Here is a 57,750-nt window from a genome sequence, read left to right on the forward strand (position 1 = left end):
GAAGGATGCTTGAAGTGTCCCTCACTCATTATGGATGTATCAAAAAAACACCTACAAATTAAGACATATACAGCACGTAAACAAAGTTGTTCTTTTTTAACATGTCCTCGTTAAAGAGTTCTGGTGATATGGACCTTTGCTAGCTTAACACACTTTTAAACATTTCCCTCTGAAATGCAGTTTGATGAAGACAAAATCAGCAGTGAAGGGAGAACTATTCTTGAGGTGACGAGGTGAGGAAGAAGTTCAGTATCGTCCTGCAGAGAATTCAAACAGAATTCACACTTGTCAGCAATGGCAAAATGTGTTTAGAAAGGCACACCAGCAGCTCAATTCAAAGTTTTAAGTTAGTGATAGGAATGCAGATGGACCCAGTGTGCATCTTAATACTTAATATGCTTACTGTATATTAAACTATCTTTACACTTACACAGGCTGTAAGAGCGGGACCGTGAACGAGACCTGTTGCGACTGTAGTAGGGTGAACGAGAGTGCCTGCGACTACAGAAACACAATACAAATGACACTTTCCGGACAGGGATCCACCGTTCCACCACATATATAAGAGATTGCTTCAATAATTCCCTCCCAAAACCTGACTAGTGAGTTGCATTTCCACAACATGTGACCCAGCGTGGCTGGCTGTCACACAAGGATATAAAAGTGTTTGTTTTTTTGTTTTGTTTTTAAGAGTGGCGTGTTCTCTCCTCCGCATCATGAGTGTCAATACCCTGGGTGGGGTTGGCGAAAAGGCCTTTCTGTGTGGAGTTTGCATGTTCTCCCCGTGTCCCCTAGGGCCTAGGGTAGGTACCCTCACAAAAAACATGCAGTAATCCTGGTCTCTATACTGCCTCCCCCCGGCCAGCCAGGGCACCTGATGGAGGGGGAAAAGAACTGGTTGGAATAACGTGTTCCTTCCGCGCGCTACGTCCAACCGGGGAAACTCCCCCCTATCAAGTGAAAAGAAGCGGCTTGGACTCCTCATGCATGAGGTCAGTCCGTTGCTGTCCCCAGGTTGGTAGAGGGAGTGTAGCGCCCAAGGTTACATTAGATAATTGACACGGGGTTCAAATTAAAATGGGTTGCAAAATTGTGGGATAAAAAATGATTACTTAGAAAAAGTTTCCACCCCTAAATTGTCATTCCTTGTGGAATGAATGAATGTCATTCATTGTGGACCTGCTTGCATGTGAAATACATAATTAATCCTAATTATAATACATTTTAGAAGGAGAATTTCCCATTTCAGTAGCCAAAACCAGTTCTACAAAGAAAGATATTATGTAAATCAATAACATATACCGTATGTAAATCCTATTCACAAAATTGTTTGACAGGCACCTTCACCGGTAGAGACTGAAAAAAGGTATCGGAACATTTCAGAAATCCCCAGCCATGAACATGAAAACACTGATATTTGGTTATTAATAACCTATCAAAAAAGTTACATCCACATTTGTTCCATCGCTGCTTTGATGCATTACATCAGGTTTTCTGAAAAACCTGATGTTTCTATATCTGTGGTGCTCAAACTATATCATGTCGAGGACCCCCAGATGTATGTAATTGGCCGCAGACCCCCATCTCAAAATATGTTGTTCCTGGGACCCCCCATATGAGCAATATTTGAGAATATGTTCACTGTGAAAGAATACATATTCAAAGAGTTTTCCAAAATAGCAGATCTGCAAGCTCGTAGCTGTAGATCTGCTATTTTTCAACAGCTAAAGTTTAAAAGAATGGTTCAAGTGGTTAAACGCCAAAGCAACACAGAAGCGTTCCCATTCTTAAATGGCTTGGGGAGTGTGTTCTTCTTTACTGTGTTGGTCGTCCCATACAGATTCCTGGTGTAGGTGTGTGGGGCCGCTTGGTGATGGAAAAGTCCACTCCGTCCAGCTCCATTCCATTGGCTCTCTCCATTGCCTGGCACGCAATTAGGGAAGAAGAGACCAAGCTGCAAACAAAATGTCTTGATAAGGTGTGTGGTGTAAGGCTTACATTGTGAACAGTAAACCCCAGGGATGTCTCGCATTAGGGTCTAACATTAATGTGTTGCAATGCTGACATCTAGTGGCATGTTTTGGTGAACACAGAAATGTTAAAGAACCAATACATACATTTCATGTAATCAAGGATTTCGTCGACTAATACTATGACAAAAAATGTTCGTCGACTACCCCTTTTCACTGACGAAAAGTAAATGAAAACCAAGCTATGACTAAAATTAAGACTAAATATATTGACAATTTTGTCAACAAATTAAAAACTAGACTAAAATGGACAACAGATCCAGTATAAGTCATTTTACACTTGGGTTGCATGCTGAAAATGGCAGATCTACAAGCTTGTAGATCTGCTATTATCAGCAAGTGTAAAGTCAGCCATTACGACGGCATACGACGAAAACTAACACGAAAACATTCCAGGTGACTAAAATGAGACTAAAACTAAAGCACCAAATCTCTCTCTGCCAAAAAATAGCCTACCGGTGTCCATAAACTCACGACTTGCATTGGGTGTGATGGATTTGTGTTGGGAGCTTGTAGGATGGCTATTTTCAAAGGATTCTAAATATTAATTAACCTTTTTATACTGATGTACCACATAAGAAAATATTTTGGCTCTCCATGTACCACCACAATAAATAACATGTATTATTTATTTAGTTAGTTAAAATACAGGAGCTGCCCTTTTTGTCCCATTCCTAAGCCAATAATGCTGCTGCTCTGACAAAACTCAGTCTAATCAGCACAACTGCAATTTCTAATGTGATTAATCCGTTCTCAAATCTTCTATTAACGGCTAGGTATGCTGTCATGCCCATTTCAGCACGGCTGGATAGCCCATTTCAACCAATTGCTTGATCATAAGAACTACCTGTAGTAATATAAATATTTCATTCCACTTTTGTCTATTTTCTCCTTTTTTGGGGCGACTCCTCTGCATAGGGGTGGTACACATACCAGTGGTTGGGAACCTCTGCTCTACACAACACACTGTCCAGTACACATGAATATTAAACCGTTATAATTTTATTACATTCACCATTTTCTCCATACCTCCTTGGAATCGTCGATTCTTTCAAAATAGACAAAGGCGAAGCCTCGGGACCGTCCGGTGCACTGGTCGTACACCACATTAACTGCCGCCAGCGGACCATAGCAGGAGAACACCTCTCTCAGATCACGCTCCGTGGTGTATAGGCTCAGGCCAAATACTCCTAGACAGTTGTTGGGATCGGGGTTCACCTGCAAGGACCAACAATAAGACTTGAAGTTCAGCGAGATCCATTTTAAATTACACCTCGTTTTGTGGTCGTTTTTTTACCACTCACGTCACTTGTGATTGGCTCTCAAATTCTGCCATCATCCGCTCCGACCATGGCTATTGCGCAGTGTTGATTTTGTCGACTAATACTGTGACAAAAAATGTTTGTCGACTACCTTATTTCCCTGAGGAAAACTAAATGGAAATGAAAACTAAGCTATGATGACTAAAACTAAGGCTAAATATATAGACAATTTTGTCAACAAATAAAAACTAGACTAAAATGTTAGGAAGGGACTTTGTTGCATGCTGAAAATAGCAATCTACAAGCTCACAACGAGTCGCACACCGGCATATGAATATGAAGTGATATCTAAGAAAATATACCAAATTCAACTGTTTTCAGGGCTTAAAGCAAAAAAAAACTGACTGAAAATTATTTTTTGCAAATCTGCACTGATCTCATTAAATGACCCCTATGAAATCCTCGGGACTGAAATCCGTCCACAGGACTGAGAACTTTAAGCCTTTTATTGTGAACACTTACAGTTCCCAGTATAATGGCATATTACTGAGAAGGTGTGGTGACACTATAAAGACGAACTGTTAAATGCAAAGTGATTGTCAGCAACATTGCACTCTGACAGAAGCTATACTACTGTACGTTAGCCAGAGTTAGAACGCTGCTGAGAGAAGCTCTTAAAAGGGCCACTTCACCCCTTTTGCAACCAGATCTTATTTTAATTAAGTTCGGGAGACAAGAAACACTTTCCTGGGGGTTTTATGTGGGTAACGTGTGTTTTTAGATATTTTAGTATTTCAAAGTGTCATGTCATGGACACTGGTCTCACTGCTGGATTTGACTGCACTCACCTTGTGGAGAGGGAGAGGGCTGTCTTACTGAGACAACATGTAGTCCAGGAAGGAAGTGAGACCAGTGTCCATGACTGCAGTAGCATGTCCATGTACCATTTTGAAATTTGAACGAATCCAAAGTTAACGCACTTTTGTTTGTGAACACCGCCATAGCTCTGTCTTTTCATAATCACAAGCAATCCCGTGGGCTCAGCGGCCCTTCGGAAGACCGGCCTATCGGTTTATTGCCGCGGACTCGGCATCAGCCTCAACAGCCTGGCTTGTGTTAATAGGTCTGCCTCCTCGTCAATATATAATACGCCAAAGTGGTTTTGATCGATGCATCATGAGATACGTGGGGGAGACAGACAGACATTCTGTGCATTCATAGATATGGATGAACAATGCATATAGCAACAGGAAAGAGGGGGATATCATGAGCTTGATTTATATAGGACAGTGGTTTTCAACCAGTGGTCCTTGAGGAGGTTCCAGGTGGTCCCCAGCTATTTGGTGGCGAGTTGGTGACCAAATTAGGTCTTAAACTCTTGAGCGTAAAATGAAACCAAATGGACCCGTACAGGTCCATTTGGTTTCATCTTACGCTGTCAAGAGTTAGATTATTGTTAAACATCTGGCATTATTTAATTTACAAGAAGTCTACACAATTAGATAATGTAAAATAATTGTTTTGATCAACGTTTCAATACAGCATGGAATTGTGGACGAAACTGTTAACAGACAACAACATATTCTTTAGTCTCAAGTATAAGAGAGGCTAAATGTCATCAAATGGTGGTCCGTGGCTCAAATGCCAAATAAATAATAGGAGAATGTAGAGAGTAGAGCCTGAACGATGTCAGATTTTGGTGTCCGATGCCGATCCCATTTGTGGTCCAAGACCACCACCAATGTATTGAATTATATTTTGTCAAAAAGTGCAACATTTTATACAAAACACATTTTGATAATTGTTTCTATTTGAGAATATTTAACATATACACTAAAACCTTTTATTTAACCACTTAAGCTCCACCAAAAAAAACTATATATACACATACACATTTCTTTTCCTTTCAAATTGTCACCTATAATGACATGCATAAAATAGCTATACCAGGTTTCAATCGGGGCACATCAACAGCATATTTGCTGATACTGATGTCATCAAACAAGTCAAATAATGGCCGATATGTCGACCAAATCGATATATCGGTCTGGCTCTATTAGAGGCAGGAAGCTGACAGCAGCGAGAGAGAGAGAAGGGAGACATGCAAGGAATGAGAGGAGTCAGATCCGAACCTGGGTCCTCACAAGGAGCATAATTGTTAGTGCACTAATTGGTAGCACCAACAGGAATCCCAAAATATATTAATATTATTAATTTAACACAAGTTTGGCCTTGGACGTGTATACACGTCTTTTATATCAAAACCATGGGGTGCCTTGGACGTGTATAGCCTATACACGTCCAAGGCACCGGCACCGGAACCGGAGTGTTATGAGAGGCGTCCAATGAGTTAAAATATGCTAATGGTCAGCGCTCATGAAAAGGTTGAGAACCATACCAGTGTTCCAAGGTTATCGTGCTAACTCACCCTGCTCCCGGTGTGCCGGTGGCGGGTGGACATGGAGGATGTGCTCTGGCTCCTCCTGCGGCCGTATTCTGGGCTGTAACAACGAGAGCGGGAAGTAGGCGGTATTCTGGGCTGTAACAACGAGAGCGGGAAGTATTCCATCCATTCCCCACACACACACACACACACACACACACTGCCCCTGACCTAAATTAATTAGACCTGGGATCAATTTTGAATGACAAATGTGAGCCAGTATCGCAAAGTAAACTGTCGTCCGAAAACGTTTAAGCGGTAGTTGTCTACAGTAGCGTTACCAGGAATTACATTTTGGGCAGGCAAGATGTGTTGTCGTCCGGTCGTTTGCCCTCTCTTTTTGAGTCCAAGGAACAGCAATGTCCCTATGTCCCTATGTTTAGAGTACCAGTTTGTCTGATTTTTTCTCAGTAAATGGATTTTGGCCAGGCAGAAATGGATTTGGCCAGGCCTCGCCTTATTGTAGATACGCCACTGGAATCTTGTATAGATTAGAATGTCAGTGTAGCAGCTGCTGCATTAAGACATCCTCATTTCATTGAAACAAAAATGGCACTAATTAAAAACATTCAAACAGTGATTCTCAAACTTTTTCATGTAAGGACCCCCAAATTGACACTAATTAGCCTGCGGACCCCATTAGAAAATATATGGCAAGGACCCCCATAAGAGAAGACTTTTACTCTAGCAGTGATTTTCAACCATTTTCATTTCAAGGACCCACAGTTTGACCTGAATTAGGCTACGGCCCCCCATTTCTATCTCTGGGACCCCAATGTTGTAAAATCAAATTTAATTTAACTGAGTGTACAGATGGAACCAAATGGACCCGTTAGTGCCCAGGTTGCATTTGTACACTCTCTGAGTTACAGGCCCATAAAGGGTCCATTTGGTTCCTAACTATCATTTAGCTGGGGACCCCCTGGAACTCCCTCAAGGACCCCTAGGGGTCCCCGGACCCTACTTTGGATACCACTGCATTATAACACTAATTAGGAGTCCTAATGCTAAAACAGAGAAGGAAGAGTGGCTTTTAAGAAGACACGTTAGAAAATTAATTATAGTCTTTAGCGTTGTGCGGCAACTTGTGCCATTAAAGGCAATTATAAATATGTTAGGCGGGCCAAATCAGCTGTGGAGAGACGCTATGGTGAACAACAATGGTGCTCCTTCGCGGTGGTGTGTCTGGTGTCGGTGAAGCCATTTCCATGGAGCTAAACCGCATTGCATTCCATGCAAAAGTTCAGCAAAACACGAATGCTTTAAGGTTTGCAGGCAAACTGCACACTAAACGCGACCGACAACTTAAGTCATGGAGTGGTGAATGTAATATTCAATACATTAGACGATAATTGGTTGCGGTGCTCTGTGGTAATGTTATACAGCCGCACAGCAGAAAAGCAATAGAGAATGTGAATGTTGTCGTGCTTACCCGTCCTTCATTATTTCCGTCCTCAGTGTCACTCATTTTACAATTATTCTGAGCGGTGAATAAATAGGAAAAATACTGTTTTAGGGAGGTTTCGGCACCCTTTTGTGTCCGCACAGTGCTTTAGCTAGAAGATGGCGAACGGCTGGACTGTAGACTCGAGAGAGGAGACCCAGCAGGTTTGTTTTTGTTATTATCGGACCGGTCCCATAGCCCAGGGGGACATTCATTTCACGCATGTGGATGGTAAGTTGTCACGGAAACAGGGAGACAACAATTCGCTAGCGTCAACGGTTGCCCGGCAACCAGCTGGCCACATCGCGACCGACCGCCCTCCCAAGCTATGGGATCTAACATCTGGAAGCCAAATCCCATGCCATTATAATGGATAAGAAAGATCATGAAGACATGAACAAAGTTTTTTTTTCTTGCGATTTAATTCACAGGTAGCCTTATTCACTGAACAATCCGCCTTCAAAAATAAAACAAATCAAGATGGAATAAAATGAAAATACTGGGACAATTATTTTCAATGAGCAGGCAAAGGGCATTCTTTAGACAAAGAAAGCTTTGCCACACATTAAATTCAGATTTTATGGATGAGGGTTGACTGATTAAAACTACCAGCCTGCTTCAACATTTTCTCTTGAATAGCACCAGTCGTCACCGGTGGTAGAGGCAAGTTTGTTATCCTATGCAAGTTGCCATCTCAACCACTGCCTAAAAAAGACGGGGGACAACAGCGGTTTGCAACAGCTTTCAAATCACTATATTGACATTTGATTTGATATTTTTTAGTAAGACTATCTTGTGTGTTCTGTTCCGTCTTTTGAGTATATTCGTGGGCTAATGGGAATAATCTAAATATTGGCTATGTGTTGGCAATGGCACAGTCCATGCAGGAAAAGCATGTTTTTCATTTAAGTAGTAAGAATATTTTTTTAAATACATATACAGTATATATAGATAATTAACAAAAACAGATATGGTTAATTTGTCTGTTTTTGCCATTCTAATATAGAAATGTGTATGAACCTGTGGAAATAGCAGATTGGTTCAGGTCTAGTATCTACAGAGGGCCTGCAGCAAAGTTGTAATCATGGATAAGTTAGAGTCTGACATCATCACCTAAAATATCACAAAAGTCAAGGCTGGACGAGCGTCGAGCCTCCTACTATTTTTAGGAAATCCCTACTGGGTCACAGTGTAACGTGAACCCTGAACACATGGAAGCGATAGGTCAGATTTCGGCACTACGGAGGCGGCGCTTAATATTGACCAAACAGTACATTCAATCTATTCCAAATCCAAACACAACAGTTACCAAGACAAGGAACACAGACATCAGGTTGCAATTGAGACATATAGCAGACATTGACTGTATCCGTCTATGTAGTGGAAACAATTACCATGTTCTTGACAGAAAAGACGTAAAACCATCTTGCATCTGAAGTAAAGATACACTTAAACATCCTTCATTTGGAGTGCAAATAATATTCTTTGGGTCATTTTCGTACAGTTCAGTCATACATTATCCATAGATTATTTCTCTCTGTAAGCTAAAAGACAATGGGCCTCATTCACAAAACTCTTCTTATATTATTAGTATATTTTACTGTATTCTTGCAAAGTAAAGACCAATGTCAGATTTGAGATTTGTGAAACGTGTGCACAGCCTTGATTTGTGTACATACAAAGATACGATGATGAATCTCACTTGGTTGTAAACTGAGTGCACACTTGTCTGTGTGAATCATTTGCATAGTTCATTGCCCGTTTAACACCATAAAAGGCTCACAGGTCATGTGCAAAAAGGGGAAAGCCAAATGATTCTCCATAGTAAGACAGTGTTGCTCGCAAAAAAGATCACAACGCTGAGCGCTCTCAACGCTTCACTATCCATTTCTGGCAAGGGATTCCCTTGCGTGATATAGTATAAGCTGAACGTTTATGAAATGCAAGTATTGCTCTTATGTTTAGGCCTAAATTAATAGAAGAAAAGTTTAAGCAGCAAGGTCATGGCAGAGATATTAGTAAAGCATGGCAGTATAATATTGGCCTATTATATTGTTCTACCCAACAAACATAGATGACAAAGAAAAACTTAAACGAAATATGCAGAACACTGGATTGACTGGAACACCGCTATCCGAGATGGAATTGGATCAGATCTTTCCTCCTTTAGCAGCTTACCCATTCTATCCACTGTCCTGGATCATCATCACACAGCTTAGTTTTACACTACTTTAGTGGATGTGCTTGGCTGAGGAGCCACTGGTAACGCTACCATCTGCAGGCCATCCTGCCTAAACAAACAATATGTGGGCACCAAGGTTTCTCGTCTGGCCTTGCGTAGGCGGGCGGCTGCCTGGTGTGGAGGGCTGCTCGCGACTGGGGAGGGGGCAAGGAGCCGGGGGTTAGCCGGATGCATGCAGCTCATTAAGGCAATTAAGACAAACCAGTGTTAGGTTGGAGGGAGTGCAAATTCATTTGTTGAGCGTTTTGTGTGCATCCATTGGACTGGAGGGGGCCCAAGTGCGATTTAAATTGAATTCAAAGGCCTGAAAATGTCAACAGGCTGCAACAGAAATTACTCATGAACATGAGTCACAGGATGTCACCGTGGTAGAGACAGGAGCAGCGAAGGATGGCCCTTCACCTGCTGCATCAGACCCAGACAATCCAGCATATACAGCCTTCCTTATTAGGAGGTGACGGTTTTAAACTAACTAACTGCAGCAATAGTCTTTTCTATTTTATCCCAAGAATATTGATGTCATTTTTGTTGAACTTACGTCCTGCAAAATTAGGTATGATATATTGTAAGCACTTCACTAAATTGTGGCCAAAATGACATAATGACATTGTGGCCAAAATGACATAAAAAAAACAATGGTTTCATTTTTTTGAAAAATTAGGTTTGGCACTACTTTAACTAAAGAATAAGACATTGTAATTGCCTTCAGGCTTTGTATGTACAACAAAAAAATAAACAAAAGAAGAATGATGTATTAGGACTGTATGATGATATTTGTTTTTTTGTTTTTTGTTTTGTTTTTGGATGAGTGTGGTTTTTGTTGCGTTTTGAATTTGTGTTGTACTAAAAAATGGAAAGAAGAATCTAAGTGACAAAAATGAAGAATGATGAATCAATCTATTTGGATGGAAACAGTTGCAGGAGTGCTTTAATCTGTTTATACACACATTTCGTGAATGAGGCCCAATTCCTCTATATAAGCACTTGGATCATGTGTGTTCAGCATTTTGTTGTGGGCAAAGCGGTATTGCAAATTCATAGGAAACACATGCGCTTAAGCATTCCTAGAAGTTTTCACGAAGTAAATCATTGTAATGTTCCAAGTGGAACCCCTATGCTTTTTTTCAAACAGGAGTTCTTTCCATTATGCCATCATAAAAAGTATCTGAAATTCAAACCAAATTAAGTTAGTGAAGTAAATATCAAAAAAGGGGCGGACAGTGCGCTCCTTGTAAAAAAATAAATATCAGCATGAAAGGAAAAGAAAGCCTTGAGCAGTCTTCCTCCTTTCCTAGGAGGTAGCGGAGCATTTCTGAGATGCATTCCCGTGTTCTAGGTCAGTGGATGTCCATGCCTCTCTTGCTATTGCTTTTCATCAGTCTAGTATGTTAATTTCGTGATTTTAACTTTGGGGGAAAAGTGTGGTGCGCTTAAAATGAAAACCCTACATCTATCAAGGACTACGGTGCCTGGTGCGGTCTAGGTCTGTTAGGTGTGTGTGGGTGGAGGAGGCGCACAGTCCCTAGTTGGCTGCCCACCGTCTCCTGCTTTGAGGCTTTCTGTATAGACGCAGGAGCGGAGGAGAGGACGCCCGCTGCAGCATGGGAGGTGTTGGCGGAGGAGGCATTGGCCGACACGTCGATTTTCCCCTCGAGTTTGACCAGCCGCGTTAGAATGTCATCCAGCAGCACGGCTATGGTCCTCTTCAAATCAGCTGTGCAAGAAAAGAGACATTATGGATTTCACTTTGCACTCTGGATTCATCTTTTGAGGCCCAAACCATAATTGACATGAGTTAGTATGAATAAAATGCAGTGCTTAGGAGAGAAAGTGTTGTTGGACATCTGTTCTGTCTTCTATAATTTTTCTCCCACGATTTTGTAACCCATTTGTCACCCCTGTGTCAATTATCTAATGTGATCCTGGGCTCTTCACACCCTCCGCCAACCTAGTCCCCATATATGGGGGACATAGGGAGAGCAACGGACTTGAACTCAAGCTTCCTAGGACATCTGTTCTATGAGTGGATCATCCAGTGGCCAAACAAGCCCAATTGACTGACTTCTATGTAAACCAAGACCAAAACTAAATCAACTGTAGATTTAGTAGACTAAAATCTAAAACTAGACTAACTAACACCAACAACATTCTAGGTGACTAAAATGTGACAAAACAATTCAAAAGACTGCTCAACCCAACGCCCCTCACCATAACCGGCCATGGAGGTTCCCTGCGGCCCTCCCGGCGCGTTCTGGTTCTCCTCGGTCAGCACCTTGACGTAGCGGCGGCTGAGCTCGAGGATCTGCTGCCGCAGCTCGGTGCTGCTCTGGTGGCGCGCCGGCTGTTGCACGGTGTAGTGCAGCATCATGAGTCCCCACGCCAGGCCAAAGGCCAGCAGCAGCATGCTCAACCTCTGGGACATGTTCCTGCGCAGGAGCGCGCCCAGCATGGTACTGGGGCTCTTGGGGACGGGGAGAGGGGAGGGAGGGGACAGGTACAGCGGCGGCACTGGTAAGGGAAGCTTTAAAATGTGATTTAAGTTGAAGGTCGAGGTCTGGGGAGAGGTCAGGGTTGAGGCGGTGGGGGCTGGATTGGAGTACAAAAGGAGGGAAGCCGTCTATAGCCGACACCCACTGGAACTGGACGTCAAGGCTTTCCGCACAGGCTCGGCTGCAAAATGCCAGGCATCAAACCGACGGTGCAAACAGGGCACCCAAGCCCAGAACTCGGGGTCATTGCTGCCTCACTCGGTGAGCTAGAAACACAAGAACGCAGAAACAGGAGATGTAATAAACAAGTGCTATGCAGACACAACAACAATCCCCCACCATGCTTTAAACAAAACAAAAACCCTGAAAAAAAAGTCCTGGCGTCACTCGCTCATCCCCTGGTTCATGGAAGTTCGTTCTCTATGGAGAATAACATGGGGTCATCTTAAAATCGTCTCATATAAGAATTGTGGTCCAAAAGTAAACAAACTGTGACAAACTGCGATATTGTCGGGGAGGTGTCTCTGTATCGTTTACATGTATAGTCATATTTGATACAGTCTGTTTCTAGCGGAAATGGGGGTTACAAAAGTACATGAACCTGTGGACTAGCCCTCTAGCGATATTGACGTCAGACTTTGGTATGGTGCCAAAGTGGGTGAATTGATTTATTATATTGAATTGAGTTTGGGCTTCAAAACTCTGAAAGGGCCACTACACCACTTTTCAACTTATCATCATATAATTGGTCCTCACTAATGTTCATGATAAAATACCACCATTTTCTTCTACTCAGTCTGTGTCTCATAGGAGGGCTGTGGGCAGTTCAGAAATACGTCCACGGTAGTGACATCGTTAGGCATGTTTTTTGGTTTTATATTTAGATTTCTATTATCGTGAGAGCGACATTATCGCATTGCAACGATTCAGGAATAGAAAGCTAATAGAAGGAATAGAAAGCTTCTATTAGCTTGGAGTCCCCATCAATGATGTCACTGGTGGACGCGTTTCTGAACTGCCCACAGCCCTCCTATGAGACACAGACCGAGTATGAAAAGAATTGTTGAGGACCACTTATATGAAGATAGGTAGATTGAAAAGTGGTGAAGTGGTCCTTTAACTGGTAAGAGCTGTAAGGCTGCATGTTATCCATTCTCTCTCCTGCCTTTTCTTTGTCTCACTCACTGTCATAAGCAGAAATGCAAAAAAGTTAAATAAATAAAGAAAAAAACTTAAATAAAAAAAGAATTACACACCTTTGTTTGCTACAATGCTTATTTTCTTAACTTTATACAAAATCCAATACAAGAATTCCGTACTCCACAGTATTCTGATGCTGAATACCACATAAACAAGGAACAAGGTCTAAATGCATGGACGGTGCAAGTGTTTTTGGGGCGTTTCTATATTCAGTTTGGATAGTTAGATGGCACATGTAGATAGCAGTAAAGCAAATACACCAATAAACCTGCCTGACGAGACAAACTCTGGCCATGCAAATGACAACTACATTGGTTGTACACTATCACATGATACTTGTGCTGCTCTTTGCACTGGGTATAAGATTAGATATTAGATAGCATTGAATTAATGCACAACAATTCCCACAATTGTTCAAAACAACCCTCAAAACAATCAAATACAGTCAGGCCAGTGACAGCAAAACCCCAAATGCCAAAATCCCTGAGCCCCTCTTGCTCAAAGTTGTGGATTCATGTGGTTTATAACCCCACTGGGAATTCTGGCATTTATTCCATGGCTTAATCTAGAATCTCTTTCTCTCACACAAAGTCACATGCATACACAATCACATACAGTATACAAAAGGCACATTGGACATGTGGGTGGATAGATAAATAAATAGAACAGTCATCCTTACAGGTAAACTGAAACAGTCTGACCACATCTAACGCATCACACATGGTGGATATTTAGCAAAGCATCCTATTCCCTCCCAGCCCATAAGAGAGCTCCAAGCAGTCAGCTAAGGCTTATCAGGCCGTTTCCTCATTAAAGGAGAGACTCCACTTGGAACCAGGGTACCACAGCAGCAAGCGAGAGATGACCAGTCAATGGTCTGACAATAAAGACATCTCTTTTTTTAGGGCTTCTTAGCCCAGAAACCTGATTACCCATTTAGATCACTGGGGACCCTCTTTGCAGCTCTGGGTGGGGATGGCTGACACAGTACTGGGTCCAAGTATGGAGAGCATCCTCCTTTCTTTTTACTAACCACACCTCCGAAATGTCCAATGGCAGGCATGGTAGCAAATAGCCTTCTGAAATTAGATGATTGTGTGTCTTGGTTTTTCAAAAACTTTTTTTGCGGCACTAGTGGCTGTGGGAGTGGCATATCCTGTTGAGGTCAGGAAAGGGACACTGACTGACTGAGGGGAATAAATTATGAAAAGAGAAGTAACAGAATCCGGTTGCTGATGTCCCCCACCAGCTAGATGCACCCGCCCACCCAGACACCCGCCACATGTCCTTACTATGACCCATGGACAAGTTGCTACTATAGCCTAATAGGGAAATGATTCTCCACTTATTTAACCACATTAAAAAAAGTTGTTCACCCCAAAAAATTACTTCCCCCACCCCATCAATTACACACCCCATGAAGCCTTATTAAAATGCATGGAGATTTTTTTGTTTTTGTCACATCGGTCAATAGGAGACTCAATTGAGTCTCCGCTGGTCATCAAATTATTGGCTTACGAATGCGACCACAGTCACTAGGCTTTATGAGGTGTGTAAAAAGAATTTGCCATATTTTGGGCATGTCAGGCAAAAATATTAAAACAAAACATTGTTCCAAAATAGTATTGTAGATGGGATATTTTTGCAGCACAGCACTAGTCTGTCACAGTAGTTAACTTCAAGAACCCCCAGTTTGATGAACATTAGGCCACAGTCAGTCAGCAAAATTGCTTCCTGTTGCTCTTCCACTCACACATTAACTCTTTTTAACACATTTAACTGTAATTTTTATCCTACGATTTTGCAACCCATTTTTTTCACCCATTATCTAATGTAATCCTGGGCACTACACTTCCTCTGCTAACCTGGGGGGGCAGCATACTGACCTCATGCTTCCTTCTATGCATGAGGAGTCCAAGCTGCGTCTTTTCACCTGACAGGGGAGAGTTTCCCGGGCCGGACGTAGTGCGTGGAAGGAACACATTATTCTGACCAGTTCCTTTCTCCTCCATCAGGCCAGGGGGAGGTAGTTTAGAGACCAGGATTACTGCATGTTTTTGTGAGGGTACCTACCCTATAGGGGACATGGGGAGAACATGCAAACTCCACACAGAAGCGTGAATTCCGTTTGTGTCCAAGCATAGGCATGGTTGAGGCATGGTAACGCCCCACCTGCCTGTGATTGGTCTACTGACACTGCCCGTCTTGACTGTCCTCCGAGACGCGAGGTTACTCCGTGGTGAGATTGCGAAATAAATAATAGGCTACAAGAGAATGACAGCTTGGCACGCGCAACAGAATGCAGCCTTGAAACTAACTTGTAAGTTTTATTTTTGTAGAAGAGGCAAACTAATATTGTTTATGCGGTTTGCTTTGATTGAATAAGACGTATGTTGTACTATGATTTGATTTGGGTGTGTTCTAAATAAAGTGTTAGTGTTGATTATTGTCTATTAATCTAATTATAGTAAACTAATACTATTACATTAAAATGGATAAAGATGAAGGGAAAATAGATATTTTTATAGTACAATAATGTTTCAAGTTTACACAAATTACACAATAATTAACACACCCAAATCAAATCATATTATGGCATGCAATCAATTATTCCATCAAAGCAAACGGCATAAACAATATTAGTTTGCCTCTTCTACAAAAATAAAACTTACAAGTTAGCGTTCTCTTGTATCATACCATACGTCTACTACTACGTATAATTTCCCACCACGGAGTAACCTCGCATCAGACTATCCAGCATATCCACCTCGGAGGACAGTCAAGACAGGCAGTGTCGGTAGGCCAATCACAGGCAGGGCGGGGCGTTACCATGCCTATGCTCGGACACAAACGGAATTCACGCCACACAGAAGGGCCCTGTCACCAACCCCGCCTCGGGTATGGGCACTGATGACGCAGAGGAGAGGAACGTGCCCACAGCGTCCCTAGCGGGAATCGAACCCAGGACCTTCTAGCTGTGAGGCGACAGCACTACAGACTGTGCCACCGTGCCCCTCCAAAAAAACGATTTTAACTATAACCAACAGCTACGGTCTTGTCAATGAATGATTAATGAGTTACGGAATTATTCTTTACTGGTATTTCAGGAAATGCATAATTTAATTTGCTACACATGTAATGATTCACTCGATTCACTCAACTATTATTTCTCTTACACAAATCCAGTATTTTCTCTTTTAATTTTCTTGTCTTTTCAATACAGTAGTACATTACCGTTTTATTTTTTTAATCAATTATCTTACAAAGATCCTGAATTTTCTTCTCTTTTTATTGTGCGACCTCTGCAGTTTGAATCACAATTAAAATCGTGATTTAAACATGTCATGTCACCAGTTTGAATCATTTATCGTTTTATGACATGCCGACTACACAGACATCAGAGAAGGAACAACAAACACTGACAAATAAGTAACAGAAAGTGACAGAAACACATTTATTTGTGCTTGATTTTTTGTTTCTATGAAAACTCTCAATGTGACGAGCAATCTTGTCTAGTGGCCTTCCTATTAATGTAGTGTAGAAATCTCATTCCCCACGAAATGTCTCATGGATCAAATTCACACTAAAAACAGCCATATGGCTGAAACTTTGCACTGTCACAACAATTCCACTGTCCAGTCTCCGATATTGTACCCTGTTATTCAGTAGGCTTCATCATTGTTCTTAGGAAAGGCACACCTGTATGCCCAGGAATGAGACAATGAATGTTCCACTTGTTTAGTGTTCAAACAAAAACAGGGAATTCTGTGGAAGGTCTGAATTCCAATAAAAGACAAGGGTCTTCAACAGGGAGTCCAGGACCCTTAGGGGGTCCTCAAAGTCAGTACAGCAGGGCCGCCAAATCTTTGTGTGATAATGTGAGTTACACTAACCCTGGCATCCCTATTCTGAGGGGAACATAAGCAGAAAATAGCAAATCTACAAGCCTCACGCTGCTGGAGTTGTGAGTTTATGGAACTGCTATTTTTGGAGGTTTAGTGTTGAGTCAAGTTTACAAAGTATTGAGGGTTTACACTGCAAGCGGTTAAATGTCTGAAATAAACCAAAAACATGAGTTTACATACACTGATGATAGTCAAAGAGTCATGGGGTCCCTGCTTCATCTCTCTCTCTCAAGGGGTCCGTGGCCTAAACATCCTTGAAGACCTCTGAGATAGGATATGCAGCCCAGTCTTCACTTTGTGTTAAAGATCCTTAACCCATAGGTTAAATATTTACTACTCAGGGTTGCCATCTGTGATGCTACTGCCTATTCAACAGCTGGTCAGACAGGTCAGCTCTGGTTTCAGCAGCAGAGCAAATAAACCTGCAACTAAAACTAGTAAATATTGATGCATATCAACTGCATAATAATAAAGAAGCGAGTGCAAATTGTGCAATGTGCTCCTCATGACCAACGTTTTTTTTATCACGTCCGGTGTGAATGCATTTCAGATCATGTCCTATGATACATAGATAAGGATCACATTTTGTGGTTACTACAAGAATGCAGCACTCACACACACGCTAATATGGCATCTGAAAGTTATAACGAATTGAGGAAGTTATCTGCCTGCCGCTGCAGATGTTCAACAATAAACACACCAACGTGGATGTGATTTGGTATCAAACACCCAAAATTCACCAGAACACAGGAAATTATATCTACCATCTAGGAGGGAGGATTTAAAAAAAAATCACACCTGTGTGAAGTGAGGGGCTCTCATATCATCATACATACATCATCTCATTCTGGCTAATCACAATTTGCGTCCTCACTTTTCCGTCTTCACTTTTCTGTCCTCACTTTTATCTTGAAATTGTACTTTGCTCGGCCTCGCTATGGGGTGATCAGCCAATTCACAAGCCAATGTTTGTGCACCCTGAGCACAATATGCGCTGTAGAGTGCATAGCTGAAATTTGGCGGAAGTAGCTGGATTTTGGCGGAAGTACCGCTCAAGGAAAAGTGTTGTGATTGGTCAAAAACGGATGTTCGGTCCCAACATTTCCGCCTATGCACTCTCTGCCTTTAATATATTGTGAGTTTGTGACCAGGCTTTTCTCTTCGCAGATGAGTAAGGCTGGGACCGAGGCTAATGTTTGTGTTTACACACAAACCCAGAAAAGCTGGGCATAGGAGGGGCCCTCAAAAAATTATGAATAATGAAGTGAAAATTCACACCAAGTGTCAGGCTACCGCAGTGTGAGCAGTGCATGCAATGATCATACAGAAATGGTTATTATTAAAGATCGATCTTAGATTGCTTCAGCCATCATATCAAATTAATTTCTGTACGCCTAGTTTTGGCTGAAACTGTACCCATCATTTTCCAATACTAGTAAAGCAAGCCTGAAAAAAGTAGCCTATCAAACTCCCCAAATTCATCAGAACACACGAACATGCATCTATCTGGGGGAGGACCTTAGTCCAGAGTCCAGACCTCTGCTTGGGGAGTCCGAGTCTCCCCAGTCAGTGTTCCACCCCACCAAAAAAAACTCATGGATTCTCACAATTGGCAGCCCTATTATGTGTCAAATGGAACAACTAAACTCAGATAGCTATAGCGTATAGCCTGCAGGCTACATTTACAGAGGCTTGTCGTCGTCAACAACAACAACAGGAATATAAACAGACTTGCCCGTCACCAAATGAGTAAATACGCATTTAAAAATAAATGTAAACTTTGCGTGGTGATTGATGGTCGAGCAAAGCTGCGTTTTACCTTAATTTGGGTCTGAAAGAAACATGCATAATCACACTCCAGAAAAAGCAACAATTAACAGTCCCCACACTAGAGCTTCCACAGCAATTGCTCTTCATCTTTAAAAAGAAAAAATATATAATATACATACTCTATATTCTGTACAAATATCTACATTAGATCCAAAACATTGGTATCAACATAACAATGGTACGGTTGGTACCGTTATCGTAGCTTACTACAGCTGCACCGGCTGACAAAATGATGCTTGTTTATCAGCCTCGGGATGTTGTTGTTGTCGCCGTGTCAGTCAGTCACTGTGGGTCGATGCGGTGGCTTGTTTACTGTCTGCATTCACTGATCATCTACACGTACAGAGCTTTTACACAGCAGAATGTAGATACATAGAGGACTTCTGTACTTACGCATCGAGACGGGAAGCAAAAGTCGGCTCGGCTGCAATAATTCTTTGAGCGTGCGACGAAAGGAGCGTGACTGTCAACTGTTTCCTGAATCCTGACCTGAACTGTACGTCCGCCCGGCGTCATTGGAAGGGCATTGTGGGAAACGTAGTCCAGGTGGTTTCCAAAAACATCAGGACTCAGTCAGGAGTAAAAAATAAGAAAGAAACAAAAAGTGAATCAGTGACGGACTACATTAGTTGTTTATATGTAGGCCTATGCTGCTGTAAGGGGGAAAAGTTAGTTTTAATATTTTGTATACAGCTTCCTTCGCGCACGCGCGTGCGTGTGTGCACAGTGCACACTGCAGGACTATGTAAAAGTGACATAATTGACCAGCAAAATAGTCTCGCGTGGCCAGACTGTTGCCCACTTGCCTCTCGCAATTTTCAAATGCTTCTATATAGCATTCGGAGATTGTGGAATTAAATAGTTGCAAATGGCTGTAGGAACTAGGAAGGTGGTGGGATATGCATATGTAACCATAGCAACGCTGACGCTGGTGCAGCTGAGCAACAAACAAGAGCTTATGTTTCTGTTGTAAAAACTGGAATATTTGGGCGACTTTGCAAGTAACCTGTACCTTGACCTTGTGATAAATGGAAAGACTGTGTCTTGATGAGACTGCCAAACAGGCTGTTGATGACTATTTGGAGTATAGAAGGTTTGTGTTGTTTAATTGTTGGACGTGTTTATACTATAGGCCATAGGCCTACAACAGCTCTCTAATTTTGGAATTTGATTGGTCCTTGATGTAATGCTTACAATAAGAGGCATGGGGAATCTTAATTTCTTTAACTGTATTATGATGATTCCCTTTTTATTTCATAGAAGTCTATATTTGTACATCTCTAAATGTTTCTGATGAATTGAAAATGGAAGACCCTGATATCTTAACTTTTAGTTAAGATCAGTTGGTCAGTGGTAATTTCGGTTAGAAAACAGCCATGAAGGTATCTAAGCTTCTCACCCAAATAAAGCTTTACAAAAGCTATAGGCTTTGTGTTTTATAGGGGATTCACACTGAGAGGGACTGAATCCGTTTCATTGGAACCGTTTCCGAATACGGTTGCCTCACTTGCCTGTTCCCCGATGGCCATGATTCACATTGCCCAAGATTCAACAGCGCACCCGGGTACACTTGCATAACACACTTTAATCCTCCAGGTGGCAGTGTGCTTGATGGCTGGCGCGCACGGACACTGACCATCAACTCTGCGACATGTCTCCAATAAATCCAGACAAACTGCATTGCATTGCCTCTTTGCCGTTACTTCACTGTCAGCCTGCCTGCTATTCACTGTGTTAGTTAGTTATGTGCTCCAGTGTCGTGTTTGATATTAGTTTGCTATGGATTCTACTTTAGCATTATTATTATTTTGTTTTACTTTGGAAACTATGCCAAGCAAAGCCCAAGAGCCACGTGTAGTCCGCAGAATAAGATCAGCGCGTACTGCGGTGCTGCGCATATATGCAGATTCAACAGGAGACGTTGAGAAATGCGCTGGTGTTGCGCGTCGTGCAGCGTCTGTGTGGTTTTTTTTTGTTGAAGCTTGGCTCGTCGACTAGAGATTGTCACGTTCTAAAAACAGTCCACTTCCTTCTTTAGGTACGCATGCATTCACATTGGAACGATCCGTATACACTTCAACTGTCTAGAGACCCGCCCCCCATGCGGTCCCGGGGACGGTTGGGCGATCCGCTCCCGGGAACAGTACGCATCATTCACACTACCACAAGTGGTCCCGAGTGCGCACCCGGGACCATAGTGTGAATCGCCCCTTAGCCAACTGTCAAAAAGTCAGTCTGACCTGTTTTCTTATAGTCCAATGACCTGTTGTTTTTTCCCTATCTGACCTGTTTCTCTGGTTCTTTCTTTCTATCTCTGTTCTTCTTCCCTTTCCTGAAAACTGGAAATGATGAGAGCTTGTACGAAAAATAGTTTCACCCACTTATCTTTATATACACCTGTAAACCTGATGAGTCATGGCAATTCAGTTTAACTTGTCTATCTTAACGGATCCTAGATTGCAGCGACTTAACTTGCCACCTGTCACGGTGTCACCACGTTATCACCTTATCAAATATCACCTCACCTCATGTCACCTCACGTCGCCTCCAGTGTTGATTTCGTCGACTAATACTATGATGAAACATTTTCATCGACTACCTTTTTTCACTGACAAAAACTAAATGGAAACTAAATGAAAACTCAGCTCTGACGACTAAAACTAAAAACTGACCATTTATAAGTAATACAAAATACATTTTAGTCCACTAAATCAACTGTAGATTTAGTCGACTAAAATCCTTTGGTATTCAGTCGACTAAAACTAGACTAACACTAAAACATTCCAGGTGACTAAAATGTGACCAACACTAAATGAAAACTATATTCAAAAGACAATGACTAAAACTTGAATCTAAATTTCCTGTCAAAATATGCCTCACCTCACCTCACCTCACCTCACCTCACCTCACCTCACATCACCTCACCTCACCTAACCTCACCTCACCTCTTCATGGCTGCGTTTAATTTTTCATAGGATTGTGGGTGACGACGATGGTGGCAAACTGTTCACTCCAGAGCAATATGAGAAGTACAAGCAGGAGGTAGTACCTCAGAGAACGACGAACCGGTTGTATGTGAGCTACGGAGTGCCGGGAGGAATCGACTGTAAACTTCCTGGTCCCGAGACCCAGTGCTTCTGCACACACCGGTATAAAACACACAGACTACACCTGTGACCAGTGTTGATTGTGGCAGCACATTTTGATTTGAGTTTAGTCATAGTCTTTTGAATAAAATAAGGCTTTCGCCTTTATTTTATATATCTTTTTGATGGAGGGACAGACAGTAGGCTGACAGGAAATGGGGAGAGAGATGGTGGGAAGACATTCAGTAAAGGCCGTCGGGATCGGGAGTCAAACGTGCGGCACACTGCCATACTGGATTACCACACATTTTAGTCATCTGAAATGCTTTAGTGGTTAGTCTAGTTTTAGTCATGCGATTTTATTAGTTGACTAAATCTACACAGTTTTGCTGGCCTTGATGCCGTCGTAATGGCTGATTTTATGCTTGCTGAAAATGGCCGATCTACAAGCTCACAACGCGTCTCAGCGTGACAACATAGTGGACAACATAGGCCTATAGTGAACTGATGTGGTGAATCTCCAGAATACGTGCACATGCAGTACATGCACAAATCCATTTCCACAACAATCACATCCTTTCTGTCTATAACCCTTACTAGTCCGGCAGCCAGGGTTATGGAGTGGGACATTTGGTATATAGTATTTTTTATTGGCCTAAACTATTGTCTATATACATACATTCATGAATCCACTTGCTGACCTGCTGTCAGCGGTGAGCAATTTCTTTTATAGGGGTTTATATGTTAGTTTTGAACAAAAAACACTCCTTGGGCTAAAAACGACCATAGCCACTTGCCCAAAATGTGCTGACCTCATCACATTTGTGATTACGGCTATGGCCGTTTTTAGCCCAAGGAGTGTTTTTGTCACATGCTATATGTTGACATTGACATTTTTGCCTAGTTGTTAATTGTATGCTAGACCCCTATAAAAACATTGATCAATGCTGACAGCCGGTCAGCAAGTGGATTCATGAATATATACATATAGACAATATTTTTTAGGCCAATAAAAAATATATACCAACATTTTCACTTTAAACAAAAGAAGCCTGTTGACTGCCAGACTATACGGCTATTTGGTTACGTTATTATTTGGTGCAATCTCAGCGTTAAAACAATACTGGAGATGTTACCCCGTGTGCATATATCTAATCTATGTTTTATTTTAAAACCCATCTTCCAGATACAAGCAACACAAGACAGACTTTGAGGTGGTGCCGCCTGAGCGACCGCTGGCTCTGCCGTGCCGGGTCCCAGGCTGTCGCTGTCTGGCCTACGAGTACCTTCCCGTTGTCACCGGGTCGCAGCCTGTCCGCTGCAGGTGCAAACACACAGCTCAGGATCACAGCGAGACTGCAGGGCACACGTGCATGAAGTGTGAGTGTGGAATCAGTGTTGTTTTTGGCAGTAAAGTTTGATTTTAGTTTTAGTCATAGTGTTAGTCTAGTTTTAGTCGACTAAATATCATAAGATTTTAGTCGACTAAATCTACAGTTGATTTAGTCGACTAAAATGTATTTTGGCGGCCTTGACGCCGTTGTAATGGCTGATTTTACTAAATAGCCGATCTACAAGCTCACAATGCGTCGCAGCGTGACGTGTTGTGAGCTTGTAGATCTGTTATTTTCAGCATGCAACCAAGTGTAAAATGACTTATACTGGATCTCTTTTTAGTCTAGTTTTTATTTGTTGACAAAATTGTCAATATATTTAGTCTTAGTGTTAGTCTCCATAGCTTAGTTTTCATTTAGTTTCCATTTAGTTTTCGTCAGTGAAAAAGGGTAGTCGACAAACATTTTTCATCTTAGTTTTAGTCGACGAAATCAACACTGTGTGGAATCCCCCCATACTGTTTATGAAAGACTCCTGTAGTCAACGCTCTCTAATGCCCCTAAACGTTTAGGTGCATCCTACCGTGGCATTTATGGATTACCCACCCGCCAAACACAAAGGTGCATGTCTACATAAAATAAACTAAAACGTCAGATTTACAGTAATTGCCGGTGTGCCCACTCAGGTGTTACACAGATGAATTTCACACCCTTTAAGTATAGCTGTACATTCTCATCCCAACATGTACTTATAGTGATTATATCTTCTTATTTCTCAGGCTCTTCCTGCTCTGGGTTTCGGAGCCCATACACCTGTGGGTGCGGCCAGCCGAGCTCCAACCACCAGACACTGGTGAGAATGTCATGCACAGTACGAGTACGAGCTTGTAGGTCTGCTATTTCATTGAATATATATTCTTTCAGCGCGAACGTTTTTAACTCAAATATTTGCTTCTGGGGGGTTCCTGGAACAACATATTTTCAGATGGGGTCGGCGGCCAATTACATATAATTCTGGGGGTCCTTGACATGAAATAGTTTGAGAACCACTAATATAGAAACAACAACACAAGACATTTTGTAGAATTGTCCTCAGGTCTAAATGAGTTAACCAAACTATAATAGGAAGAAACCAAGAGCATCCTATTCTGTAATATGTCATATCCATGTCATAGATGAAAACTCAGCGGCAATAGCAGATCTACAAGCTCGGTATGCATCGCAAGTTTGTAGATGGGGTATTTTCTACGAAGACATAAGGTGTAGAGGGAAAAGAGGAGCGTGCCCGGCTAGGGTCTAAGTCCAAAAGATAGATTGTGATCTGCGACAGGCGTTAATTATCCCCCTTGAGTATAAGATGGACTACGATATTTCTAAAGGTACAATATAGTTTGTTATAGATGGCAATTGTAATGTATTACGAGTCCGACATATGAGGTCTATAGAGCGTCGCAGTCCCGCCTCCTACCCTGGACCAGGAAATGAAACCCAATGCATTTTTCCCATAGACATTTCTTAAAGTATTTATTTAAAGACGGTTACACCGCGGACAAAGCCAACTCGAGTCGTGACAACTCATGACAACACAAACAATATTTTGGACCAAACAAATAATTACAAAAGAAAAACAACAAAAAAGTGTTGTAACCTGCCGTTTTTTTCTTCTTTGTAATTATTTGTTTGGTCCAAAATATTGTTTGTGTTGTCATGAGTTGTCACGACTCGAGTTGGCTTTGTCCGCGGCGTAACCGTCTTTAAATAAATACTTTAAGAAATGTCTATGAGGAAAATGCATTGGGTTTCATTTCCTGGTCCAGGGTAGGAGGCGGGACTGCGACGCTCTATTAGCCAGGGATCCTTTAAAAAAATTAAAGAGAATGCCCATTGAATGTGAAGACAGACCTCTGTGGACAGATGTATATGGATGTGGTCCATATTCCTTCTCAAACACAAGTGGATCATGGAAAGACAGAGACTGCTCTGGAGACAGCTATACATATCTACTAATTCTATTTACCCCTCTATTTTTCATTCCAAGTGTGTTATATGCATCTTACCTGTATATGTAATGCCAGCGCTGCTATTCCAAACTATTTTCAGCAATGGGATACATTTTTCGGGGGGGTGGGTAGATCGGTAACAAGACAACTCACCCCTAAAGCCACTTTTGGTGAGTTGTCCAGACAACTCACCCCTAAACGTGAAGACATCTCACCCCTGCTTTTTTAGGGGTGAGATGTCTTCACTTTCCGGGGTGAGATGTCTTCACTTTTGGCCACTTTCGGGGTGAGATGTCTTCACGTTTAGGGGTGAGTTGTCAGGACAACTCACCGGGGTGAGATGTCTCGTATTCTTTGAGCTATACTTTACTGAATATTTCACAAGAATATAACACAAGAGTCAAATGTACGGTCAAATGTAATGTAGTTTATTTAAATATAGAAACATTGTAAACAAAGTTCAAACAGCAGTTTGTACAAAAAATATAAAAAAAAGGTAAACATCAAAAGTTTAGAAAAACATCAGTTTGTACAAAAAAATATAGAAAAAAGTTAAGTATAGAAAAAATGTAAACTAAAAAATATAGTAACAAGTTGTCATAAAAAATAAAAAAAAACATCAGTTTGCCAAGAAAGCGTACTGGTCGTTTCACTAGTCGTCGTGGCATCTTGACTGTACTGGCTGTACTGAATTTTAGGCCTCTGTTCCCTACCTTTTTAAAGGTAGGTTAAGCTCCACCCTTTTTTACCTCAACGACTGTCGTTCAGGTCATTTCATACTGTATGAGACAACGACCCCATTAGCCCTCTAATGTGACTCCAACCAACCAAACCTGTTTGATGGCCAGATGTGGGCCTATTTCGCACATGCTAATATGCCACCATCATCGTTGTTGGGGGGTGCTTCACCATGAATTCAAGGCTTGTGTGTGTGTGACTGAATATGTAGCCTTTGAGCTATACTTTACTGAATATTTCACAAGAATATAACAAGAGTTAAATGTACGGTCAAATGTAATGTAGTTTATTTAAATATAGAAACTACAGGCTACAGATGTAAATATATTTATGACACAGTAAAATGTTGAATTCGCCTTTAAGTATGTCACGGTCAAATGCATAATAAACCTTACAAATACAAACATTATTGTTTGTATGTAGGCTACCCAGTAGCCTACCCATATGATTAGATGAATGTGCAACTCACAGTCAAGCCCCTAGTCAGGGACCTCTATGGAACGATGATTGATATTGCTTGTAACTTTATAATTTTTATCAGACATAATAATGCTATATAGTTGTTTAAAAAGTGACATAGTACTGCTTTAACCCATTTAGACCTGACTTCGAAATAAAAAAAAGTCTTCTGAAAGAATATATTCAAAGATTTGTGCTGCATTTTCACGATTTTTTCAAAAATAGCATACCTACAAGCTCGTAGCGCGCCACTCGCTATGAGCTTGTAGATCTGCTATTTTTCAATAGCTTAAAGTATAACATAATGCTTAGTTAAAACACCAAAAGGGGTTCCCATCCAGAATGGGTTTAACTGTTACACCCCTCTAACAATGCTTCAAAAAATGTGTACAATCTATCAATTATGCAAGAATGTAAACATGAGATAGTCAGACTGCAGCACTGAAGCAAATTGATATAGCACAGAGGCCATTAAAACCCACTTCTGTCTCATTCTGTCTCCTAAAACTCAGACTTTCTGCAGCATCTAACTAAATAAAGCTGTCTTCTTCTCTGCTCTCAATGTCAGAATGACTTATAGAGTTACAATGTGTAACTTTGTGTATGTGGAAAAAAACCTCTCGATCACTCTCTACTTACTAGAACTATGCTTGTTATGGTTAGACCGAATAAATTGAGTTTGTTTAGCTATCCAGTGTGCAATCATTAATATATGTGTTCCTGTCGGGCGCCCGCTGGCCTAGCGGTCCAGGCGCATGCCACACATAATATGGCTCTGGCCTGACTGCGTGTCACGGGTTCGAGTCCCGTTCATGACGACCTTTGCTGCGTGTCTCTCCCCTTCTCTCTCTCTCCCTCTTTCCAGTCATGTTTAGCTTGGGAGGCAGGGTTGTTCCTGTCTACCTTCACTTGTATAAAAAGGCAAAAAGCCAAAAACAAATCTAATATATATATATATGTTCCTGTCTAGACTAGAGATACTTAGAAATAATTAACTCAGTATTTGGTATAGATCAAGCAATGCATCCACAATTCCACTATAGCACGCAGCCTATATGCCAAATGTTATACTGTGATATTATACAGTATTCAGCACATTATTTTAGGGCTATTTTGCAAAGACATTTATTTTACAATATGCAATCATTAGCGACATTGTCACTCGTGTGTGTGTGTGTGTGTGTGTGTGTGTGTGTGTGTGTGTGTGTGTGTGTGTGTGTGTGTGTGTGTGTGTGTGTGTGTGTGTGTGTGTGTGTGTGTGTGTGTGTGTGTGTGTGTGTGCAAACTTCTGAAGAAATGTGAACTGAACCCCTCTCAATTTGGTTACTCCAGAAGAGTCCAGATGGCTGTCACTTTTCTCACATGCTAATGTAACTAGCAATAGCAAGATCATTGTCCGAAAGTTCGCTTCGTTTGGCAGGTGTGAAGGCTCATTCGAATCCTAATGCGTGTCTAATGTGTCTGTCTGTCACTGTGTGGGGATCCGAGTGGAGACTTTCTTCATCTTGTTTAAATATAAATACTTCAAAATTAAAACACATGTTTAGCTCAGCATGATCTATAAACTGTATAGCTAACATGGAATATGCATAATAATTGTGATCGGATCATCAATGGGACTCTGGGAGTAGGCTATCTATTGTAAACTTCGGATCATTTTGCGCTCCCGTCTCCGCTGTGCCTCGTTCATGTGCCCAAAAAAAAGAACAGTGGCGCGCACACACACACACACACACACACACACACACACACACACACACACACACACACACACACACACACACACACACACACACACACACACACACACACACACACACACACACACACACACACACACACACACACACACACACACACACACACACACACACACACACACACACACACACACACACAGTAAGTCTCCGACGACACTGCATCCGTTACTCTCACTTTACGTGAAAAGTCTATTTTTTAACATCGGCTTCTGAACACATTGATAAAATTCCCTGCTACGTTTCCTTGCTTTCCCTGACACAGCCAGTGTGAAGGCAAACCGCATCAAATTAAATATGCAAGAATCCAAATTCTCCGCCCATACGCATTTGAGTCTACAGAAGTATTAGGTGAGAATGTGACCTAATTAGCAACTTTGTACAGCCGTCTGGTGGCAGTGTCTACTCCTTACAACTTGTTTCACCGGATTTTACTGTTAAATAAATAAATAATTAGCCGTGACTGCGCACGTCTGTAGGAACCGATAGTTAGATCCGAAATTGAATTATGCCTACTGTAATGGGTGCCACGGAAAGTACAGACAACTCACCCCGCAATGTCAGAAAGTGAAGACATCTCACCCCGGAAAGTAAAGACATCTCACCGGGGTGAGATGTCTTCACTTTCCGGGGTGAGATGTCTTCACTTTCCGGGGTGAGCTGACCGGACATCTCACCCCGGACATCTCACCCCGACATGTCAAAAAGTGAAGACAACTCACCGGGGTGAGATGTCTCGTATTCGGTAGATCTCGTTGAGCTGGTCATTTTGAACGTAGCGCTCAAGTCAAAAAGTGTGGGCACTGGGCACCCCTGGTCTAAGTGGTTAAAGAAAGAAATACTGTAAATATCAAGCTGCTTAAAGGAAAACCATGAGACATAGATAAAGAAATTAATGATTGTGGTTCCCAAAGTGGGGTCCAGGGACCTTCAAGGTTCCTTGAGTGGGTTCCAAATGGACCCTTACAGGACTGTAACTCTGAGAGAGTGTAGAAATGGATCCAAATGGAACCATGGTGGTTCCATTTATACACTCTCGGAGTAATGGGGGGTCCTTGAAATTAAAACGTTAAATAAATTACAAAATCAATGAGCCACTTAAAAATGGGCCGTAAATTATTTCCCTCTATTCAACCTGTAGGTTGAGACGAGACAAGAACGGGGCATGCGAGGTAGACCGGTGGGTGGAGATGTTCCGTACATGGCCATGGGCGGGCTCACTGGCTTCAGCTCCCTGGCAGATGGCTACCTCAGACTAGACCACAGCGGAGCAGGTATGGGCTTCAGCTCCATGGCAGATGGCTACCTCAGACTAGACCACAGCGGAGCAGGTATGGGCTTCAGCTCCATGGCAGATGGCTACCTCAGTGGTGATTGATGGTCGTGATTGATGGTCGAGCAAAGCTGCGTTTTACCTTAATTTGGGTCTGAAAGAAACATGCATAATCACACTCCAGAAAAAGCAACAATTAACAGTCCCCACACTAGAGCTTCCACAGCAATTGCTCTTCATCTTTAAAAAGAAAAAATATATAATATACATACTCTATATTCTGTACAAATATCTACATTAGATCCAAAACATTGGTATCAACATAACAATGGTACGGTTGGTACCGTTATCGTAGCTTACTACAGCTGCACCGGCTGACAAAATGATGCTTGTTTATCAGCCTCGGGATGTTGTTGTTGTCGCCGTGTCAGTCAGTCACTGTGGGTCGATGCGGTGGCTTGTTTACTGTCTGCATTCACTGATCATCTACACGTACAGAGCTTTTACACAGCAGAATGTAGATACATAGAGGACTTCTGTACTTACGCATCGAGACGGGAAGCAAAAGTCGGCTCGGCTGCAATAATTCTTTGAGCGTGCGACGAAAGGAGCGTGACTGTCAACTGTTTCCTGAATCCTGACCTGAACTGTACGTCCGCCCGGCGTCATTGGAAGGGCATTGTGGGAAACGTAGTCCAGGTGGTTTCCAAAAACATCAGGACTCAGTCAGGAGTAAAAAATAAGAAAGAAACAAAAAGTGAATCAGTGACGGACTACATTAGTTGTTTATATGTAGGCCTATGCTGCTGTAAGGGGGAAAAGTTAGTTTTAATATTTTGTATACAGCTTCCTTCGCGCACGCGCGTGCGTGTGTGCACAGTGCACACTGCAGGACTATGTAAAAGTGACATAATTGACCAGCAAAATAGTCTCGCGTGGCCAGACTGTTGCCCACTTGCCTCTCGCAATTTTCAAATGCTTCTATATAGCATTCGGAGATTGTGGAATTAAATAGTTGCAAATGGCTGTAGGAACTAGGAAGGTGGTGGGATATGCATATGTAACCATAGCAACGCTGACGCTGGTGCAGCTGAGCAACAAACAAGAGCTTATGTTTCTGTTGTAAAAACTGGAATATTTGGGCGACTTTGCAAGTAACCTGTACCTTGACCTTGTGATAAATGGAAAGACTGTGTCTTGATGAGACTGCCAAACAGGCTGTTGATGACTATTTGGAGTATAGAAGGTTTGTGTTGTTTAATTGTTGGACGTGTTTATACTATAGGCCATAGGCCTACAACAGCTCTCTAATTTTGGAATTTGATTGGTCCTTGATGTAATGCTTACAATAAGAGGCATGGGGAATCTTAATTTCTTTAACTGTATTATGATGATTCCCTTTTTATTTCATAGAAGTCTATATTTGTACATCTCTAAATGTTTCTGATGAATTGAAAATGGAAGACCCTGATATCTTAACTTTTAGTTAAGATCAGTTGGTCAGTGGTAATTTCGGTTAGAAAACAGCCATGAAGGTATCTAAGCTTCTCACCCAAATAAAGCTTTACAAAAGCTATAGGCTTTGTGTTTTATAGGGGATTCACACTGAGAGGGACTGAATCCGTTTCATTGGAACCGTTTCCGAATACGGTTGCCTCACTTGCCTGTTCCCCGATGGCCATGATTCACATTGCCCAAGATTCAACAGCGCACCCGGGTACACTTGCATAACACACTTTAATCCTCCAGGTGGCAGTGTGCTTGATGGCTGGCGCGCACGGACACTGACCATCAACTCTGCGACATGTCTCCAATAAATCCAGACAAACTGCATTGCATTGCCTATGAAATGAAATGAAATGAAATGAAATGAAATGAAATGAAATCTATATTTACCCAGGGTATCTGGGCTAAGCTCAAGAACTTGTTTCCAGCCAGGCCCTGCTCATAGAACACATTTCATCGTAGTGGTTGATGCCTTGTTCAAGGGCATTTCAGCGGTGGTAATTTTAACGTGTCGGACGGCTGGTTCGAACTGGGAACCTTCCGGTATCTAGACCGCGCCGCTATCCGTTCGGCCACCGCTGCCTCTTTGCCTCTTTGCCGTTACTTCACTGTCAGCCTGCCTGCTATTCACTGTGTTAGTTAGTTATGTGCTCCAGTGTCGTGTTTGATATTAGTTTGCTATGGATTCTACTTTAGCATTATTATTATTTTGTTTTACTTTGGAAACTATGCCAAGCAAAGCCCAAGAGCCACGTGTAGTCCGCAGAATAAGATCAGCGCGTACTGCGGTGCTGCGCATATATGCAGATTCAACAGGAGACGTTGAGAAATGCGCTGGTGTTGCGCGTCGTGCAGCGTCTGTGTGGTTTTTTTTTGTTGAAGCTTGGCTCGTCGACTAGAGATTGTCACGTTCTAAAAACAGTCCACTTCCTTCTTTAGGTACGCATGCATTCACATTGGAACGATCCGTATACACTTCAACTGTCTAGAGACCCGCCCCCCATGCGGTCCCGGGGACGGTTGGGCGATCCGCTCCCGGGAACAGTACGCATCATTCACACTACCACAAGTGGTCCCGAGTGCGCACCCGGGACCATAGTGTGAATCGCCCCTTAGCCAACTGTCAAAAAGTCAGTCTGACCTGTTTTCTTATAGTCCAATGACCTGTTGTTTTTTCCCTATCTGACCTGTTTCTCTGGTTCTTTCTTTCTATCTCTGTTCTTCTTCCCTTTCCTGAAAACTGGAAATGATGAGAGCTTGTACGAAAAATAGTTTCACCCACTTATCTTTATATACACCTGTAAACCTGATGAGTCATGGCAATTCAGTTTAACTTGTCTATCTTAACGGATCCTAGATTGCAGCGACTTAACTTGCCACCTGTCACGGTGTCACCACGTTATCACCTTATCAAATATCACCTCACCTCATGTCACCTCACGTCGCCTCCAGTGTTGATTTCGTCGACTAATACTATGATGAAACATTTTCATCGACTACCTTTTTTCACTGACAAAAACTAAATGGAAACTAAATGAAAACTCAGCTCTGACGACTAAAACTAAAAACTGACCATTTATAAGTAATACAAAATACATTTTAGTCCACTAAATCAACTGTAGATTTAGTCGACTAAAATCCTTTGGTATTCAGTCGACTAAAACTAGACTAACACTAAAACATTCCAGGTGACTAAAATGTGACCAACACTAAATGAAAACTATATTCAAAAGACAATGACTAAAACTTGAATCTAAATTTCCTGTCAAAATATGCCTCACCTCACCTCACCTCACCTCACCTCACCTCACCTCACCTCACCTCACCTCACCTCACCTCACCTCACATCACCTCACCTCACCTAACCTCACCTCACCTCTTCATGGCTGCGTTTAATTTTTCATAGGATTGTGGGTGACGACGATGGTGGCAAACTGTTCACTCCAGAGCAATATGAGAAGTACAAGCAGGAGGTAGTACCTCAGAGAACGACGAACCGGTTGTATGTGAGCTACGGAGTGCCGGGAGGAATCGACTGTAAACTTCCTGGTCCCGAGACCCAGTGCTTCTGCACACACCGGTATAAAACACACAGACTACACCTGTGACCAGTGTTGATTGTGGCAGCACATTTTGATTTGAGTTTAGTCATAGTCTTTTGAATAAAATAAGGCTTTCGCCTTTATTTTATATATCTTTTTGATGGAGGGACAGACAGTAGGCTGACAGGAAATGGGGAGAGAGATGGTGGGAAGACATTCAGTAAAGGCCGTCGGGATCGGGAGTCAAACGTGCGGCACACTGCCATACTGGATTACCACACATTTTAGTCATCTGAAATGCTTTAGTGGTTAGTCTAGTTTTAGTCATGCGATTTTATTAGTTGACTAAATCTACACAGTTTTGCTGGCCTTGATGCCGTCGTAATGGCTGATTTTATGCTTGCTGAAAATGGCCGATCTACAAGCTCACAACGCGTCTCAGCGTGACAACATAGTGGACAACATAGGCCTATAGTGAACTGATGTGGTGAATCTCCAGAATACGTGCACATGCAGTACATGCACAAATCCATTTCCACAACAATCACATCCTTTCTGTCTATAACCCTTACTAGTCCGGCAGCCAGGGTTATGGAGTGGGACATTTGGTATATAGTATTTTTTATTGGCCTAAACTATTGTCTATATACATACATTCATGAATCCACTTGCTGACCTGCTGTCAGCGGTGAGCAATTTCTTTTATAGGGGTTTATATGTTAGTTTTGAACAAAAAACACTCCTTGGGCTAAAAACGACCATAGCCACTTGCCCAAAATGTGCTGACCTCATCACATTTGTGATTACGGCTATGGCCGTTTTTAGCCCAAGGAGTGTTTTTGTCACATGCTATATGTTGACATTGACATTTTTGCCTAGTTGTTAATTGTATGCTAGACCCCTATAAAAACATTGATCAATGCTGACAGCCGGTCAGCAAGTGGATTCATGAATATATACATATAGACAATATTTTTTAGGCCAATAAAAAATATATACCAACATTTTCACTTTAAACAAAAGAAGCCTGTTGACTGCCAGACTATACGGCTATTTGGTTACGTTATTATTTGGTGCAATCTCAGCGTTAAAACAATACTGGAGATGTTACCCCGTGTGCATATATCTAATCTATGTTTTATTTTAAAACCCATCTTCCAGATACAAGCAACACAAGACAGACTTTGAGGTGGTGCCGCCTGAGCGACCGCTGGCTCTGCCGTGCCGGGTCCCAGGCTGTCGCTGTCTGGCCTACGAGTACCTTCCCGTTGTCACCGGGTCGCAGCCTGTCCGCTGCAGGTGCAAACACACAGCTCAGGATCACAGCGAGACTGCAGGGCACACGTGCATGAAGTGTGAGTGTGGAATCAGTGTTGTTTTTGGCAGTAAAGTTTGATTTTAGTTTTAGTCATAGTGTTAGTCTAGTTTTAGTCGACTAAATATCATAAGATTTTAGTCGACTAAATCTACAGTTGATTTAGTCGACTAAAATGTATTTTGGCGGCCTTGACGCCGTTGTAATGGCTGATTTTACTAAATAGCCGATCTACAAGCTCACAATGCGTCGCAGCGTGACGTGTTGTGAGCTTGTAGAACTGTTATTTTCAGCATGCAACCAAGTGTAAAATGACTTATACTGGATCTCTTTTTAGTCTAGTTTTTATTTGTTGACAAAATTGTCAATATATTTAGTCTTAGTGTTAGTCTCCATAGCTTAGTTTTCATTTAGTTTCCATTTAGTTTTCGTCAGTGAAAAAGGGTAGTCGACAAACATTTTTCATCTTAGTTTTAGTCGACGAAATCAACACTGTGTGGAATCCCCCCATACTGTTTATGAAAGACTCCTGTAGTCAACGCTCTCTAATGCCCCTAAACGTTTAGGTGCATCCTACCGTGGCATTTATGGATTACCCACCCGCCAAACACAAAGGTGCATGTCTACATAAAATAAACTAAAACGTCAGATTTACAGTAATTGCCGGTGTGCCCACTCAGGTGTTACACAGATGAATTTCACACCCTTTAAGTATAGCTGTACATTCTCATCCCAACATGTACTTATAGTGATTATATCTTCTTATTTCTCAGGCTCTTCCTGCTCTGGGTTTCGGAGCCCATACACCTGTGGGTGCGGCCAGCCGAGCTCCAACCACCAGACACTGGTGAGAATGTCATGCACAGTACGAGTACGAGCTTGTAGGTCTGCTATTTCATTGAATATATATTCTTTCAGCGCGAACGTTTTTAACTCAAATATTTGCTTCTGGGGGGTTCCTGGAACAACATATTTTCAGATGGGGTCGGCGGCCAATTACATATAATTCTGGGGGTCCTTGACATGAAATAGTTTGAGAACCACTAATATAGAAACAACAACACAAGACATTTTGTAGAATTGTCCTCAGGTCTAAATGAGTTAACCAAACTATAATAGGAAGAAACCAAGAGCATCCTATTCTGTAATATGTCATATCCATGTCATAGATGAAAACTCAGCGGCAATAGCAGATCTACAAGCTCGGTATGCATCGCAAGTTTGTAGATGGGGTATTTTCTACGAAGACATAAGGTGTAGAGGGAAAAGAGGAGCGTGCCCGGCTAGGGTCTAAGTCCAAAAGATAGATTGTGATCTGCGACAGGCGTTAATTATCCCCCTTGAGTATAAGATGGACTACGATATTTCTAAAGGTACAATATAGTTTGTTATAGATGGCAATTGTAATGTATTACGAGTCCGACATATGAGGTCTATAGAGCGTCGCAGTCCCGCCTCCTACCCTGGACCAGGAAATGAAACCCAATGCATTTTTCCCATAGACATTTCTTAAAGTATTTATTTAAAGACGGTTACACCGCGGACAAAGCCAACTCGAGTCGTGACAACTCATGACAACACAAACAATATTTTGGACCAAACAAATAATTACAAAAGAAAAACAACAAAAAAGTGTTGTAACCTGCCGTTTTTTTCTTCTTTGTAATTATTTGTTTGGTCCAAAATATTGTTTGTGTTGTCATGAGTTGTCACGACTCGAGTTGGCTTTGTCCGCGGCGTAACCGTCTTTAAATAAATACTTTAAGAAATGTCTATGAGGAAAATGCATTGGGTTTCATTTCCTGGTCCAGGGTAGGAGGCGGGACTGCGACGCTCTATTAGCCAGGGATCCTTTAAAAAAATTAAAGAGAATGCCCATTGAATGTGAAGACAGACCTCTGTGGACAGATGTATATGGATGTGGTCCATATTCCTTCTCAAACACAAGTGGATCATGGAAAGACAGAGACTGCTCTGGAGACAGCTATACATATCTACTAATTCTATTTACCCCTCTATTTTTCATTCCAAGTGTGTTATATGCATCTTACCTGTATATGTAATGCCAGCGCTGCTATTCCAAACTATTTTCAGCAATGGGATACATTTTTCGGGGGGGTGGGTAGATCTCGTTGAGCTGGTCATTTTGAACGTAGCGCTCAAGTCAAAAAGTGTGGGCACTGGGCACCCCTGGTCTAAGTGGTTAAAGAAAGAAATACTGTAAATATCAAGCTGCTTAAAGGAAAACCATGAGACATAGATAAAGAAATTAATGATTGTGGTTCCCAAAGTGGGGTCCAGGGACCTTCAAGGTTCCTTGAGTGGGTTCCAAATGGACCCTTACAGGACTGTAACTCTGAGAGAGTGTAGAAATGGATCCAAATGGAACCATGGTGGTTCCATTTATACACTCTCGGAGTAATGGGGGGTCCTTGAAATTAAAACGTTAAATAAATTACAAAATCAATGAGCCACTTAAAAATGGGCCGTAAATTATTTCCCTCTATTCAACCTGTAGGTTGAGACGAGACAAGAACGGGGCATGCGAGGTAGACCGGTGGGTGGAGATGTTCCGTACATGGCCATGGGCGGGCTCACTGGCTTCAGCTCCCTGGCAGATGGCTACCTCAGACTAGACCACAGCGGAGCAGGTATGGGCTTCAGCTCCATGGCAGATGGCTACCTCAGACTAGACCACAGCGGAGCAGGTATGGGCTTCAGCTCCATGGCAGATGGCTACCTCAGACTAGACCACAGCGGAGCAGGTATGGGCTCCAGCTCCCTGGCAGATGGCTACCTCAGACTAGACCACAGCGGAGCAGGTATAGGCTTCAGCTCCCTGGCAGATGGCTACCTCAGACTAGACCACAGTGGACCAGGTATAGGCTTCAGCTCCCTGGCAGATGGCTACCTCAGACTAGACCACAGCGGAGTAGGTATAGGGTGACGAGACATCCCGCTGTCAAGCTGGGTCAGTGCCGTGCACAAGTGAAAAAATGGCACCTTGTGCAGCACGTGGAACCGCCGTCTGCCTTAATAGTGTGAGATTCATAGATTTTGGGCCATAAATATATCACCATGTGCCACATACTGTACACTGCACAAAACAAACAAAAAATTAACAAACTTATAGTAGAGGGAAAAAACAAGTGAATCTAGTAGTATAGAGCCCTTGGAAAACCTGTCAACTAAAAAGATTTACCATTCCGAGATATGAGAAAGTGACCTTGATTATGACATTGACCATTTACCTTGCACGTCCTCCGAACTGTCTCTGCTGTGCTATGTTTTGAGTGAACCAGAAATACTGTATAGGAAATAATTAAATCACCCTTAAAAACTATTGGTTTAAGCGGTATATGTGGTTTAAGAGGTTAATTGCGTGCCTGTGTGTGTGTGTGTGTGTGTGTGTGTGTGTGCGTGCGTGCGTGCGTGTGTGCGTGTGTGTGCATGTCTTTATTTTTTTATTTAGGTGCACCTCCCATCTCTGTGCTGTCTCCAGAGCAGTCTGGGTCTTTCCATCCACATGTGTTTGAGAAGGCATATGGAACTACCTCATCATCTGTCCACAGAGGTCTGTCTTCACATTCAATGGTCGATCATTCTCTTTATTTTTTTAAAAAGGATCTCTGGCTAATAAACCTCATATGTCGTAATACATTACAATTGCCTCTATAACAAACATTAAAACTTTAAAAAAAAAAAAACTTAAACTTTTAGAAATTTATTTTAGAAGGTGCTGTTCACACCTTGCATTAGAATGTCTTTCAAATGTATCTCAGGTATCTCCAGTGTTGATTTCGTCGACTAATACTATGACGAAAAAAATCACTTCCATTATAACATTTTAAGGAAATGATAAATATATATAATAAAACATAATATTAAACATAATGTGGAGAAAGAAAATGGGGAGGTACTTCCTTGGCCTACTGGCAACGTGCACAAGACAACTGTCCCGCATGGAGCGTGACATTTTGAGGGGCAGGTGCTCAAGTGAAAAAAAGGCACCTTGTGCGGCGCGTGGAACCGCTGTCGGCCTTAATAGGGTGTGAGATTTATAGATTTTGGAACATAAATACTATATTAGAAGCTTTTAATCCAGAATTGATCGATGGCATCATGGGCTCATATACTGTACACACTGTACAAAACAAAAATAAAATGAACAAACTGTACAAAATGACAAACTTTCAAAAGGGCACATTGCTGTCCAGAGGGCAAAGGGGCAGGTGCTCTAGCACCAATTAGTGTCTATCTGTGCACGTCCCTGCATGGGGACAGCGGTTTGCGACGTTAGCCCGGGACAGGCAAACAGACACACACATAGACAAGACCGAGTGATCAGGTCATAAGAATTGTGGAGGACAAATTGAGTGTGTTCACACCTGTACTTAAAGCTGTCCACTTGTGGTCAGATCACCCATGGATACATTTTAATGCCAAGTCTGAACTGGCCCGCAATTCAATGGGCTCAAATCTGCCTGTCTCACAGTTCATGCGAGACAGAGAAAGCTGTGCGTCCTCCGAACTGTCTCTGCTGTGCTATGTTTTGAGTGAACCACTATTACTATTACAACAAAGAATTATAGATTTGATCCATCATTTGATCCACACAGATCCAGTGTCAAAGGTGAACCAGTCCTTGCCAGACACAAGGACAAGAGAGGAGAAAGACATGGCATACTTTGAGAGCTGCTACCAGGAGAGGGTGAGGATATCTCTCTAAAAGCTCAAACCCAGAGCCATTAGCGTAAAACAGAGATACGACATTGAGGGGGCAGAAAACAGCCCGGTCACGTGGTTCACTGACACTGAAAAGCCTATAGACTCCAATGCATTCCGTAAACTTCCGGTTCAGGCCTTTGTCACTATTCGCCAATAGAAGTATATGTAAGGACTGGCCCCATGAAGTGAACGGAGTTGTCGTAACTCTGTCTTAATCTATGGCTTGCCCAAGAGTTGCAACTGTTTTAAGGTCAACCACACCAATGCAACTCCTTGAGTTGCAAGGAGATGCATTGGTGTAGTTCAGGGGGTCTCAACCTGGGGGCCGCGACCCCTTGGGGGGGGGGGGGGGGTGCCAAATTATTTTGAGGGCTCCCCAGATTATTTTCCAAAAAAAAGAAAAAATATTTTATTTTTTTGGCAACTGAATGGCTGGAAAATGGAAATTAAGAGTTTACATAGTACACTATAGTACACGCATAAACATGCCAAAGCATTTTCGGGGGGAATTTCCGGGGGTCCCCAGCCAAAAACCTGTTGCCCCTGTTGCAACTGGTGTGGTTTGGGCTTAAACATCCACCTGAGGGCAGCAGAGGGCAGTGGAGCAGTGAACAGCACTGTGCAGAAGAGTGTCATGATGAGCTGTGCCCAGGGTAAAATAGTGCACAATAGTGGAACCACTTCTCTCTTATGCTTAATTTATGCTCCCTTGTACAACGGTGTTGTGGGCCGAAAATGGCCAATGTACAAGCTCACAATGCTACGACAAAGGATGAATCAGGAATACTCAAAACCGAATTAACTACCAATGAAGGGCCATTATAAATTTATAATCTATAAATGTCTCTCTATGTCTGTAATCTGTAATCTACATAACCCGAGAACCGTTTTCCCCACCGACTTCAAATTTCCACACCACCACAGGGAGTGCAGTGCCCGGTTGTCCAGAACCAGCACAAAAGCCTCCGCCCGGGCTCCGGACCGGGCCCAAATCCAGATGTTCTGACATCACAATGAGGCGCGACATCGCCCTTTATTAGCCAATTGATCACACCTGATCACCCCCAACGGGCACTGATCACCCCTAGATCTCCATATGGAGCTGGCCTGTTCTGACATCACAATGATGTTCTGACATCACAATGAGGCGCGACCTCGCCCTTTATTAGCCTGATCACCCCCAACGGGCACTGTTCTAGTGATTTATAAATCTCTAATGATTGACGATGATCTATACATCTAGGTATTGGTCCACTGTTTTCAACACCATTCCTTTGAACCGAAGAGTACTGCTGGTTTTCAGTCTGTCCAACCAGGACTAATTTAGACGTGGGTAGGCGAATGCAACTGACTGTGGTAGAATAGACCTAGAACATAGCTGTAGTTTACATGACTTTGTTTTCCTCATGTGACATCCCTTAACGCTGCTGCTGTGTCTGTTTCAGTTGAAGGCTGAGAAAATGTCCTCACGGGCCAACCGGGCTCCTACCAAACCATCTAGGACTTTACCTGGCAAGAAGGCATGTCACAAACAGTGACATATACAGTACACACACTCCTTTATGGCTGTGAATGCTGGACACTAACACAATCCCTACAGAAATCCCTGGATGGGTGCTACACCAGAATGTTACGTGTGGTACTGAACATCAACCAGGACGAGCACATCACCAACAAGCGTCTGTATGGAGCATTACCTAGTGTATCAGAGAAGATAGCAGTAAGGAGGATGAGACTAGCTGGCCACTGCCACCGACACCAAGAACTCCCGGCCAAAAAGCTTGTACTGTGGGAACCAACACACAGGCATCGATCGAGAGGACGTCCCACACCTACCTATGTGGACGTACTAAAGAAAGATGCTGGTGCAGAAAGCACAAATGAGCTGGCCAGATGTATAGAGAACCGAGATGACTGGAGACGCCGATGGAGGGCTCGTCTGAGGACGACGTAGAGAGACACTGCTCATCAAAGAACTCTTACACGGAAAAAGCACACAAACCGCCAATGAAATCAATCCTGTGTTAAACTGGCACCCATCATCCGCCCATCAGACATTACAAACAACAAATCAATGTGCGTGCGTGCGTGCGTGCGTGCGTGCGTGCGTGCGTGCGTGCGTGCGTGCCTGCGTGGGTGACTGTGTGTGCGTGCAGGTGTGTGTATAGCCTTTGTGACAGCTATGGAAGAGCAATCAATTCAAACTTTAGATAAAAATTGTATTATCTAAGATTTTGGATATGTTGTCTAGACTAGATTCCAAACGGAGATACCTTTCCCCTTCCCTCCATTTACACAGGTTTACATGAACCATATGAAATGTATTGTGGGACATGATTCCAACATCTTAAGTTTGTCTACAATATCTTTGAAGAAAGCTATGCCAGTATGCCTATATTAAGCACTGGCAGCCTCACAAATTATACCTCGCCTCAAACAACAAGAAGACATGAAAACTTCCATCAACATGTTCTAGTTGTGGGCTCACTCCAGCGAGAACAGCCACCTTTGTTTTGGCATCTAACTAGCCTATACTTTGTGCTAGAAATCTAGTTCAAACTTCAACATGTTCAGCTTCATGCGGTTACCAGGCTGTGGTGGCACTGAAAATATGAAAATATCCACGGGAGGATATGCATGAGCTTATAGGCGAGGGGAAGTTGTTTTTGGCACTTCTGTGGTTTACATAAGTACAGACAACACTAATATGAACTTCAAAGTGATTGAAAAACATCTGTGGCAATACATTTAAAAAGCCTGTAATACTTCATGGCTTAATCAAAGTTACAAACACGCCAACACGCTTCAGCCATTAAGGGCTTCATCTGGGCATGTGTAAAGAGTGCCTCAGATCTTTTTCAATAACTTTGAACTACTCAGATCCCCAAACTGAAGAGCACTACACTCACCTTTTTACACCCAAGCAGCACGCTGCACGCACTCCTTCTTGACTAATAGCAACTTCTTCGATCCCAATACCCAAATGCCTTTTGATGTTTTCAGTGGTGTTTTACAGGGACATTTCTCAAAGAGAAAACCAGCACTCAAGCACTTGAGTGCTGGTTTTCTCTTGGAGAAAAATGTTCCTGTAAAGTTACTTACGCGACCGCGCACCCAAAGATGCTGCTCAGTGTTTAAAAGCAACTGGAGTCGTGCGAGCTATGACCCTGATAAAATGTTTTCAGTGGTGGAAAGTAACTAAGTACATTTATACTTATGCACTGTACTTTACATTTGAGGTATTTGTACTTGAGTATTTCCAATTTCCAATATTTTTTACTTCTACTCCGCTACATCTCAGAGGAAAATATTGTACTTTTGCTCCACTACATTACAAAACATTCATTTTGACACATTGTGAGCTTGTAGATCTGCTACATTTTAGTGTAGTTTTTATTTGTTGACGAAATTGTCAATAGGCCTTAGTTTTAGTCATCATAGCTTAGTTATCATTTAGTCTCCATTTAGTTTTCGTCAGTGAAAAAAGGTAGTCGAAGAACATTTTTTGTCATAGTATTAGTCGATAAAATCAACATTGCATCAAACAGCTATACGCTCTGGCTGTGGCCCCCTTATTTTATTGCAAATTGCTTAAAAAGGTAGAAGTAAATAAAGCTAAAATAGCTGCGACACGTTGTGAGCTTGTTGATCTGTTATTTCGCTATTTGTTTTTAAAATTGGGGATTTATTTACTTTTATTTAAATTTTTTACAATGATGACATGAACGTATGTCTGAGAGAGAGAGAAAGAGAGAGAGAGAGAGAGAGAGAGAGAGAGAGAGAAAAAACACGTCATGCACCCACTCAACTTGTTATCAAAATAAGAGCATCATCAGGATCACAGAGTCTGGTGCTTGGTGATGAGACCAGGGTTTTAATTGACCTGATAGAGAGATGTACTGCCTCGATTGATTCATCTCATTCCTCACAGCAGATCAGCACTGAAGGAAGGAAAGCCATTTCATCTGATCTAATATGACTGCGGTGTGAAACAGGTCATCCTTTTTTTCTCCATAGCCATAGGTGTGATGTATTGAAGTGGGAAATCACATTTAAAGAGCCTATATGAAACATTCACTCCTACTCATATGTTCTAAGTATGTTGGGCTAGCCTTGTCACCCTGGATCATCATCTTCTAGATCTAGATTATTATGGCAGTATCGGAGATACTGTGTTACACCCCTACACCACCAGTGCTCACCTGGGGGAAAGACGTGCGTGCGTGCGTGCGTGTGTGCGTGCGTGTGTGACAATGACAGTGACAGGTGGTCTTAAGGTAAAGCAACCAGGGATATGCCTGCAGGCTGCCATGGATGCACCTGTGTCCCCAGTACAGAGCCAAGTCGTGAAGGTATAAAAAGTGTTTGGTCTGAAAGCTGACACTTCAGATTCACCCTGTGTACATGATGATGGTAGGTAGGTAGGTAGGTAGGTAGGTAGGTAGGTAGGTAGGTAGGTATGTATAGGTAGGTAGGTAGGTAGGTAGGTAGATAGATAGATAGATAGATAGATAGATAGATAGATAGATACCATAGAGTAGACAGACATACTCATTTCCTCTGTAGCATGCATGTAAAAAGCATTTAAAGCATTTTAAACTGAGTAGCCTAGTGCAGTAGTGCACCCTTTTTTTCTGTGACAGATGTAGAGACTGACTCAGAGGACAGATACAAAAGTGGCAATTATGCCGTGCAAGTAAATACTCAATTACCACAGCGACAGTTAGTGAAAGCACACACTGACTTAACTGGAGAGAGAAATGGCACAAAGAAACAGAGGTGCAAAAATAGAATAAGAGGCATTGAGAGAAGGGGGAAAGGGTGGAACAAATATAAATATTAAAAAGTGTCAGACATTGTCGAAACTAAACTACACTAGACGGTAGACACTAGACTTGCACTAGTTTTCTTTTAGTTTTTTCTTTTATTTATTTTTCTATTACAGAGAAGTAGGGGAGGGGCGGGGGATTCTACTAACAACAACCGTGTTCAAGGAGTTAAAGTTAACTTGTATTTGACCAAAGGAATTCTTTTAGGTTAGTTTTGAATTTGGTTGGTATATCACTTGTTACCGTGGAGAGAGTAGTTTTCACATACAGTATCTAGATTTTTGTAGCATGCCTGGATATGCTTTCCTTGTTTTAGGTTCTTGTTTCAGTAAACATTTATTTGAAGATAATTACATTTCTTACATAGCCTACAGTAGATTGGCTATTTTGATAATCAAACCTAAAATGTAATGTTTCTGTCAGTTGTAAAGTACAACAGACCATGACAAGACTAGAGTACTAAGAAAGAAAAAGAGAGAGGTCAAATTCAAATAGTTTGTTGTTATTAATCATATAAATGTGTACATTATGTCATATAATAACCAGTTCAGCAAAGGGGCAAATAGCTGCCCTAAACTATGAGATTGCAGGTCAGCTATGTTACAAGAGAGATAGACAATTGTGTTCATTCATATAAATTAAATCTGGAACATATTTGGCTTTAACTGCTTCAACTATCATTATAAGAGGACAGTTCTTTTAAGCCGTAAATATCTGAAGCCTATTTCTTTGCCCCTGCATTCCAATTCAGACTGACCTTTAAAATATTCGTAATTTGCAGGTCTGCAGGGTGAGAAGGTGCAGGTATGGAGAAGTATCACACCCTTGAGTTCTAATGCCTTTGAGTGGGTTTTAATGAGTTCATAGGCCCACTTATAAGCACCTTGAGCACTCCTTCACTACCCAGTGCTCTTTGGCAATGCACACGGCTGGATTGGGTATATTAGACAACATTTGAAGTGATCACCACAGAACTCATGCACATGGAAATCCCAGGTGTTAATTTAATTCTGAGAGTGTACAAGTGGACCCTTATAGGGCCCTATATTCAGAGAGGTCAAAATAGAAAACGCTGTAAAACTAGAATACATGACTAGTTTAGCACAGTGGTTCTTGTGGTGGTTTCGCACTGGTACCTGAAGTTTGCATTTGACTATGAAATCAGGACCTCTGTTAAATATATGTATTTGCTGTGCAGATGGGACAACTATATATACAACAACTGTTTCGACTCTGGTCCGGAAATGAAAAAACTAAAAATAACTCGTGTCCTTCACACAGACTAATAGACTCCATGCTTGCGACATAATTAAACGCAGGCATGGTTGGCCTGACAACTTTTATTATCGTTACTGATACCAAAGTCCATCTAAGGTCATGGATCCTGTGACCTTCTAGGCTCACAACTGAGACCGACACAGGTGCAGGATGCAACCTCGCCGCTCAACTCTGCACCCGTCAATCATGTTGTTCTATATCTAGATGCACTTGAACCTGACAGAGAGAGAATATACACTCACTCTGCGTCCACCTGAGACACTGATGTGAACATAAAGAAAATGGGCCATCATATAATGAGCATTAGTGAGGCACTTATATGAAGATAAGGTTGAAGTGCTCCTTTAAGAGTACTTCAAAGACAGTGGCTCCCAAACTTTTTCCATGTCAAGGACCCCCAAAATGATACTCATTAGCCTGGGGACCCCCCCCCCCATTTGAAAATATATGCCAATAAGGACCCCCATAAGAGAAGATGTTTGCGGCTCTAGCAGTGATTATAACAGTAATTTTCATTTCAAGGGTCCCCGGTTTGACCTGAATTAGGCCCCCATTTAATGGCATTTCTATCTTTGGGACCCCAATGTATATTGTAAAATCTAAGTTAATTTAACTCTGAGTGGAGAGTTACAGACCCATATCCACTATCATTTAGCTGAGGACCCCCTGGAACTCCCTCAAGGACCCCTAGGGGTCCCAGGGCGCCAGTTTGGGAACTGTAAGATACAGCAGGGTAAAACTTAAAACGTCACATAATGAACATAGTATACAGCCCTCTATAATAGCCTGCACTACGCAGGACAAAACACATTCAAGGACATCGAGTGCCAAAGATAAATCAGTACACAGAAAGGATTGTGTGCACATCTTATGCCTGCATTTAGGCCAGGTGCTGGGCGTCAAGGCATCAAGGCGAGACTCAAGGAGAAGGCAGAAACATCCGCACACTAATTTAGAGCGCCAATTAAGGACTTACTTTATTTAAATGGCAAAAGCCGCAACATTTCGACCAGTGAAGCACCGATGTATCGGTCCACATATAGGTATCGGCCAATATATTTCCTGTTATCAGTCAATATCGGTATCGGTAAATAAAACTGACATTAACCGATGGCAGTAGCCGATGTTTATCTGTTGTTGATAAGCATACATTTTGCATGGGCTATGTTGGTGTGTTGGTCTACCAAGTTGTAGATTCTGAACATGTATTTCTTGTATTGAAGATGTACAGTTTCCCTGGCACAAAAGGGGGAAATAAAAACAACAAAAACGAAATAACATATCAATATCGGATATCGGCTAAAATGTTATTTTAAACATCGGCTATGGGCCAAGAATTTTCATATCGGCGCATCCATAATTCAGGTCTTCATCAGGCAAAATAAGTATATTGCCTGATGGATATTTATTTTTGCCTGATGAAGACCATTTAAATAAAGTAAGTCCTTGGAGCTCTAGTGTGAGGATGTGTTCTTCCTTCTCCGAGATAAATCAGTACACATCCCACACTGGTGACATTTTCCTTATTTCTAATTATGTATTTACAACTATTATCAGTCACACACCTGCAGTGAGCTGTAAGCTTGCTTCGTGAACGTGATAGCAGGAGCATTTGACTCGCTTTTCTTGTCAGGCAGCATCCCACAAAGTCAAACCGGAGGCTGCCTGCAGGGGCTAAATAATAACAGTGGTTGCTTATGAAACACATTGTTACAGTACAATTTTACTGTCAGTGTTGCATGCTATACACAGTAGGCTATACTATACAGATGTGGACAGTAACAAAGTACATTTTCTTTCGGAGTATCTGTGCTTTACTTCAGTATTTGGCATTTTTGGATAATATGACTTGCACTATATTTCCAAGACATACATTTTGCTTAGCAAATAGCAGAGCTACAGGCTTGCAATGTGTTGCATCGCTACATTTTACTTAGCAAATAGCAGAGCTACAGGCTCGCAATGTGTTGCATCGCCACATGTTGTGAGCTTGTAGATCTGCTATTACACTATATTTGAAATAGCTAATAATATTTATAGTTTTTGAAACTGTGGAAACTCTTTTGAGATTTCTTGGGACAGTGAAAATGTACTTTTTAATTTAATTCAATTTAATTAAAAAGGTAAACTCAAGCATACATTTTACGGAGGAACTTTCAAATCCATGAAGGGGTGCCCTGGGCGCAGCCATAGCTGAGGTGTCACATTAAGCGCAGCTTGACACAGGGACATGGGTGTAAAGCCCTAACCACACCAGAGTTGCAACATGCAACTACTTGCAACCTAATTTATTCCCAATGGCAGTTGCAAGGAGTTGCATTGGTGTGGTTTGGGCCTAAAAGGGAGATGTTTTGACTAGTGCAGGTGCGAGATGTTAAGCTTGCTGCCTTCGTCTGTAAGTAATCGATCTTCTACGCAGTACCTGTCTACTACCTGTCTTCAGAATCATCGTTTAGCATAGAGTACACTTTTGTGGAACAGTTGAACTGGTGTGCGCCTATTGTGTGTTGCAGTGTAAAAGAAGAAGACGATTGACCAGAAGCACCATGCAGGCTGGCTTTCCCCCATGACGTCTCAGCACTTTAATATATTCCCCTCTGAGTACTGTATTGCAATTTGCAAGTGACTTGGATGAGATTTTAAAGGAGTTATTGGTTGTTTTGCTTTGCTTTTCGTTAATTGGTTATTTTTAGGATTTAACAACTTTACTGAGTTTCACAGAAATATGCACCTCGCATTTTTACACAGTATACACTTTAATTATATATGAATGTGTTTCTCAAGAGTTGGTCAGTAATTGATGAAAAGTTGCTATGTGACTCATTCGGTCACAGGCCACACTTTGATTGGTTGAACAATCAGGCTTAGCAGTTTCCGGAGAATGTTAATGACAGAAAAACATATTTAACAATATATTATTACATAAATATAACGGTATTGGTGCATGACGGCCCATCAGAATGAACACAATACATGAATTAGTCCCAGACAGTGCATTTGCATAATAATACCACAAATGGTGTTGTAGTATATAAGAATAATGATCTCCTATATAGGCAAAATAGGCCTTGGATATAACAGGCCAATTTTCTTTTATTCTCATACCTCAGTCCTATTATTATTTATGAATAACATGACAGATTTATGCGGGGGCGCCAATAACCGAGTGGCCATAGCACATATTGTACCACATAGGCTCAGGGACGGATTAACCCCCACGAGAGCCCCTGGGCCGGTACGTTTTGCAGGGCCCCCATAGCACGCGCGCGCGCGACATTTCCGTGATTTTCCGTGTTTTTAATCATCTTTTTTACCTAAATTTAACTAAATCAATTGCCAATGAAGGTCCCCAGGAGCCCTTTTCAGGGCATCAAATCTATTACCGCGCAGTCCAGTTTATCTGAAGGGCCCCTGAGAGCCAAGGGCCCCTGGGCCATGGCCCCACTGGCCCAATGGGTAATTTGTCCCTGCATAGGCTCTGACGCCTGACAGGAGTGTCCTGCAGGTTTGGCACATTTGCTGCTGCATGTCACTCCTCGTCTCTCTCCCTGCTTCCGGCGTTGAGGGGCGAGAGCCTTTGAGGTGCGTCTGCGGCCCACAGTGTGCCCACCCACAATGACAACATGGGGTCTGGCAGTCAGGAAACCAAGGATACAGGCCAGCCTGGTGGAGATTATGATGCTATGAAAGGCTGAGCTGAAGTCAATAAACAGCAGCCTGAATGTATAACTCTGGGTTGAATGAACACTCACAGCTTTTGCTGTGAGTCATACAGGAATTCAAAGTTCAAGGCGGAACACAAGCCCGCGGGGGGGGGGGGGGGGGGGGGGGGGGCGACGACGACGACGACGACAACACACAAATATGCCTCTGAATGGGGGTTAAATGAAGTAGCCTACCAATGATGCAGAGAAAGCTATTCAAAGGCGTGTTTGAAGTTTTATTGAGGAATCTTATTAGAGGATATGATAGTGTATCTGTATTGAGATTTAGCTGGCACATCTCGATATAGCACACACCTTTTGTTCACATTTATCCCAGAATCCTTTTTGCTTTCTCTCTTCACAAAACGATTATGAGCTGCATGTGAAATAAAATTAGCGGGCTGATTCAATCATATAAGAGCCTATTTGAATTCTATAGATTCATGAGCCCTCGAGCCGACGTCACAGGCAACGAGACTTACCCTATTCTCTATTTCATTGCAGGTTATCCATGCAGGAGCAGATGGGAACATTCATCTCACGGCTGTATACAATAATAATAATGAGTCCAACTCTGTGTGTGATATTTGCGAAGTGTATATCATGAACAATCCTCAGTGTCAGTGTGTATATGTGCCTGCTTGGTGTGTGTCTGTGTTTTTGTGTATATGCGTACGTGCAACCCCATGCATGTGCCTGCTGTGTGAGTGTCTATGCATTTTATGTTTTGACTTATTACTCTCAGAGTTAAATTTACACTGGGGATTTGTGTATATAGGGACTCGTTGTAAAAGAGCATGCATGCTCAGACAACCCTATAATAAATTATAGATGATTATATTCCATCTTCTCTGAGAATGTATTATTCCTGTGTTACGCCTTCCATATAAACAATATGAACATGATGTGTTTAAGCAAATAGCTTATGGTTGTTACTTGTCACTATAGTTTGGTGGAAGCATCCTCATGGTTTGAAACCATAAATCTCTCATAATAAGTGTTGTCTCGCAGCTTTTGTACTTCTGTTTAATATTGGCTACGTATAGCAGGTATGTGGGTAACCTGGGTATACTGTAGGGTATACTGTAGACCAATAGTGGGTCACGACCCATTTGTGGGTCACAGACCAATTTGTATTGGTCACGACTCGAGGAAAAATCCCATTTGAACATAGCCTCAAATTGCACCTTCTAAAACGTAATTGTGTTGTTGTATGCATGGAACATAACCTACTGTGAAGCTGTTCACAAAAATGTTTACCTAACTTTGCTACTACAGCGAAAACAAACATATGCACATGTACTATCACATACCGTATGTTACTACTTTCATTAAAGGACCAAGCAGTCCTGAAAGGACTTGGTCCTTTATTGTTTGTTTTTGTTTGTTTGTTTTTTCCATCTCCTCCCATCTCCTTCCGCCAAAAATAGCAGTTCTGGCTGAACCGTGCAGTCGGTTTTCGTGAAACTCGGAAATATGGTATAGGGCCATGCCAAACGTTGAGGATGCGAAGCCCACAACCATTGGCCAAAGGGTGGCGCTATAGCACTCAATTGAAAATGCAAACTTTGAACGCGCATAGCTCATAGCTGACCGTTTGACCGTCAGCAATGAAACCTCGACACACATAGGCGTCTCCTCATACCGAACAAGTTTCATGCTCTTACTTTTGACCTCTGACCTCTAGATCACCCACCATTTTGTTTTTTTATGAAAATCAGTTAAAATGCATCTCCTCAGGATCTTTGATCAAAATGCACGAAAAGTTCTAGTGAACTTTGGACCTATACGGGAAAGTATAGTACTTTTTTTAACTGAAAAACTGAAGGTTTTATGAGCCAATGAAAATTGCCCCACCCCCACACGGACCCCCGGGGACACCCTGCACACGGTTACTTCTCTACCGTTTCGGACGTGGGGGGTAACTGTAACAATACATGTATAGTTGCACCGCTCAGTTCACACAGGTGTGATTTTTTACTTTAATTTCAAAAATTGCAGTGGAAGGCCTAATGCATTGTTATTTATAATATACATTTTTAAGCAAATACTCACTTAGTTGCGTTATTTTGACCAGGAGCAGCAAATGGCTATATGCCTATATGCATGGGGTTGAGACTTTGTCCTGCATGTCCACCGCTGCGCCTAACTCACATATTAATCACTTGCAGGTGTTTCACTTCTATCAATAAATTAGAGTTACAACAACACATGGTTTTTTAACACTTCGTTGCGGATCCGTTTTTTTTAAAGAATGAGTTCATTAATTAGCCTACATCGCCTGGCCACACAGCTTTAGTCTACATGCCACACACAGTCTCTCGCACACACACACACACACACACACACACACACACACGCGCGCACGCGCACGCACGCGCACACGCACACACAATAAGTGAGGAAAAACGGTGATGACAACGGTGACGCGCGCAACAGACGTGCGCTTCGAGGAGCGCACGCCCTCTCCAAGCGCGTCTGTCTGGCGCACGGTGGTATAAAACCACGATGAACTCTGCAGAGTGCAGAAACACTGACACGCGCACTGTCTGGAGTATAGAAGAGACAAGGAAACCCAACAAACATCCAATCTTTCCTAGCATTCATTGTAAGTATAGCTTCTTTTTTTTTAATAAATAGAAGATAAATTGTTAAAGTGAGTGGTTTGGTTTTCAACCCTTTTCATATCAAGGTATGATGTATTGAGTTGTGCTTTAGTTGAAATGTACTGTAATTCTGCAAACTGTTAATAAATATTTCAATCAATCAATCAAAAGGTCCATTATTTATCCGGCATTTGAGCCACGGACCACCATTAATGAAATGTTGCCTCTCAGACCCAAAACGTACACTATTTTGTTGTTGGATAAGATTTTGTCCACAATCCATGCTGTATTGATGTTGGTATACCATTAGGAGAGATAACAGGCAAAGGAAGACATTATAACTTAATAACAATTATTCTACATTCTCTAATTGTGTAGACTTCTTGTGTGCAGATGTCTAACAATACTCTTGAGAGCGTAAAATGAAACCAAATGGGTTCATATACACTCTCCATGCAGTTAAAGATCTATAAGGGTCCATTTGGTTACCAACTCTCCGGAACCCTTCCCGGACCACTGGTTGAAAACCACTGTTAGGCTACTAATTAAATGACAGGCTATTCCTATCTGAGACAAAACAAAATAATGTTGAAATGTAGAATTCTTTGTAAAAACCGAACCCCATTTTAAACTGTAGCATATTGACTTATAGACTGCATTTTAGGAAACTGCAGGAAACTAGTTAAATGGCATCAGTATCGGCTATAGTTAAATTAATAAATTGCATCAAGAGCATAGAATACAAAATATGAATAAAACTATATACTTTCATAAAGGCATTGCAACGAGCATGTGCAGGTAAATGTAAAGAAATATATATTTAATGTTATAATAAAAACATAATTATTATTTGTCAATGTTTTGGGCAGATGCATGCTAACCTGGGGACCTCGCCAGGGTTCTGTCTGTGGGCACTAATGTGCCTAGGCGCCCTGGCGGAAGGATACCCAGTCAAACCAGAGAACCCAGGGGAGGATGCCCCAGCAGAGGACCTGGCCAAGTATTACTCCTCCCTGAGGCACTACATTAACCTCATCACACGACAGAGGTAAGCTGCCCTGCTGCCCATGGCTCTGGGGCACTCATTTTAATTAATAAACTATACTACAATAATTATTTCACGTTATTGTAGTCTCTCTTGCCATAAACTACTAGCTAACCAGTTGCATTCCGAAATGACTTGGTTGTCCATATGTACATTATAGTCTATTTTAGTCTGAGTGTGGACTGTGTGGCCCCGGTCTTTCTCTAATGGGACTGATCGTGGGTATAGCTACTGGGACGTAAGTCGGGACTTGATCACCCCGGCTGGGTCACCTGAGTGAGGAGTATGATGTTGCGAGACCCGAAACCCTGATGACCTTGGGATACATCACTGAGGATACGTCCCAGGCGCATCCATGCAATGTTTTTTCCTTCGTAGATATAGAAGGGAGACCGCGGGACTCAAGGCTCAAGGGTCGGGCACTCCAACCCTCTCTTCAGTCCTGCTTGGAGGGGACATGCATGCCACACAAGTGTCCATCAGGAACAGAAGACAATTCTGTTCTGTTCTATTCACTTGTAATGATCTGTTAATCTATTTTAGAGCAGCTGAGAGAGAGAAAGAGAGAGAGAGAGAGAGAGTAATTTCAGCCAGTCTAAATTCAGAAGTTAATTCTGAGACCATGTCAAGGTTCCACCCATAGTTATGAAAGCTAACGATAAGTCATGAGTGCAGAAGAGTCAACACTTGTCCATTACTTTGAATGAAATTATTGTCTTGGATAGACATACTGTAAAAGAAATAGCTTGGATTATATTCTTTGCAGAAATGTCACAATATGGTCATGCAAGTTAACATGTCCTATACTGTATGTTATATTGTTTTTCCACTTTATTATTCCACTTATAACAAACATTCTTGAAGTTGTACGTAGCCTTAGATGCTGTTAAGATATTATATATGATTAGCAGCTGATATAGGCCTACTGCTAATTAATGGGAGAAAATATAAAGGAATGTCCATTCCATTGTTGCATGTTGGAGCTGCATGTCTGTCAGTGTGATTCAGAGATCACAGTGATCACGTAAGTAAAGTAAGTACATTTTATTTATAGAGCACATTTCACAGACATCTATGAATACCAACCTGCATATTTATGGATTCAATATGCAGGTTGGACTTTCTTCACACCTGATGAGATGTTCATATCATAATAATCATAATAGTCTCCTGATGTTAACAGAAACTGGCCAGTGGATTCATGAGTCAATAATAATAACAAGCTGAAATTTAAATAGCACCTTTTAAGAGAACCAAGGACGCTTTACATCGAGATGGAAACAATGACCAACAAACAAAACAATAGTTTCCATATATAGGCCAAACAAGCTAAACCAAAAGGATTGTAAACAATAAAATCCATCATTTGGTTCCATTTGTACTCTCTTCTGAGTCAAATGAACCCAATGATTTTATTATGTGTCCCTAATGGCAAACAGCCCAATGTAAATGGGAGAGCCTTTGGCCATGCAGTATGGCGAGATGATTGCAATGTTCTGGTTTCTCTTCATAATGTGACTGCTGCTGGCTTGGATGCTGCTTTAGCCGTTGTACTGCTGCGGGCAGCCCATGTGGGGACATTTCAAATGCGTCACCAAGGCTTATCATTTGAGGAGCAGAATGTAACCACCTACCATAGACTGTAACCACCTACCATAGACTGTAACCACCTACGACGCACCTCTTGGCTGAAATGGATCAGCTTTAGTTTTTTTATCATGGTCTCCTTCGATTAATCCCACAACTTGTCTCAGCAGTATGAGTGATACTTTAATGTGTTTGAATGAAAGGTTTTAGGGGGGTTATCAGTGGAAAACGTTCTTATTTGTGTACCTTTTTGAGGGGTGCTAGCCCCTCCTATGTCCAGCGTGTGTGTGTGCACACACAAAGTTTGTCCTAACACAAACATTAAATTCCATTGACATTGAAGACGAAGATGAGGACGCAAATTCTGATTGGCCGGAAATTCCGGAAAGAGATGATGTATGATGATATACGATGATAAGCGCTCCTCACTTCACACGGGTGTGATTTTTATTACTAAGATGTACCTCTGCTTGCGTTAAATATATAGTCACTCAGCTGATGTTCTCTCTCTCTCTCTCTCTCTCTCTCTCTCTCTCTCTCTCTCTCTCTCTCTCTCTCTCTCTCTCTCTCTCTCTTCTCTCTCTCTTCTCTTCTCTCTCTCTCTCTCTCTCTCTCTCTCCCCCCCCCCCCCTCCCGGTTCAGGTATGGGAAGAGGTCCAGTCCTGAGATTCTGGACACACTGGTGTCAGATCGGCTGCTGAAGGACGCCAGAGACACACTGCCACAGTCTAGGTGTGTGTGTGTGTGTGTGTGTGTGTGTGTGTGTGTGTGTGTGTGTGTGTGGACTTTGAGGTCAGATACATGCACCTGTGTGTGTGCGTGTGTGCGTTCGTGTTCATTCATTCATTGTAAGAAAAACATTGTTTTTCACTATAACTCAATGTAATTTTTCTCTTCTCAGATACGACACATCATCACAGTGGTGAAACCATCACGGCCTGTGCCACCCCCCATACCCCCCCCCACACCCCCACAACAGGCCCTCATATCTTCTCCAGCCAACATACTGACCTCTACATGGCCCACGTACTGTCCACTCCAGGGTCTGTCCTCCCCACCCCCAGCAACCACTGTTGTTCGTGATACATGATATGCCATACTGTATATAATACTGTACTCCAAGTCAGTGAAATGATAAAGGTGTATAGGGTAGCCTGTTGATTAATTAACTGTCCAATAAAAGACCCTCTCTCATGACTTTTTATTTTTTGAGTGGTGCCTATATAACCACTCCTATAGCTATAATATAATGTAATTTAGTGTCTGTGACATTTTATGTCACAATGACGTACGATGATAAGAGCGCCCCTCACTTCACACGGGTGTGATTTTTACTTTACTTTCTAGTAGGCTAAGTCACCAACTGCATGTGCTTGTCTCAAAAGGCAATGCTCACTTCACATTAGTATTTTGCTATGGGGTAGTCTACCTTATGGATTTAGCTCAAGCCACGTTTTGAGAATTAGAGGTTGTGTGTGCTGGAGTTACATATTGTTGAAGGTCGTCTGCATAGCAAGAAAAGTATACATTGGAAGAAGTGTATTTTAGTTTAAAAATCCGTAAATGCCCGAATGCTCTCCACAGAGAATAGTCCTCAGCAAGTATAGGGTGGACAATGTCGCCCTCTCGTGGCTGTTATGGAGCGTCGCTCGGATGCTTAATTATGCAGTTTATTAGTAGCCTTTACACTGTTGGTAGGGCATTCCACATTTCTGTGGTATAGGACCGAAATGAATTCAACCCCTTGTTTGAGCCATATCTGGGTTGAACGACATTTGTGGAGCTCTCTCTGGTGTTGTGATTGTGGATGGCGTTGACGTTTAGGAAGTAGGCCTATAATAATGAATTGCATTTTTATAGTCATATTTTTCTGTGTTGGAATTTGGAAGTGCTCGTTGGATATCACTCAACTGGCCTGCGTACCACCTGTTTTGAATTTGCACATAATGTAGGAGGCAGCAGGATGTTGCTTTACTGAAAACGAGCGCTTCCAAACTCTGATGGCAAGATGGCCACGGTCTGCAAAAGGTCAATGGAGGGGTAGCCTATGAAATGAAATGATTACTATATTTACCCAGGGTATCTGGGCTAAGCTCAAGAACTTGTTTCCAGCCAGGCCCTGCTCATAGAACATTTCATCGTAGTGGTTCAATGCCTTGTTCAAGGGCACTTCAGCGGTGGTAATTTTAACGTGTCGGACCGCTGATTCGAACTGGTGACCTTCCGGTATCAAGACCGCTCCGCAATCCGTTCGGCCACCGCTGCCACTAAATGGAAGAGCAGACACCCTCCAACCACTGCAGATGTCATTACATAGTATAGCCTGTAGGGCTGCACGATTATGAAATTATGAACGATAATTTTGAGACCGATCCGATACCGATATGGCATTTTTATGGCCGATATGGCCGATTCCGATATGCTACAGATTATATCGTGCATCACTAATAGCCTGCTATATACCATTTGATTGATTGATAGAATACTTTGTGAACAGTTTACAGAAAAAAGCACAGGAAAGTACAGTTCAATACAAGGTCTGCTAAAGAGGACTGAAAAGTGAAAACCCAAGAAAGCCTATGGCTTGTTTCCATTGGGGTCCTTCATGCTTCATACTCAATTCATCTGAGATTGGTTAAAATTGAATTTTTGCAACCACAGGTCGCACTTACCATGCAAACGTGCAGTTACACTGTAACACCTCATGCTCTTCATCACACACGCACACACACTCACACTCACACTCACACTCACACACACACACACACACACACACACACACACACACACACACACACACACACACACACACACACACACACACACACACACACACACACACACACACACACACACTTTGGGCCTAGTGAGGTCCGAGTAAGAAACCCCACAAACTGATGACCAGCAATTGTACTTCACATAAGAACATACAGGTAGTAATAGTAATTCTAGACACTAGGAGGCCCCATTACCCCCATATACTGCCTCCTTAGATTAACTGAAACACTATATTTGACAAAAAAGGTTTCTAACCAGCTGAGAGAGGACCGCTGGCTGGTCCTCAATCAGCTGGTTAGAAACCTTTTTTGATACTTTGTGTTTTTATTGACTGGCACATTTTACAAATTTTATGAGTTAATTTGGATTAATTTGAGGATACATTTGGCATGAATTCATGTTTTTTCTAAACGTTGATGCTTCCATTTATTCCAGAAGTTGGACAAACACTGCGCAATAATTATTTTCAGTTTTGTCAACAAAATAATATTTGATTACAATATTATATTCCAAGTGCACACACTTGGAATAGATAACCATTTTAATATTGCAAAAATATTGAACACTTTTTTTTAAATGTATCCTGAAAGAAACAACTTGAAAGTTACAAACTGCAGTTGTCAGTCTAAACTCAACACAAAAAAGATGTCATCTTTAAACTGGAGAGTAGCTCAACACCAAAAATCCAGATTTTTTCCTCCCCTAATATGAGAAAAAAGCAATATGAAGCAAGAACTGTCTTTTTGTCAATTTATTTGAACGTGCACACAGTTGCTTACTGTACAGAGGTTCTACGGTGCCACAGTATGTAAGCCCAACCTTATGAACAGATGTGTGCAC

The 57,750-nt window shown here is 42.0% G+C and overlaps 5 protein-coding genes across 7 annotated transcripts; 3 read left to right on the plus strand and 2 right to left on the minus strand.

Moving 5' to 3' along the window:
* Positions 1–1,702: 1,702 nt before the first annotated feature.
* On the minus strand, positions 1,703–7,302 carry LOC306938948 (transformer-2 protein homolog alpha-like). The gene is made up of 4 exons (XM_079523351.1): positions 7,168–7,302; positions 5,721–5,793; positions 3,060–3,248; positions 1,703–1,923 (listed from the first exon to the last, which is right to left on the minus strand). Exons 1-4 carry the CDS (start codon positions 7,176–7,178, stop codon positions 1,816–1,818), a joined length of 381 nt encoding a protein of 126 aa, XP_079379477.1. The 5' UTR covers positions 7,179–7,302; the 3' UTR covers positions 1,703–1,815.
* Positions 7,303–7,598: 296 nt separating this feature from the next.
* ccdc126 (coiled-coil domain containing 126) lies at positions 7,599–19,376 on the minus strand. 3 transcript variants are annotated; one of them, XM_079523054.1, is made up of 3 exons: positions 19,239–19,376; positions 11,630–12,176; positions 7,599–11,135 (listed from the first exon to the last, which is right to left on the minus strand). In XM_079523054.1, exons 2-3 carry the CDS (start codon positions 11,868–11,870, stop codon positions 10,882–10,884), a joined length of 495 nt encoding a protein of 164 aa, XP_079379180.1. In that variant the 5' UTR covers positions 11,871–12,176; positions 19,239–19,376; the 3' UTR covers positions 7,599–10,881. The 3 variants fall into 3 exon arrangements, with proteins under 3 accessions (XP_079379180.1, XP_079379182.1, XP_079379181.1); XM_079523056.1 differs by lacking the exon at positions 19,239–19,376 and adding an exon at positions 19,053–19,206; XM_079523055.1 differs by lacking the exon at positions 19,239–19,376 and adding an exon at positions 19,037–19,189.
* A 497-nt stretch (positions 19,377–19,873) lies between these two features.
* On the plus strand, positions 19,874–29,597 carry LOC306938076 (protein FAM221A-like; the record flags this gene model as incomplete). Its single annotated transcript, XM_079522091.1, has 5 exons — positions 19,874–19,938; positions 21,821–21,994; positions 23,118–23,311; positions 24,045–24,118; positions 29,361–29,597. 5 exons carry the CDS (start codon positions 19,874–19,876, stop codon positions 29,595–29,597), a joined length of 744 nt encoding a protein of 247 aa, XP_079378217.1.
* Positions 29,598–30,673: 1,076 nt separating this feature from the next.
* On the plus strand, positions 30,674–40,621 carry LOC306938444 (protein FAM221A-like; the record flags this gene model as incomplete). The annotated part of the gene is made up of 7 exons (XM_079522622.1): positions 30,674–30,738; positions 32,905–33,078; positions 34,202–34,395; positions 35,129–35,202; positions 36,874–37,006; positions 38,975–39,066; positions 40,529–40,621. 7 exons carry the CDS (start codon positions 30,674–30,676, stop codon positions 40,619–40,621), a joined length of 825 nt encoding a protein of 274 aa, XP_079378748.1.
* An 11,748-nt stretch (positions 40,622–52,369) lies between these two features.
* Positions 52,370–55,264, plus strand: npy (neuropeptide Y; the record flags this gene model as incomplete). The annotated part of the gene is made up of 3 exons (XM_079522092.1): positions 52,370–52,548; positions 54,775–54,864; positions 55,034–55,264. 3 exons carry the CDS (start codon positions 52,370–52,372, stop codon positions 55,056–55,058), a joined length of 294 nt encoding a protein of 97 aa, XP_079378218.1. The 3' UTR covers positions 55,059–55,264.
* Between the last annotated feature and the right edge of the window lie 2,486 nt (positions 55,265–57,750).

The sequence above is a fragment of the Electrona antarctica genome, assembly GCF_951216825.1.
Source record: "Electrona antarctica genome assembly, chromosome: 15".
Taxonomy (NCBI): Eukaryota; Metazoa; Chordata; class Actinopteri; order Myctophiformes; family Myctophidae; genus Electrona; species Electrona antarctica.

Bases quoted from the DNA above. Each gene is read 5' to 3' on its own strand.
- ccdc126 (XM_079523054.1), bottom strand. From the start codon at position 11,870: ATGCTGGGCGCGCTCCTGCGCAGGAACATGTCCCAGAGGTTGAGCATG. The intron at 11,136-11,629 runs GTGAGGGGCGTT...TTTCTTGCACAG, and splicing joins AACCTCCATGGCCGGTTATG to CTGATTTGAAGAGGACCATA.
- LOC306938948 (XM_079523351.1), bottom strand. The intron at 3,249-5,720 runs GTGAGTTAGCAC...TGGTCCTTGCAG, and splicing joins ACCGGCACACCGGGAGCAGG to GTGAACCCCGATCCCAACAA. The intron at 1,924-3,059 runs GTATGGAGAAAA...ATTGCGTGCCAG, and splicing joins GAATCGACGATTCCAAGGAG to GCAATGGAGAGAGCCAATGG.